General features: G+C 44.3%; 4 long non-coding RNA genes and 1 other non-coding gene across 22 annotated transcripts; 4 read left to right on the top strand and 1 right to left on the bottom strand.

Annotated features, from left to right (window-relative positions):
* Nucleotides 1-10865: 10865 nt before the first annotated feature.
* On the top strand, nt 10866-45287 carry LOC126994657 (uncharacterized). Of its 4 annotated transcripts, XR_007749384.1 has the most exons (7): nt 10866-11959; nt 12166-12340; nt 14090-14273; nt 14799-14899; nt 29675-29705; nt 43780-44506; nt 44600-45287. It is a non-coding gene; the product is annotated as an uncharacterized LOC126994657 (long non-coding RNA). The 4 variants fall into 4 exon arrangements; XR_007749382.1 differs by lacking the exon at nt 29675-29705 and having other exon boundaries at nt 43749-44506; XR_007749383.1 differs by lacking the exons at nt 29675-29705; nt 43780-44506; nt 44600-45287 and adding exons at nt 16190-16312; nt 16706-16969.
* On the top strand, nt 12346-13598 carry LOC126994658 (uncharacterized). 3 transcript variants are annotated; one of them, XR_007749387.1, is made up of 4 exons: nt 12346-12420; nt 12471-12845; nt 13171-13293; nt 13367-13598. It is a non-coding gene; the product is annotated as an uncharacterized LOC126994658 (long non-coding RNA). The 3 variants fall into 3 exon arrangements; XR_007749386.1 differs by lacking the exon at nt 13171-13293 and having other exon boundaries at nt 12471-12770; nt 13344-13598; XR_007749385.1 differs by having other exon boundaries at nt 12471-13293.
* A 4965-nt stretch (nt 45288-50252) lies between the features above and the next one.
* On the top strand, nt 50253-67433 carry LOC126994663 (uncharacterized). 4 transcript variants are annotated; one of them, XR_007749396.1, is made up of 6 exons: nt 52130-52676; nt 54789-54943; nt 57168-57285; nt 64584-64678; nt 65848-66386; nt 66530-67433. It is a non-coding gene; the product is annotated as an uncharacterized LOC126994663 (long non-coding RNA). The 4 variants fall into 4 exon arrangements; XR_007749395.1 differs by lacking the exon at nt 52130-52676 and adding an exon at nt 50253-50485 and having other exon boundaries at nt 65848-67433; XR_007749397.1 differs by lacking the exon at nt 52130-52676 and adding an exon at nt 50563-50587 and having other exon boundaries at nt 65848-67433.
* On the top strand, nt 53792-53865 carry Trnaa-cgc (transfer RNA alanine (anticodon CGC)). The gene has a single exon. It is a non-coding gene; the product is annotated as a tRNA-Ala (tRNA).
* On the bottom strand, nt 57292-60158 carry LOC126994664 (uncharacterized). Of its 10 annotated transcripts, none has more exons than XR_007749402.1 (5): nt 59431-60158; nt 59202-59353; nt 58282-58509; nt 57917-57992; nt 57292-57480 (listed from the first exon to the last, which is right to left on the bottom strand). It is a non-coding gene; the product is annotated as an uncharacterized LOC126994664 (long non-coding RNA). The 10 variants fall into 10 exon arrangements; XR_007749401.1 differs by lacking the exon at nt 57292-57480 and adding an exon at nt 57584-57708; XR_007749399.1 differs by lacking the exon at nt 57292-57480 and adding an exon at nt 59051-59126 and having other exon boundaries at nt 57844-57992.
* Nucleotides 67434-71546: the final 4113 nt, after the last annotated feature.

The following is a 71546-nucleotide window of genomic DNA, read 5'->3' as shown; positions in this document are numbered from 1 at the left end:
TGTGTTGGCTTAATGGTGATGGATGTGTTGGCTTAATGGTGATGGATGTGTTGGCTTAATGGTGATGGATGTGTTGGCTTAATGGTGATGGATGTGTTGGCTTAATGGTGATGGATGTGTTGGCTTAATGGTGATGGATGTGTTGGCTTAATGGTGATGGATGTGTTGGCTTAATGGTGATGGATGTGTTGGCTTAATGGTGATGGATGTGTTGGCTTAATGGTGATGGATGTGTTGGCTTAATGGTGATGGATGTGTTGGCTTAATGGTGATGGATGTGTTGGCTTAATGGTGATGGATGTGTTGGCTTAATGGTGATGGATGTGTTGACAATGGTGATGGATGTGTTGGCTTAATGGTGATGGATGTGTTGGCTTAATGGTGATGGATGTGTTGGCTTAATGGTGATGGATGTGTTGGCTTAATGGTGATGGATGTGTTGGCTTAATGGTGATGGATGTGTTGGCTTAATGGTGATGGATGTGTTGGCTTAATGGTGATGGATGTGTTGGCTTAATGGTGATGGATGTGTTGGCTTAATGGTGATGGATGTGTTGGCTTAATGGTGATGGATGTGTTGGCTTAATGGTGATGGATGTGTTGGCTTAATGGTGATGGATGTGTTGGCTTAATGGTGATGGATGTGTTGGCTTAATGGTGATGGATGTGTTGGCTTAATGGTGATGGATGTGTTGGCTTAATGGTGATGGATGTGTTGGCTTAATGGTGATGGATGTGTTGGCTTAATGGTGATGGATGTGTTGGCTTAATGGTGATGGATGTGTTGGCTTAATGGTGATGGATGTGTTGGCTTAATGGTGATGGATGTGTTGGCTTAATGGTGATGGATGTGTTGGCTTAATGGTGATGGATGTGTTGGCTTAATGGTGATGGATGTGTTGGCTTAATGGTGATGGATGTGTTGGCTTAATGGTGATGGATGTGTTGGCTTAATGGTGATGGATGTGTTGGCTTAATGGTGATGGGGGTATTGACTTAATGGTGATGGATGTGTTGGCTTAATGGTGATGGATGTGTTGGCTTAATGGTGATGGATGTGTTGGCTTAATGGTGATGGATGTGTTGGCTTAATGGTGATGGATGTGTTGGCTTAATGGTGATGGATGTGTTGGCTTAGCAAGATGTAGGTAACAGGAGAGAGAGACATAGGGAGAGATGGAGAGAAAAAGAGATGATAGAGAGAGTCACTGGAGAGAATGTCATGCAGTATGTACATGGACCAGCCTCGTGTGTCATGCAGTATGTATATGGACCAGCCTCGTGTGTCATGCAGTATGTACATGGACCAGCCTCGTGTGTCATGCAGTATGTATATGGACCAGCCTCGTGTGTCATGCAGTATGTATATGGACCAGCCTCGTGTGTCATGCAGTATGTTTTCTGTCAGATATGTTTTGTCTTCCCAGAGCTGCCGTGACGGAGGCCGGACTCGTGTGGGACCGTGGAGATGCCGGGCCAAGCAGGGGAGACATCACGAAGAGTCACACCAAGATAGATAGGTCAATTTAGGTCAACATATGTCCTCAGTGTGTTAGTGAGGATAGGCTATCACTGGTTAGCTGTCTAATCATTGGGAGTGACTAGTGTGCAGAGCTCGGCAACATTATGGAATACTAAATGATATCAAGTGATTGTTTTTAGTCTTAAATTTACTCTCTCCTCCTCCTCCTCCTCCTCCTCCTCTCTGTCTATCTTCAACCCTTCCTTCCTTTTAATAAATAAGTTATCTTTTGCTTAATTAACATTTATAATTCTTTATGGTGGTCAAATCTTGCATCTCTTTTCCCTGTCATCCATTCTCTCTCCTCCTCCTCCTCCTCCTCCTCCTCCTCCTCCTCCTCTCTGTCTATCTTCATCCCTTCCTTCCTTTTAATAAATAAGTTATCTTTTGCTTAATTAACATTTATAATTCTTTATGGTGGTCAAATCTTGCATCTCATTTCCCTGTCATCCATTCTCTCTCCTCCTCCTCCTCCTCCTCCTCCTCTGTCTATCTTCATCCCTTCCTTCCTTTTAATTAATGTCTAAGTTATCCTTTGAGTGACGTTCTTTCTGGCGGTCAAATCTTGCATCCTATTTCCTATCGTCCATTCTCTCTCTTCCTCCTCCTCCTCTGTCTATCTTCATCCCTTCCTTCCTTTTAATTAATGTCTAAGTTATCTTTCGCTCAAGGTTCCTTCCAGTGTGTTTGTGGTGCCCGGCTCTGCTTGCTAGTTTGTTTTGTCACTGTATAATTGTCAATCCTAGCTAGTTTTGTCACTGTATAATTGTCAATCCTAGTTTGTTTTGCCACTGTATAATTGTCAATCCTAGCTAGTTTTGTCACTGTATAATTGTCAGTCCTAGCTAGTTTTGCCACTGTATAATTGTCAATCCTAGTTTGTTTTGTCACTGTATAATTGTCAGTCCTAGTTTGTTTTGTCACTGTATAATTGTCAGTCCTAGTTTGCTTTGTCCCTGTATAATTGTCCGTCCCAGCCAGGCGCCTCTTCCATGTAAAGATATCGGCAGCTTCAAGCCTTGCCGATATCTCAATCCGTACGTGAATGTAAATTAACCGAAATCCTTGTTACTAAGCCCTGCACGGTGCTCTCTCACATAATGCTTCTTTAAATTTTCAGTCTCACTTAATTTCCGGGGTTAGTAATATATTTTGCCATGAGTTAACTCCCCGTGATGGCCAGTTTCATGTACTATATATAAGTAATTTGCCTTTTGCATGGCTGTAATTCTGCATCCGTGTCTAAGGCCCAGTTTCACAGTTCCTCATGATGGGTTAGTGAGCTCCCAAACCAATACCAGAGCCTTCGAAATTTCCTGTACAGTGTCTGGAGTTTATATTCAAGTTCACAAATTTGACGAGACTATACAGGAAAGGTCTTGTGTGTTTATGCTACGAAGGAAAGGGAGGAGAAGGGAGATGAGATTGGGAGACGAGTGAGCCGAGATCCTGTTTATATTCAAGTTCACAAATTTGACGAGACTATACAGGAAAGGTCTTATATTGTCATGATACGAAGGAAAGGGAGGAGAAGGGAGATGAGATTGGGAGACGAGTGAGCCGAGATCCTGTTTATATTCAAGTTCACAAATTTGACAAGACTATACAGGAAAAGCTGTGTTTATGATATGAAGGAAAGGGAAGAGAAGGGAGATGAGTAAGCTGAGATCCTGTTTATATTCAAGTCCACAAATTTGACGACACAATACAGGAAAAGCTCTTTGTATTTAGTGTGTCATCGAAGACCGCGCCATTTTGAACAGTATGGGATTCTATAGCTTGGTTCGGGAGTGTTACAAAGACCATGATGGACTGTGGAAGCGGCCCTTAATGTTCCCTTTTCTAATATGCCTCTCTGTTTTTGCAGGATGCCGCGGACGGACCATGCAGAGGACTCATCGCGACGACACCAACGGTTTGGTTAAGTGGGTTCTCTTGTGTGTGCGTCTGTGTGTGAATGGCAGGCCTGTCGTATGATTGTGTGTGTGTGTGCGTTGGCGTTATGCCTTCGCACTATTATTTTGTTAGGATGTATTTTTGTGTGTGAACTTTTTGCACGTAATCTTTTTTTATACCCATAGCTAGCGTTTGTTTGTGTGGCAGTGTTCCGGGAGATGGACGCCGGGGGACATGGGCTTGGGGAGGCGCACATGACCTCCTCTGTCCGTGACCTCTTCAGCTGGGGAGACCGGTAAGCATTTTGACATAGTTGTGTGGATAATGGATATTGTTTTTTACAGCTAAAGAAACCACTCTAGGGCAACAAGAAAATAGGTTTAGAAAAAGCCCGTTAACCCCTTCCCGGCAGCAGGGCTGACATGATTTTCCACCAAGTTTAGTAGAAAACACTCACTTGTCAATCCTGTGTTGTGAGAATTACTGTTTGGAACACTCTCATACACGGGAGATTTTAGTGCGGCTGGAGGTCGCAGTGAGTATTTAGCACCACCAGCAAACACGCCTAACGCCCACTGCAAGCGTTTAGCAATGAAAGGGTTAAGTTAGACTGGTTATATGTATATTGATACATTCAAATGAAGGTTTAGAGTGTAACCACTGATGGTACATGAGTCAGGATCATCAAATTCATCCAAAAAATCAGCATCTATATCCTCAGCTACCAAAGGAGTCATTTCCTCCGGCTCAAGAGGTCTCTTACTCCTTGACATGATAGACTATAATAATAAAAGAAACTAGGAAAAATGCAAAAATTCCCGGTGTCAGCTGATGTGCGTTGCATATGTAGTGCGGCGACGGCCTGATGAACATAACCCACTTAGCCAGGGGGCACCTCTTTGGCACTCGGTAAGGGTGGCTCTCTCCCGTCGCTGGTCGCGGGTTCAATCCCAGGCTCGATACACGCAGAGGACGTGTTGAGAAATAGGAAGGATTTAGAAAAGAAGCTCGGCGGGGCATTACACATATCCAACAAAGCACAAGGGTGACTGTCCAGGGGTTTGAGATGCCTAATAATAATTTTTGTTCATTTTGTCAGTAGTAAGGAATTGTCTATTTTTTGGGGGTCGGCCCAGCCTGTTCTGGCGCAGGCGAGTGTTTATAGTGGCGCCATGATACTATCTAATGAGGGCAAATGAGAGCAAACGTCTATACACAGACGCGCCGACAAAAAGTCCCAATTTCCAAACGTCTCTATATAGATCCTCCGCCGGGAAGGGCTTAACCCGTGGGCGTCGGCAATGGGAAAGCCGAGAAATGGCCGGGAAATGGCAAAATTACACTGCATTTTGAGACTAAGAAAAGAGCATGGAACGTACATCAGAGCACCTGCTCCTCATAACTATAAAGCCATTAAGAATATTTCTTTTACTCAAACTCCATTCTGTTTGTGTGGTGTTTGTCACAAAATAAACAGTCTTGTGACGCGCGGCATCTAGCCGAGAGTCGCTTGTTGTCTACTTTAAAGAATTTGACGAGTGATTACTGTATGGATAGCTAATTCAGTCTGCCATGACCTTACAGCACCACCCATGACAAAAAAGCCCACCTCAAGATCACTCACCCACCACAATGACCCAGGGCATGCATGGTGGGTTCCTCTATGCCACAACCGCCTACAATTAGCTTGAATCAGGGGTTTTATGGCGAGCCCTTTTTAGGGTCCACCATACCACAGCCATGACTCGTGAAAGCCCAGAAAAGGGTCTGCCGATGTTCTTGGGTTAATCGCTACTCCTTCAGAGACAAAAGTTATGAGCGGCCGAAAGAGAGGTCAGTTTCGGGAGGAGAGGTGTCTCGATACGTCATTCCTCGTGAGAGAATTCAAGTCGAAGGCAGGAGGAGATATAGACACAGGAAGGCTGCTCCAGAGTTTACCAGTGTAAGGGATGAAAGAATGAAGATGTTGGTTAACTCTTGCATAATGGGTTTGGACAGTATAGGGATGAAAGAATGAAGATGCTGGTTGACTCTTGCATAATGGGTTTGGACAGTATAGGGATGAAAGAATGAAGATGTTGGTTAACTCTTGCATAATGGGTTTGGACAGTATAGGGATGAAAGAATGAAGATGCTGGTTAACTTGCATAAGGGGTTTGGACAGTATAGGGATGAAAGAATGAAGATGCTGGTTAACTCTTGCATAATGGGTTTGGACAGTACAGGGATGAAAGAATGAAGATGCTGGTTAACTCTTGCATAATGGGTTTGGACAGTATAGGGATGAAAGAGTGGAGATGCTGGTTGACTCTTGCATAATGGGTTTGGACAGCACAGGGATGAAAGAATGAAGATGCTGGTTAACTCTTGCATAATGGGTTTGGACAGTATAGGGATGAAAGAATGAAGATGCTGGTTAACTCTTGCATAATGGGTTTGGACAGTATAGGGATGAAAGAATGAAGATGCTGGTTAACTCTTGCATAATGGGTTTGGACAGTATAGGGATGAAAGAATGAAGATGCTGGTTAACTCTTGCATAATGGGTTTGGACAGTATAGGGATGAAAGAATGAAGATGCTGGTTAACTCTTGCATAATGGGTTTGGACAGTATAGGGATGAAAGAGTGAAGATGCTGGTTGACTCTTGCATAATGGGTTTGGACAGTATAGGGATGAAAGAATGAAGATGCTGGTTAACTCTTGCATAATGGGTTTGGACAGTATAGGGATGAAAGAATGAAGATGCTGGTTAACTCTTGCATAAGGGGTTTGGACAGTATAGGGATGAAAGAATGAAGATGCTGGTTAACTCTTGCATAAGGGGTTTGGACAGTATAGGGATGAAAGAATGAAGATGCTGGTTAACTCTTGCATAAGGGGTTGGACAGTATAGGGATGAAAGAATGAAGATGCTGGTTAACTCTTGCATAATGGGTTGGACAGTATAGGGATGAAAGAATGAAGATGCTGGTTAACTCTTGCATAAGGGGTTGGACAGTATAGGGATGAAAGAATGAAGATGCTGGTTAACTCTTGCATAAGGGGTTGGACAGTATAGGGATGAAAGAATGAAGATGCTGGTTAACTCTTGCATAAGGGTTTGGACAGTATAGGGATGAAAGAATGAAGATGCTGGTTAACTCTTGCATAAGGGGTTGGACAGTATAGGGATGAAAGAATGAAGATGCTGGTTAACTCTTGCATAATGGGTTTGGACAGTATAGGGATGAAAGAATGAAGATGCTGGTTAACTCTTGCATAAGGGGTTTGGACAGTATAGGGATGAAAGAATGAAGATGCTGGTTAACTCTTGCATAATGGGTTTGGACATATAGGATGAAAGAATGAAGATGCTGGTTAACTCTTGCATAAGGGGTTGGACAGTATAGGGATGAAAGAATGATTATCTTGCATAATATAGGGATGAAAGAATGAAGATGCTGGTTGACCATATGGGTTTATAGTTTAGGGATGAAAGAATTCAGGTTAACTCTTGGAGAGATAGAGATGGAATTTGGACAGTATAGGGATGAAAGAATGAAGATGCTGGTTAACTCTTGCATAAGGGGTTGGACAGTATTGGGTATATGTAAGAGTAGTATTTATATATATGTGAAAAATTATTTAAATTGTGTTATAATGTTAGGAATTGCAAAAATGATTATATATGCATAATAGAAGAGATCAGTGATGATTTGACCATTTTTAGTATAGAAAAATTCAGTTAAGTACGTGAGAGATAGAGATGGAATTTATATATTCTTAAAAATACTTAAAACTACTTATCCTCCCTAATTTCTATCTTTCCCATACTTAATTAAATTTTGGCATTACAATTTTGTTGACCTTAATCCGGTGGTGGTGGTAGCAGCGTGGGTCATGTTTCTTAATGGTCCCTCCAAGCAAGATAAATGAGAGAAAAATCACCCCCCAACACAAACCATTTCATAATATATATATATCAAAGCATTTGTGATCAGTTTATATATCATCTATTTTGGGGAGTTTAAATCATGGCACAAATTTGGCCCGTCGCTGCTACATGGTAAAGCCACAAATTTGGCCCATCGCTGCTTCACAGTAAAGCCACAAATTTGGCCCGTCGCTGCTACACGGTAAAGCCACAAATTATAGCCGGGAGCATTCTGGACCATCTAGAAAAGCATAATTTAATTCATGATTCACAAAGGGTAGGTCTTGACTTACTAACATGTTTTCCTTCTACACTAAAGTAATCGAGGCAGTTGACCGAGATGAAAACTATGACATATTGTATCTAGATTTCAGTAAAGCGTTCGACAAAGTTCCCCATCACCGGCTATTACTAAAATTACAGGCTCACAGCATAGATGGGAAAGTTTTGAACTGGATCAGGGCATGGCTCAGTGGTAGGAAGCAGAGAGTGCAAATCAGTGGTAAAAAATCTGAATGGGGCAGTGTTACGAGTGGAGTCCCTCAGGGGTCGGTGCTGGGTCCTCTGCTTTTTATTATTTACATCAATGACTTGACACAGGAATTAGTAGTGATGTCAGCAAGTTCACAGATGATACCAAGATCGATAATTCAATCAGACAGGGACGCTACCGTTTTCCAGGATGAGCTTGACAGACTATATGATTGGGCAGGGAAGTGGCAGATGGAATTCAATGTCGGGAGGTGTAGCATTCTGAGTGTAGGCAGGAACAACCCCTCACACAATTACTCCTTAAATGGCACTCCTCTAAGCAGGTCTGGGCTTGAGAGAGACTTAGGAGTCCTAGTGAGCGCTGACCTCCGTCCTAGGGCTCAATGCATTCAGGCCAAAAATTGGGCCAACAGAGTACTTGGTTTCATCTCAAGGAGCGTAAGCAATAGGAGCGCTGAAGTCATCCTCAAACTTTACTTAGCACTAGTTAGACCTCATCTCGATTATGCGGTTCAGTTCTGGTCCCCCTACTATAGAATGGATATCAAGGTGTTAGAATCTGTACAGAGGAGGATGACAAAGATGATTCAGGGGGTGAGAAACTTGCCTTATGAAGACAGGCTGAAGCAGTTAAATCTACACTCGCTAGAAAGGCGAAGGTTGCGAGGAGACTTGATCGAAGTCTATAAATGGATGAAGGGATTTAATAAAGGGGATGTCAATAAGATTTTGATAGTAAAAGAGCCAGGTAGGACGCGTGGCAATGGTTTTAAGTTAAACAAATTCAGATTCAACAAAGACATAGGCAAGAATTGGTTTACTAACAGAGTGGTGGATGAGTGGAACAGGCTTGGGGGCCATGTTGTGGGTGCCAATACCATAGATACATTCAAGAAGAGGTTAGATAAAGCCATGGCCTTGTATAGCCTAACCAGCCTCTTGCAGACTCCTTATGTTCTTAACTCTTGCATAAGGAGTTTGGACACAAACCATTTCATAATATATATCAAAGCATTTGTGATCAGATTATGCATCATCTATTTTGGGGGGTTTAAATATCATGGCACAAACTTGGCCCATCGCTGCTACACGGTAAAGCCACAAACTTGGCCCGTCGCTGCTGCTGGGTTAATGGAGCAGCCACCTGTGTCTGAGCCAAGATGTCTGGATGTCTCTGCCGCTGCCTCTCCGCATGTCTGAGTCTCCCTGTACTTCCAGTGTGTTGCCCCGCCTGGAGAGACACGTTGATGGAGGTGGCCGTGTGTGTCACCCTTTGCCTGTATCCTCTGGCGCCCAGGTAAACAATGATAATGATTATGATAATACCAATAATAGTAATGAATATAATAATACCAATAATAGTAATGAATATAACAATACCAATAATAGTAATGAAATGATAGTCGGTCAAATAACGAGATCATTAAATACTGTTGCTCTTGTATAATTTTCATAGTGTGTCTAATTCTCCGTCAGTCTCCTGGGTTGTGTCTAAGTCGGTCTTGTTCTTTCAGAGGCGCGTAAGTGGAGAGCATCGGCGCAGCGCGGGAGCATCACGTCAGGGTGTAGGGTGTTTGTTTAGCTGGTGTAGGGTGTTAGGGTGTTAGGGTGTTAGGTGTAACAACGGTTGGCTCTTTCACAGAACGGGTGTGATTCCGTTCTGCGTTTGAGTCTTCCACCTTCAGACGGTCTCCCTCCGAGATGTCTGAAGTTTTTTTGTCGGTTTTCTCCGTAGGAGGAAGCCGACTCTAGCTACTCTGGCCTCTCTTCCGGGGGCCAGGGCGGTCGGGCTCTGCTTGGCCAGGCGTGTTCTTTCGCGTTGTCTCCGCCGACGTTTTGCCAGACTCTTCCGTAAGGTTGAGCCTGGCTTTTTTATTAGGTGGATCAGGCTGCCTTCTTCCAAGGAGTCTGATGGGAGTGGAGTCTTTTTTTTGGTGTATGTCTGTGGGTACTTAGTGGGTAAGGGAGGGTGGGGTAGAATGGTTGGTGGGCTGGAAGTGGGTTGGGGGATGAGCCTCCTGGGATTTGGGTTGTGTCGAGCCTTACCGCCTGGTGTGTTGGGTAACCTTCACGCCAGGGGGGGGGTGCCAAGACCATATCCATCTCCTGGGCAGGGCGATTCCCCTTTCCCATGCCAACTGGCCCTCCTCCGTCTGCCTCCCCAAACCCCCGCTGAGTGCTTGTGTGTGTTATTTTATTTAGGATGTCTTTTTTTTCTATGCCTTTTTCCCGTGTGTTTATACCCAATAGCTAGCGTGTGTGTGTGTGTGGCAGTCCGGAGGCGCGTGCAGCGAGGACATCACATCACGTCACTACGGTATATCCACGGTATTTGGTTTAGTGTGTGCTGTGTGTGTTTGTGTGTGTGATGGCAGGCCTGCCGTGTGTTTGACCTTTTGCTGTGTGTTGCTGTGTGACTGCTAGGATTTCATTTCTATGTATGTTTTTTTCCCCATAACCCCCTTCCTCCCTAGCTCTTTAGCTGTTGTCCCTGCTGGGTGGATGCTGCCGGGCGACCAACGGCGGTGGCGGTGTGCAACGCGGGAGCTGCTGAGGTTTGGGGTAGCACTACGGTGCAGGTTATGTAGGGTGTGTGAGTTTTTTTTTTGTGTGAGTGTCTTTTTTGTGTGGGGTGTTGGCGGGGGACTTAGCTAATCACTGTGTCAGGAAGGCATGGGCGTGGCCGTCTGTCCATCAGGCCGACGGGCGGGTGTGCCACCTGGCAGTCAGGCTAGCAGGTGACAGGCAAGCTATCTGGTGGTCAGGCTGTAAGTCGGGCCATCAGATAGGTAGGCAGGCCACCTTGCGGTCAGGTTGTCGGGCGGGCACCCCACCCTCGGTCAGGTAGGCAGGCAGCAGCGTCTACGCTGAACCGTGCACACCCTGCTGACGCACGGAACCCGTACGCTACGTTCCGCCGCACTGACGCTCGTCGTACCTCTGCTCGCACGCTTGCGGGCGGGTAGGGGCGGGGCGGATGGGCGGACGGGCGGCGACGTGGGAACGGGCGGCGGACGGGTGGTCGGGCGGTAGAGTCGGAGCAACGCTTGAAAGACGCGCAGATAGATGTCAGATTCTCCCGTAGGGAGGTCTGGCAAGGTGTTAGTTTAGGCGGCGGAGTTGTACGCGGGCCAGTCTGTGTTACAGCTTTGCCGTCAGGGTAGCTCCTTACGAGCTGCCCAAACTGAGGACCAGTTTTCCTCACAGGAGGAGGCTGGTGGGGCCTAGGGTGTTAGGGGTACAACGGTTGGCTCTTTCACAGAACGGGTGTTTTCCGTTCTGCGTTTGAGTCTGCCGCCTTTGGGCGTCTCCCTCTGAGATGTCGGTTAGGATTTCTTTTTTTTATATGTCCGTGTGTGTAACTGTTGCCTTTTAGCCTGTTGTGTTCCTGAGCAGCAAGAAGAGGCGGCTGTGGTGACCCGCCCGATGCGGAAGGCTTCTGGGCCCTGTCGGCGGGGGCGCACCTCTCTGGCTGACTGGTTGACCAGGCTTTGACCAGGTGGCCGGGGAGGCGCATCCTCGCTGGGCGGGGTCTGGGGGCCCTCCGTCTTGGGGAGGTCGCTGCAGCAGGAGGAGGTAACTACTGCTGGTTTTGTAAGGCATTGTGGTTGAGAGCACCTTGCAGCTGTAACGCGAATTTCGTTCCGTAATAAACAATGTACCGCCATGCTGCCTGTCCTTCCTCCCTCCCAGCACTGTGTACGTCTGTGTGTGTGTGTGTGTGTTGCTTAATTCTCCCTCACTGCACTGTGCGTACGTCTGTGTGTGTGTGTTGCTCTGTCTCTCTCTCTCAATCTCTCTCTCTGTCTCTCTCTGTCTGTCTCTCTATCTCTCAATCTCTCTGTGTCTTTCTCTCTCTCTCTAGTTAGTAAAGAACAGGCAACGTTTGCCATGGAAGCCTCTACAGTATAAGACTCTACAGTATACATAAGACTACAGTGTACATCCCAACCCTCTACGGCCGTTGCTGCTCCACCCGGGCATTACCACATCCACCCGGGTCTACAAGAAACCTCCACGGCCGAGCCTCAACCACAGAACACACCGCTACCGTTGATGAGGTTCCACGCCCCGGACTACCGCCATGTTAGCCTCCATAATAGTCCTCGGCGCACTTGTTCTGAGACGTCCTGGTGAGTGAGTGTCCTAATTGCCTTTACTGATAATGTCGCAGGTATCCAATGGTTCAGGTGTGATGTCAGATATTTTTGTTATTGTGTCGTAAATATCCAGTGATTATTTCCGAGTCGCTGAATGTTCATCGCACACAGTTTGTCTTTGAGTAAAAACACTGATTAATATCCATGATCGGTTAGGTTACAAACTCCCTCGATTTCAGACTGGAGAGCTACACAACACTGGTCATCCGCTGAGTGGTTGAATTCCTGGTCTACCGGCCCCTGGAGGAGTGGTCGATTGCCTGGTCTACTGTGGATATGAGTGGTTGATTCCCTGGTCTACCCCTGGATGACGCAGCTGTTCCTATGCAGGGGAAGACTCACACAAGCGATAAGGTAAGGTTTTAATGGCTGGGTTTACAAGAGGTTTTAATGGCTGGGTTTACAAGAGGTTTTAATGGCTGGGTTTACAAGAGGTTTTAATGGCTGGGTTCAAGAGAGGTTTTAATGGCTGGGTTTACAAGAGGTTTTAATGGCTGGGTTTACAAGAGGTTTTAATGGCTGGGTTTACAAGAGGTTTTAATGGCTGGGTTTACAAGAGGTTTTAATAGCTGGGTTCAAGAGAGGTTTTAATAGCTGGGTTCAAGAGAGGTTTTAATGGCTGGGTTTACAAGAGGTTTTAATAGCTGGGTTTACAAGAGGTTTTAATAGCTGGGTTTACAAGAGGTTTTAATAGCTGGGTTCAAGAGAGGTTTTAATAGCTGGGTTCAAGAGAGGTTTTAATAGCTGGGTTCAAGAGAGGTTTTAATAGCTGGGTTCAAGAGAGGTTTTAATAGCTGGGTTTACAAGAGGTTTTAATAGCTGGGTTCAAGAGAGGTTTTAATAGCTGGGTTCAAGAGAGGTTTTAATGGCTGGGTTTACAAGAGGTTTTAATAGCTGGGTTCAAGAGAGGTTTTAATAGCTGGGTTTACAAGAGGTTTTAATAGCTGGGTTTACAAGAGGTTTTAATAGCTGGGTTTACAAGAGGTTTTAATAGCTGGGTTCAAGAGAGGTTTTAATAGCTGGGTTTACAAGAGGTTTTAATAGCTGGGTTCAAGAGAGGTTTTAATAGCTGGGTTTACAAGAGGTTTTAATAGCTGGGTTCAAGAGAGGTTTTAATAGCTGGGTTTACAAGAGGTTTTAATAGCTGGGTTCAAGAGAGGTTTTAATAGCTGGGTTTACAAGAGGTTTTAATAGCTGGGTTCAAGAGAGGTTTTAATGGCTGGGTTTACAAGAGGTTTTAATAGCTGGGTTCAAGAGAGGTTTTAATAGCTGGGTTCAAGAGAGGTTTTAATAGCTGGGTTCAAGAGGTTTTAATAGCTGGGTTCAAGAGAGGTTTTAATAGCTGGGTTTACAAGAGGTTTTAATAGCTGGGTTCAAGAGAGGTTTTAATAGCTGGGTTCAAGAGAGGTTTTAATAGCTGGGTTCAAGAGAGGTTTTAATAGCTGGGTTCAAGAGAGGTTTTAATAGCTGGGTTCAAGAGAGGTTTTAATAGCTGGGTTCAAGAGAGGTTTTAATAGCTGGGTTCAAGAGAGGTTTTAATAGCTGGGTTCAAGAGGTTTTAATAGCTGGGTTCAAGAGAGGTTTTAATAGCTGGGTTTACAAGAGGTTTTAATAGCTGGGTTCAAGAGAGGTTTTAATAGCTGGGTTCAAGAGAGGTTTTAATAGCTGGGTTTAAAAGAGGTTTTAATAGCTGGGTTTACAAGAGGTTTTAATAGCTGGGTTCAAGAGAGGTTTTAATAGCTGGGTTCAAGAGAGTTTTTAATAGCTGGGTTCAAGAGAGGTTTTAATAGCTGGGTTCAAGAGAGGTTTTAATAGCTGGGTTCAAGAGAGGTTTTAATAGCTGGGTTTACAAGAGGTTTTAATAGCTGGGTTTACAAGATGTTTTAATAGCTGGGTTCAAGAGAGGTTTTAATAGCTGGGTTTACAAGATGTTTTAATAGCTGGGTTTACAAGAGGTTTTACTGGCTGGGTTTACAAGAGGTTTTAATAGCTGGGTTCAAGAGAGGTTTTAATGGTACATATCTACTGAATGTTACTGTGTTATGTATCTTGACATGCTCTCAGGGTAAGGAGTGTTCTGATATGGTGCCTTCCCCCCCCCAGCACCTGTCAGACCTGGAGACTCCCCCCTGAGCCTGACGGTGGAGCTGTGGGCCCTGCACCAGACCCCCACACCCCCCCACACCACCCACAGCAGGGGCAGGGCGTTGAGACTCCCCCCACAGGCTAAGACAGGGAGGGACTTGAAGATCCAGGTTTTTGTCATCTGCACAGGAATTGACACGTGGTATTTGGGAGCAGCGACTAGCGGGCTTTTTTTTTTTTAATATAGTTTACTTTTTTGTGTGTTCCCTTGAGCTGTATACTTTGTTGTAGAAAAAAATACTTGACAAGGCTTTCATAGGTGTTTGGGCATTTCCAGGGTTAGTTTACTGACCCTGTTGGTAGTCTGACCCTTCCTCTGCACAATGAACTTGAAAAAACGCTCATAAAAACACAGATATTAACCCAGTAGTAGCGGGAATCATGTTTCTTAATGGTCCCTCCAAGCGAGAAAAATGAGAAAAAAAATCACCCCTCACACAAACCATTTCATATATATCAAAGCATTTGCGATCAGATTATGTATCATCTATTTTTTTGGGTTTATATCATGGCACAAATTTGGCCTGTCGCTGCTACACGGTAAAGCCACAAATTTGGCCCATCGCTGCTACCAGGTTAACCTCATCATCATGTTAAAATCCCTGTATCTTACTGTTATCTTCCTCTCCCTCTATATTATTTGTCAATCTCTCTGTCTCTCTCACAGATGTCTAAGGTTCCGCCCATGCAGCTGAAGGGTGCCAATGCCTACACATGCGTCGACCACAGGTGTGCGCTGGACATTGCCTACAATTCATGGTGCAAATGGTATGTTGGAGGAATTCTTTGATGTATTTGAGGGACTGGGATGCCTGCTGGATGGTACAGGTAGATTACTTGGCTGAGAGAGCCCGGGTTCAATTCCTGGGCAGAGTGGAAAAATTTGGGCGGCTTTTCCGATACCCTACGCCCCTGTCCACCCAGCAGTGAATGGGTACCAGGTATTAATCGGGGGTTGTGTCCCGTCTCCTGGGGTCTGTTCCCTTCTCCTATAATCCCTTCCCCTTCTGTCTCTCTCTGGCATATGATCACAGATGTTGCGCTGCCCACTAAACAAAACTTTCCAACTTTCCAACAGTTGAATTACAGTTTGATCCAAGTGTTGTCCCTGTGGCTCACCCTCCTAGAGAAATAACTGTTGCTCTGAGAGGTAAACTTAAGAAGGAATAGACCATATGGAAAGATTAGGTATCATTGTTGAAGAAAATACACCCACAGACTGGCTCAATAGTATGCTTGTAATTGACAAAGATAAAAAAAGCCACAAATTTGGCCCGTTGCTGCTATACGGTAAAGCCACGAATTTGGCCCGTCGCTGCTACACGGTAAAGCCACAAATTTGTCCCGTCGCTGCAACCAGGTTAAAGGTTTTGGGCAACTTAAATTTGATGAGACTTCTAAATAGGTGACCTTTAATACCTGTTTTGGAAGATATAGGCCTACCTTAGACTTACATTTGGAGTAAGCAGCTAGCTCTGAAATATACCAGAGAAGGATGCATGAGGCTTTTGGTGAAGGTGTAGAGATCATGATGGATGACATTTTGGTGCATGGGCGGTGCACAGAAGAGGAACATGACCATAGATTAACCCGGTAGCAGTGACGGGCCAAATTTGTGGCTTTACCGTGTAGCAGCGATGGGCCAGATTTTTGCCACGATATAAACCCCCCAAAATAGATGATGCATAAACTGATCAGACATGCGTTGATATATATTATGAAATGGTTTGCGTGAGTGATGATTTTTTTCTCATTTTTCTCGTTTAGGGGGAGGAGCCTTTAAGAAACATGATCCCCGCAGCTACTGGGTTAAAGATGTCCTAAAGAGATGCTGAGAGACAAATCTGAAGCCGAGCCCAATAAGATCTAGCTGAAAACCAAGCAAATTGAATATATTGGTCATGTTTTGACTGAAAGTGTCATCCATACTGATCAGCAAAAAGTGGAAGCTGTTGATGAGTTTATTCCTGTCCCACAAAACAAAACAGTGTCAGAGGTTTTTGGGCATGATCAACTATGTGGGTAAATAATTCATACAAAATCTTTCCACACTCACAGACCCGCTGCGTGTTCTGCTGGAGAAAAACACTGCATGACTGTTGTTGGGAGGAGACACAGCATGAAGGCTTCCAGGAGCTGCAAGACATCCTTGTGGTCAGGGCGCCTGCTGGTCATTATGATGTAAGTGCTGTACCTCTCTTACTTTGTGTAGATGCTTCAAGCCTTGCACTATGGGCCTGTATAATGCAAGAAGGTCACCCTGTAGCTATCTCGATTTTGTTCTCGTTCCTTTACTTGTCCTGTTCTTTACATATGCCGATGTGCGAAATCAAATTTATTATTATTATTGTTATTATGCAGTGAGGTCATTGACAAAATCTGAAAAAAACTCTGCCCAGATAGAGAAAAAGCTACTTGCTATAGTGTTTGGGGTTGAGAGATTCCATTCACAGCAGTACGGCAAACATAACATTGTTGTAGAGACAGACCACAAGCCCTTGGAAGCTATTCTTAGGAAGCCACATAATTGCCTCTACACCTTTGAGAGACTAATGAATGCTGATCCTTTCCCAGGGAGCGTCGGCAGAGATCGAGCTGGCGGAAGGTTGGCGGCCGGGTCAAGCTCACCACCGACAAGGATTTCCATGACGTGCGCTCGGCCAATGTTGTTGACCTCGGCTATGACAGTCTTACTAAGGTGGTGGAGGTGTGGGACTACATCTACATGGACGACGGACTCAAGGAGATCGCTGAGACTACTACTACTACTATTACTATCCTCTATACTGATATATGTACTATTAAATCCTCTATACAGCTACTATGTGTACTATTGAATCCCTTATATAGTACTTCCATGACAGCTGATCGGTGATACTACTACTACTATGACCACTGAATCCCTGGTAAGTACAATGTCATTATCATCATTATTTAGGTTAAGGTCCATTTAATTCAATCTTCCTGAGCGGTTGGACGCTTTATGGCTCTCCTCCATTCTACTCTGTCTTCCGCCCAATGCTTATACGGTCCTATCAATCCCAAGTCTTCCTGTACACACCTTCTCCATGTATTCCTAGGTCTGCCAACTGGTCTCCTTCCTTCTACCTCCATTCTCCAACACTCTCTTCACTGTATCCTCCCTGCTCTCTTTACATGTCCAAACCGTCTTTCCCTTCTGAGCACTGTTTCCAGGTCCTCTACTAAAACTCCCAGCACTGTATCCTCCTGCTCTCTTTACCTGTCCAAACCATCAGTCTTCCTTCTGAGCACTGTTTCCAGGTCCTCTACTAAAACTCCCAGCACTGTATCCTCCCCTGCTCTCTTTACATGTCCAAACCATTGGAGTCTTTCCCTTCTGAGCACTGTTTCCAGGTCCTCTACTAAAACTCCCAGCACTGTATCCTCCCCTGCTCTCTTTACATGTCCAAACCATTGGAGTCCTTCCCTTCTGAGCACTGTTTTCAGGTCCTCTACTAAAACTCCCAGCACTGTGTCCTCCCCTGCTCTCTTTACATGTCCAAACCATAGTCTTTCCTCTGGGCACTGTTTCCAGGTCCTCTACTAAAACTCCCAGCACTGTGTCCTCCCCTGCTCTCTTTACATGTCCAAACCATCGGAGTCTTTCCCTTCTGAGCACTGTTTCCAGGTCCTCTACTAAAACTCCCAGCACTGTGTCCTCCCCTGCTCTCTTTACATGTCTCTGCCAAATGTTTCCTGCCTCTGTCCCTGCCAAATCACTCTCTCCCTGCCTGTGTCCCTGCCATATCTCTCCCTCCCTGCCAAATCTAGCCTCTCCTCCTTACCTAACCTACCTTACCCTACCCTAAGCTACCCTAACCTACCTCTCTCTCCACCAGGTTGACAAGCCCGTCCATGGTGAAGAAGTCTTGTCTTACCCGCGCCGAGGTGACCCGTGTGGGCAACCCTACCATGGACGGAGCAGTGGGGGAGGCGGTGGCTGAGTGGATAGCATGATGGCGCCACATTCAGGACAACGCAAGTTCAATCCCTGCCCGGTGCCACCAAGCTGGGATTTTTCAGCCGCCTCCGAGTGGCTTAAAACTACCCACATGCTGTCCAGAAGACCACCTATCAACCCGGACTCTAGATTCTAGGATTAAAGATGAGCTCCGGGAGGGCAGCATGAGCCAATGCAAGGCGTATGTATATACTTATGAATGTATACACTTAGAATATCTCTTTGATAAGGCTTTCGGAGTTGTGGATATTTCCAGGGTAGTTTTATGACCCTGGTGTTAGTGTGACCCCTCATCTGTACCATGAACCTGAAGAAACACCTATTTGACAAGGCTTTCATAGGAGTTGAGGGCATTTCCAGTAGTAGTTCTATGACCCTGGTGGTAGTGTGACCCCTCCTCTGTACCATGAACCTGAAGAAACACCTATTTGACAAGGCTTTCATAGGAGTTGAGGGCATTTCCAGTAGTAGTTCGATGACCCTGTTGGTAGTGTGACCAGTCCTCTGTACCATGAACCTGAAGAAACACCTATTTGACAAGGCTTTCATAGGAGTTGAGGGCATTTCCAGTAGTAGTTCTATGACCCTGGTGGTAGTGTGACCCCTCCTCTGTACCATGAACCTGAAGAAACACCTATTTGACAAGGCTTTCAGGAGTTGAGGGCATTTCCAGGAGTAGTTCTATGACCCTGGTGGTAGTGTGACCCTCCTCTGTACCATGAACCTGAAGAAACACCTATTTGACAAGGCTTTCATAGGAGTTGAGGCATTTCCAGTAGTAGTTCTATGACCCTGGTGGTAGTGTGACCCTCCTCTGTACCATGAACCTGAAGAAACACCTATTTGACAAGGCTTTCATAGGAGTTGAGGCATTTCAGTAGTAGTTCTATGACCCTGGTGGTAGTGTGACCCCTCCTCTGTACCATGAACCTGAAGAAACACCTATTTGACAAGGCTTTCATAGGAGTTGAGGGCATTTCCAGGAGTAGTTCTATGACCCTGGTGGTAGTGTGACCCCTCCTCTGTCATGAACCTGAAGAAACACCTAATTGACAAGGCTTTCATAGGAGTTGAGGGGCTGTCGAGTAGTAGTTCTATGACCCTGGTGGTAGTGTGACCCTCCTCTGTACCATGAACCTGAAGAAATACCTATTTGACAAGGCTTTCATAGGAGTTGAGGGCATTTCCAGGAGTAGTTCTATGACCCTGGTGGTAGTGTGACCCCTCCTCTGTAACATGAACCTGAAGAAACACCTATTTGACAAGGCTTTCATAGGAGTTGAGGGCATTTCCAGTAGTAGTTCTATGACCCTGGTGGTAGTGTGACCCCTCCTCTGTCATGAACCTGTAGAAACACCTATTTGACAAGGCTTTCATAGGAGTTGAGGGCATTTCCAGTAGCAGTTCTATGACCCTGGTGGTAGTGTGACCCCTCCTCTGTACCATGAACCTGAAGAAACACCTATTTGACAAGGCTTTCATAGGAGTTGAGGGCATTTCCAGGAGTAGTTCTATGACCCTGGTGGTAGTGTGACCCCTCCTCTGTACCATGAACCTGAAGAAACACCTATTTGACAAGGCTTTCATAGGAGTTGAGGGCATTTCCAGTAGTAGCTCTATGACCCTGGTGGTAGTGTGACCCCTCCTCTGTCATGAACCTGAAGAAACACCTATTTGACAAGGCCTTCATAGGAGTTGAGGCATTTCCACTAGTAGTTCTATGACCCTGGAGGTAGTGTGACCCTCCTCTTTCATGAACCTGAAGAAACACCTATTTGACAAGGCCTTCATAGGAGTTGAGGGCATTTCCAGTAGTAGTTCTATGACCCTGGTGGTAGTGTGACCCCTCCTCTGTCATGAACCTGTAGAAACACCTATTTGACAAGGCTTTCATAGGAGTTGAGGGCATTTCCAGTAGCAGCTCTATGACCCTGGTGGTAGTGTGACCCCTCCTCTGTACCATGAACCTGAAGAAACACCTATTTGACAAGGCTTTCATAGGAGTTGAGGGCATTTCCAGGAGTAGTTCTATGACCCTGGTGGTAGTGTGACCTCCTCTGTCATGAACCTGAAGAAACACCTATTTGACAAGGCTTTCATAGGAGTTGAGGGCATTTCCAGGAGTAGTTCTATGACCCTGGTGGTAGTGTGACCTCCTCTGTACCATGAACCTGAAGAAACACCTATTTGACAAGGCTTTCTTAGGAGTTGAGGGCATTTCCAGTAGTTCTATGACCCTGGTGGTAGTGTGACCCCTCCTCTGTACCATGAACCTGAAGAAACACCTATTTGACAAGGCTTTCATAGGAGTTGAGGGCATTTCCAGGAGTAGTTCTATGACCCTGGTGGTAGTGTGACCCTCCTCTGTACCATGAACCTGAAGAAACACCTATTTGACAAGGCTTTCATAGGAGTTGAGGGCATTTCAGGAGTAGTTCTATGACCCTGGTGGTAGTGTGACCCTCCTCTGCACCATGAACCTGAAGAAACACCTATTTGACAAGGCTTTCATAGGAGTTGAGGGCATTTCCAGTAGTAGTTCTATGACCCTGGTGGTAGTGTGACCCCTCCTCTGTACCATGAACCTGAAGAAACACCTATTTGACAAGGCTTTCATAGGCGTTGAGGGCATTTCCAGTAGTAGTTCTATGACCCTGTTGGTAGTGTGAACCCTCCTCTGTACCATGAACCTGAAGAAACACCTAATTGAAAAGTCTTTCATAGGAGTTGAGGGAATATCCAGTAGTTCTATGACCCTGGTGGTAGTGACCCCTCCTCTGTCATGAACCTGAAGAAACACCTATTTGACAAGGCCTTCATAGGAGTTGAGGGCATTTCCAGTAGTAGTTCTATGACCCTGGTGGTAGTGTGACCCCTCCTCTGTACCATGAACCTGAAGAAACACCTATTTGACAAGGCTTTCATAGGAGTTTAGGGCATTTCCAGGAGTAGTTCTATGACCCTGGTGGTAGTGTGACCCCTCCTTTGTCATGAACCTGAAGAAACACCTAATTGACAAGGCTTTCATAGGAGTTGAGGGGATTTCCAGTAGTAGTTCTATGACCCTGGTGGTAGTGTGACCCCTCCTCTGTACCATGAACCTGAAGAAATACCTATTTGACAAGGCTTTCATAGGAGTTGAGGGCATTTCCAGGAGTAGTTCTATGACCCTGGTGGTAGTGTGACCCTCCTCTGTACCATGAACCTGAAGAAACACCTATTTGACAAGGCTTTCATAGGAGTTGAGGGCATTTCCAGTAGTAGTTCTATGACCCTGGTGGTAGTGTGACCCTCCTCTGTCATGAACCTGTAGAAACACCTATTTGACAAGGCTTTCATAGGAGTTGAGGGCATTTCCAGTAGCAGTTCTATGACCCTGGTGGTAGTGTGACCCCTCCTCTGTACCATGAACCTGAAGAAACACCTATTTGACAAGGCTTTCATAGGAGTTGAGGGCATTTCCAGGAGTAGTTCTATGACCCTGGTGGTAGTGACCCTCCTCTGTACCATGAACCTGAAGAAACACCTATTTGACAAGGCTTTCATAGGAGTTGAGGGCATTTCCAGTAGTAGCTCTATGACCCTGGTGGTAGTGTGACCTCCTCTGTACCATCAACCTGAAGAAACACCTATTTGACAAGGCTTTCATAGGAGTTGAGGGCATTTCCAGTAGTAGTTCTATGACCCTGGTGGTAGTGTGACCCCTCCTCTGTCATGAACCTGAAGAAACACCTATTTGACAAGGCTTTCATAGGAGTTGAGGGCATTTCCAGTAGTAGTTCTATGACCCTGGTGGTAGTGTGACCCTCCTCTGTACCATGAACCTGAAGAAACACCTATTTGACAAGGCTTTCATAGGAGTTGAGGGCATTTCCAGTAGTAGTTCTATGACCCTGGTGGTAGTGTGACCCCTCCTCTGTACCATGAACCTGAAGAAACACCTATTTGACAAGGCTTTCATAGGAGTTTATGGCATTTCCAGGAGTAGTTCTATGACCCTGGTGGTAGTGTGACCCCTCCTCTGTACCATGAACCTGAAGAAACACCTATTTGACAAGGCTTTCATAGGAGTTGAGGGCATTTCCAGTAGTAGTTCTATGACCCTGGTGGTAGTGTGACCCCTCCTCTGTACCATGAACCTGAAGAAACACCTATTTGACAAGGCTTTCATAGGAGTTGAGGGCATTTCCAGGAGTAGTTCTATGACCCTGGTGGTAGTGTGACCCCTCCTCTGTCATGAACCTGAAGAAACACCTATTTGACAAGGCTTTCATAGGAGTTGAGGGCATTTCCAGGAGTAGTTCTATGACCCTGGTGGTAGTGTGACCCCTCCTCTGTACCATGAACCTGAAGAAACACCTATTTGACAAGGCTTTCATAGGAGTTGAGGGCATTTCCAGTAGTAGTTCTATGACCCTGGTGGTAGTGTGACCCCTCCTCTGTACCATGAACCTGAAGAAACACCTATTTGACAAGGCTTTCATAGGAGTTGAGGGCATTTCCAGGAGTAGTTCTATGACCCTGGTGGTAGTGTGACCCTCCTCTGTACCATGAACCTGAAGAAACACCTATTTGACAAGGCTTTCATAGGAGTTGAGGGCATTTCCAGGAGTAGTTCTATGACCCTGGTGGTGTGACCCCTCCTCTGTACCATGAACCTGAAGAAACACCTATTTGACAAGGCTTTCATAGGAGTTGAGGGCATTTCCAGTAGTAGTTCTATGACCCTGGTGGTAGTGTGACCCCTCCTCTGTACCATGAACCTGAAGAAACACCTATTTGACAAGGCTTTCATAGGAGTTGAGGGCATTTCCAGTAGTAGTTCTATGACCCTGGTAGTGTGACCCTCCTCTGTCATGAACCTGAAGAAACACCTATTTGACAAGGCCTTCATAGGAGTTGAGGGCATTTCCAGTAGTAGTTCTATGACCCTGGTGGTAGTGTGACCCTCCTCTGTGCCATGAACCTGAAGAAACACCTATTTGACAAGGCTTTCATAGGAGTTTAGGGCATTTCCAGGAGTAGTTCTATGACCCTGGTGGTAGTGTGACCCCTCCTTTGTCATGAACCTGAAGAAACACCTAATTGACAAGGCTTTCATAGGAGTTGAGGGGATTTCCAGTAGTAGTTCTATGACCCTGGTGGTAGTGTGACCCTCCTCTGTACCATGAACCTGAAGAAATACCTATTTGACAAGGCTTTCATAGGAGTTGAGGGCATTTCCAGGAGTAGTTCTATGATCCTGGTGGTAGTGTGACCCTCCTCTGTACCATGAACCTGAAGAAACACCTATTTGACAAGGCTTTCATAGGAGTTGAGGGCATTTCCAGTAGTAGTTCTATGACCCTGGTGGTAGTGTGACCTCCTCTGTCATGAACCTGTAGAAACACCTATTTGACAAGGCTTTCATAGGAGTTGAGGGCATTTCCAGTTTCAGTTCTAGGACCCTGGTGGTAGTGTGACCCCTCCTCTGTACCATGAACTTGAAGAAACACCTATTTGACAAGGCTTTCATAGGAGTTTAGGGCATTTCCAGGAGTAGTTCTATGACCCTGGTGGTAGTGTGACCCTCCTCTGTACCATGAACCTGAAGAAACACCTATTTGACAAGGCTTTCATAGGAGTTGTGGGCATTTCCAGTAGTAGTTCTATGACCCTGGTGGTAGTGTGACCTCCTCTGTACCATCAACCTGAAGAAACACCTATTTGACAAGGCTTTCATAGGAGTTGAGGGCATTTCCAGTAGTAGTTCTATGACCCTGGTGGTAGTGTGACCCCTCCTCTGTCATGAACCTGAAGAAACACCTATTTGACAAGGCCTTCATAGGAGTTGAGGGCATTTCCAGTAGTAGTTCTATGACCCTGGTGGTAGTGTGACCCCTCCTCTGTACCATGAACCTGAAGAAACACCTATTTGACAAGGCTTTCATAGGAGTTGAGGGCATTTCCAGTAGTAGTTCTATGACCCTGGTGGTAGTGTGACCCCTCCTCTGTCCCCTGAAACTGTATAAACACATATTTGAATAGGCTTTCAGAGGAGTTTATGGCATTTCCAGGAGTAGTTCTATGACCCTGGTGGTAGTGTGACCCTCCTCTGTACCATGAACCTGAAGAAACACCTATTTGACAAGGCTTTCATAGGAGTTGAGGGCATTTCCAGGAGTAGTTCTATTACCCTGGGGGTTGTGTGACCCCCCACCTCTGTACCATGAACCTGAAGAAACACCTATTTGACAAGGCTTTCATAGGAGTTGAGGGCATTTCCAGTAGTAGTTCTATGACCCTGGTGGTAGTGTGACCCCTCCTCTGTCATGAACCTGAAGAAACACCTATTTGACAAGGCCTTCATAGGAGTTGAGGGCATTTCCAGTAGTAGTTCTATGACCCTGGTGGTAGTGTGACCCCTCCTCTGTCATGAACCTGTAGAAACACCTATTTGACAAGGCTTTCATAGGAGTTGAGGGCATTTCCAGTAGCAGTTCTATGACCCTGGTGGTAGTGTGACCTCCTCTGTACCATGAACCTGAAGAAACACCTATTTGACAAGGCTTTCATAGGAGTTGAGGGCATTTCCAGGAGTAGTTCTATGACCCTGGTGGTAGTGTGACCCCTCCTCTGTCATGAACCTGAAGAAACACCTATTTGACAAGGCTTTCATAGGAGTTGAGGGCATTTCAGGAGTAGTTCTATGACCCTGGTGGTAGTGTGACCCTCCTCTGTACCATGAACCTGAAGAAACACCTATTTGACAAGGCTTTCATAGGAGTTGAGGGCATTTCCAGTAGTAGTTCTATGACCCTGGTGGTAGTGTGACCCTCCTCTGTACCATGAACCTGAAGAAACACCTATTTGACAAGGCTTTCATAGGAGTTGAGGGCATTTCCAGGAGTAGTTCTATGACCCTGGTGGTAGTGTGACCCTCCTCTGTACCATGAACCTAAAGAAACACCTATTTGACAAGGCTTTCATAGGAGTTGAGGGCATTTCCAGTAGTAGTTCTATGACCCTGGTGGTAGTGTGACCCTCCTCTGTCATGAACCTGAAGAAACACCTATTTGACAAGGCCTTCATAGGAGTTGAGGGCATTTCCAGTAGTAGTTCTATGACCCTGGTGGTAGTGTGACCCTCCTCTGTCATGAACCTGTAGAAACACCTATTTGACAAGGCTTTCATAGGAGTTGAGGGCATTTCCAGTAGCAGTTCTATGACCCTGGTGGTAGTGTGACCTCCTCTGTACCATGAACCTGAAGAAACACCTATTTGACAAGGCTTTCATAGGAGTTGAGGGCATTTCAGGAGTAGTTCTATGACCCTGGTGGTAGTGTGACCTCCTCTGTCATGAACCTGAAGAAACACCTATTTGACAAGGCTTTCATAGGAGTTGAGGGCATTTCCAGGAGTAGTTCTATGACCCTGGTGGTAGTGTGACCCCTCCTCTGTACCATGAACCTGAAGAAACACCTATTTGACAAGGCTTTCAGGAGTTGAGGGCATTTCCAGTAGTAGTTCTATGACCCTGGTGGTAGTGTGACCCTCCTCTGTACCATGAACCTGAAGAAACACCTATTTGACAAGGCTTTCATAGGAGTTGAGGGCATTTCCAGGAGTAGTTCTATGACCCTGGTGGTAGTGTGACCCCTCCTGTACCATGAACCTGAAGAAACACCTATTTGACAAGGCTTTCATAGGAGTTGAGGGCATTTCAGGAGTAGTTCTATGACCCTGGTGGTAGTGTGACCCTCCTCTGTACCATGAACCTGAAGAAACACCTATTTGACAAGGCTTTCATAGGAGTTGAGGCATTTCCGTAGTAGTTCTATGACCCTGGTGGTAGTGTGACCCCTCCTCTGTACCATGAACCTGAAGAAACACCTATTTGACAAGGATTTCATAGGCATTGAGGGCATTTCCAGGAGTAGTTCTATGACCCTGGTGGTAGTGTGACCCTTCCTCTGTACCATGAACCTGAAGAAACACCTATTTGACAAGGCTTTCATAGGAGTTGAGGGCATTTCCAGTAGTAGTTCTATGACCCTGGTGGTAGTGTGACCCCTCCTCTGTACCATGAACCTGAAGAAACACCTATTTGACAAGGCTTTCATAGGAGTTGAGGGCATTTCCAGGAGTAGTTCTATGACCCTGGTGGTAGTGTGACCCCTCCTCTGTACCATGAACCTGAAGAAACACCTATTTGACAAGGCTTTCATAGGAGTTGAGGGCACTTCCAGGAGTAGTTCTATGACCCTGGTGGTAGTGTGACCCCTCCTCTGTACCATGAACCTGAAGAAACACCTATTTGACAAGGCTTTCATAGGAGTTGAGGGCATTTCCAGGAGTAGTTCCATGAGCCTGGTGGTAGTGTGACCCTCTGTACCATGAACCTGAAGAAACACCTATTTGACAAGGCTTTCATAGGAGTTGAGGGCATTTCAGGAGTAGTTCTATGACCCTGGTGGTAGTGTGACCTCCTCTGTACCACGAACCTGAAGAAACACCTATTTGACAAGGCTTTCATAGGAGTTGAGGGCATTTCCAGTAGTAGTTCTATGACCCTGGTGGTAGTGTGACCCCTCCTCTGTACCATGAACCTGAAGAAACCCCTATTTGACAAGGCTTTCATAGGAGTTGAGGGCAATTCCAGTAGTAGGTCTATGACACTGGTAGTGTGACCCCTCCTCTGTACCATGAACCTGAAGAAACACCTATTTGACAAGGCTTTCATAGGAGTTGAGGGCATTTCCAGTAGTAGTTCTATGACCCTGGTGGTAGTGTGACCCTTCCTCTGTACCATGAACCTGAAGAAACACCCATTTGACAAGGCCTTCATAGGAGTTGAGGGCATTTCCAGTAGTAGTTCTATGACCCTGGTGGTAGTGTGACCCCTCCTCTGTACCATGAACCTGAAGAAACACCTATTTGACAAGGCTTTCATAGGAGTTGAGGGCATTTCCAGTAGCAGCTCTATGACCCTGGTGGTAGTGTGACCCTTCCTCTGTACCATGAACCTGAAGAAACACCCATTTGACAAGGCCTTCATAGGAGTTGAGGGCATTTCCAGTAGTAGTTCTATGACCCTGGTGGTAGTGTGACCCCTCCTCTGTACCATGAACCTGAAGAAACACCAATTTGACAAGGCTTTCATAGGAGTTGAGGGCATTTCCAGGAGTAGTTACACTCATTAGAACCCGATTTATAACTTTTTTGGGCGGTACATAAAATCCCTGCTCAAGGTCTCCATACAGCAGGAGGTGTAACGTATGTGTGGGTTTTCGAGCAAAATCTGGAAACCTATCTACGTTATTGGGGCTATTTCCTTGCAAATGGGGACTTTCCTGAGAGAGTATGTGACGGCAAAGCCATTTCTGGTCTCAAAATTGCGATACAGCGCCTACCGGTCGAGATAGCCTTGTATCTCGTTCTGCCTCTCTCTTATCTCTGTGTGTTATGTAAAGGCTGGCCTCTAACAATACATGCAAAAACATATTTAACTGTACCTAATGGGCTATTAAGAAAAGTTTCAAATGTTTTAAATGTTTCAAATGTTCTGTCTTTACCTCACAGTTAATTCATTCTTCCTCATATATATATCTTGATTGCCCTCTCATCTTTTTAATTAGTCCTCGATCGCTCTCTCTAAATCATCCCAGCCAGCTGTTCCTTATAGGGCACTCACACACTTCTATACAATTTTCCTTACATACCAAGATACACTTCTAATCGTCAGCCAACTCTAATATAAATTCTTTCTCCCACTCCTCTTTATAATAGTTCTGTCTCTCTCTTATCTCTGTGTGTTCTGTCTTTACCTCACAGTTCATCATTTCTCTCTACCTCGTAACTCTTGCCTTATGTCTAGTTCTGTCTCTCTTTGTGTGTTCTGTCTTTACCTCACAGATCATCATTTCTCTCTACCTCGTAACTCTTGCCTTATGTCTGGTTCTGTCTCTCTTTGTGTGTTCTGTCTTTACCTCACAGTTCATCATTTCTCTCTATCTCATAACTCTTGCCTCCTGTCTAGTTCTGTCTCTCTTTGTGTGTTCTGTCTTTACCTCACAGTTCATCATTTCTCTCTATCTCATAACTCTTGCCTCCTGTCTAGTTCTGTCTCTCTTTGTGTGTTCTGTCTTTACCTCACAGACCATCATTTCTCTCTATCTCATAACTCTTGCCTTATGTCTAGTTCTGTCTCTCTTTGTGTGTTCTGTCTTTACCTCACAGTTCATCATTTCTCTCTATCTCATAACTCTTGCCTCCTGTCTAGTTCTGTCTCTCTTTGTGTGTTCTGTCTTTACCTCACAGATCATCATTTCTCTCTATCTCATAACTCTTTTCCTTATGTCTAGTTCTGTCTCTTATCTCTGTGTGTTCTGTCTTTACCTCACAGTTCATCATTTCTCTCTATCTCATAACTCTTGCCTCCTGTCTAGTTCTGTCTCTCTTTGTGTGTTCTGTCTTTACCTCACAGATCATCATTTCTCTCTATCTCATAACTCTTTTCCTTATGTCTAGTTCTGTCTCTTATCTCTGTGTGTTCTGTCTTTACCTCCAGTTCATCATTTCTCTGTATCTCATAATTGTTGCCTTAATTATGTATGTTTAAATAGTATCAGGAAGTATTTGGTTACCTAACAAAAGCAAGGGTTGGGTGAGAAGAATTTACCTCAGTGCTGCTCCACATCAACCCGTCCGCTGTGGTTGGCACGTATTTGGCCTTCACTGGTAGCCTGGTAGCGTAACACTCCCATGCCTTTCTCTGCCTCTGTGATAGATAGTGGGGTGTTTATCTTGTGGTATTTGTAAGGGAATGTTGGGGATGGAAAGGGAATGGGAGCCAGTAAGAGAGAAAGGGAGATTGGAAAGGGGAAAAAATGCAAAGAGAAACTAATAGAGAATCTTGAAGCTCTGCACCTCATTAAATAGCCAGGTAATGGACTGATGAAGGTCTTGAAAGGTAAGGTTTGTATTACTACTGAAGTCCTGCACCACATTTAATAGCCAGGTAATGGACTGATGAAGGTCTTGAAAGGTAAGGTTTGTATTACTAAAGTTCTGCACCACATTTAATAGCCAGGTAATGGACTGATGAAGGTCTTGAAAGGTAAGGTTTGTATTACTACTGAAGTCCTGCACCACATTTAATAGCCAGGTAATGGACTGATGAAGGTCTTGAAAGGTAAGGTTTGTATTACTACTGAAGTCCTGCACCACATTTAATAGCCAGGTAATGGACTGATGAAGGTCTTGAAAGGTAAGGTTTGCATTACTACTGAAGTCCTGCACCACATTTAATAGCCAGGTAATGGACTGATGAAGGTCTTGAAAGGTCTTGAGAGGAACCCTGTACCCTGCCTTCCACTACACACACACACACACACACACACACACACACACACACACACACACACAAACACACACACACACACAAAAAAAAAAAAAAACATATAAAAAAATAGCCCAGTGATTTTTCCATTTCTTTACTTGCCTCCTAAACATAACCCACCCTCGTTTGACCCCACCATGACCTCTCGCAACCTAACCTAACCTGACCTGACCTTTCCCAGGGAGCGTCGGCGGAGATCGAGCTGGCTGAAGGTTGGCGGCTGGGTCAAGCTCGCCCCGGACAAGGAGTTCTGTGAGATGTGCTCGGCGGATGTTGTTGACGTCAGCCACATCAATCTTACTAAGGTGGTGGAGGTGTGGGACTACATCTACATTGACGACGGACTCAAGGAGATCGCTGAGACTACTACTACTATTACTATTACTATCCTCTATACTGATATATGTACTATTAAATCCTCTATACAGCTACTATGTGTACTATTGAATCCCTTATATAGTACTTCCATGACAGCTGATACTACTACTACTACTACTACTACTATGACCACTCAATTCCTGGTAAGTACAATGTCATTATCATCATTATTTAGGTTAAGGTCCATTTAATTCAATTTTCCTGAGCGGTTGGACGCTTTATGGCTCTCCTCCATTCTACTCTGTCTTCCGCCCAATGCTTATACGGTCCTATCAATCCCAAGTCTTCCTGTACACACCTTCTCCACGTTTTCCTAGGTCTACCAACTGGTCTCCTTCCTTCTACCTCCATTCTGCTCTGTCTTCTGCCCAATGCTCATCCAATCCCACCACTGCTAAGTCTTCCTGTACACACCTTCTCCCTGTTTTCCTAGGTCTACCAACTGGTCTCCTTCCTTCTACCTCCAATCTCTCCAACACTCCCAGCACTGTGTCCTCCCCTGCTCTCTTTACATGTCCAGAGTCTTTCCCTTCTGAGCTCTGTTTCCAGGTCCTCTACTAAAACTTCCAGCACTGTGTCCTCCCCTGCTCTCTTTACATGTCTAAACCATTGGAGTCTTTCCCTTCTGAGCACTGTTTCCAGGTCCTCTACTAAAACTTCCAGCACTGTATCCTCCCCTGTTCTCTTTACATGTCCAAACCATCGGAGTCTTTCCCTTCTGGGCACTGTTTTCAGGTCCTCTACTAAAACTTCCAGCACTGTATCCTCCCCTGTTCTCTTTACATGTCCAAACCATCGGAGTCTTTCCCTTCTGAGCACTGTTTTCAGGTCCTCTACTAAAACTCCCAGCACTGTGTCCTCCCCTGCTCTCTTTACATGTCCAAACCATCAGAGTCTTTCCCTTCTGAGCACTGTTTCCAGGTCCTCTACTAAAACTCCCAGCACTGTATCCTCCCCTGCTCTCTTTACATGTCCAAACCATCGGAGTCTTTCCCTTCTGAGCACTGTTTCCAGGTCCTCTACTAAAACTCCCAGCACTGTGTCCTCCCCTGCTCTCTTTACATGTCCAAACCATCGGAGTCCTTCCCTTCTGGGCACTGTTTCCAGGTCCTCTACTAAAACTCCCAGCACTGTGTCCTCCCCTGCTCTCTTTACATGTCCAAACTATTGGAGTCTTTCCCTTCTGAGCACTGTTTCCAGGTCCTCTACTAAAACTCCCAGCACTGTATCCTCCCCTGCTCTCTTTACATGTCCAAACCATCGGAGTCTTTCCCTTCTGAGCACTGTTTCCAGGTCCTCTACTAAAACTCCCAGCTATGTGTCCTCCCCTGCTCTCTTTACATGTCTCTGCCAAATATTTCCCTCTCCCTGCCTCTGTCCCTGCCAAATCACTCTCTCCCTGCCTGTGTCCCTGCCATATCTCTCCCTCCCTGCCAAATCTAGCCTCTCCTCCTTACCTAACCTACCTTACCCTACCCTAAGCTACCCTAACCTACCTCTCTCTCCACCAGGTTGACAAGCCCGTCCATGGTGAAGAGCAGTGGGGGAGGTGGTGGCTGAGTGGATAGCATGATGGCGCCACATTCGGGACAACGCAAGTTCAATCCCTGCCCGGTGCCACCAAGCTGGGATTTTTCAGCCGCCGCCGAGTGGCTTAAAACTACCCACATGCTGTCCAGAAGACCACCTATCAACCGGACTAGATTCTAGGATTAAAGATGAGCTCCGGGAGGGCAGCATGAGCCAATGCAAGATGGCGTATGTATATACTTATGAATGTATACACTTAGAATATCTCTTTGATAAGGCTTTCGTCGGAGTTGTGGATATTTCCAGGGGTAGTTTTATGACCCTGGTGGTAGTGTGACCCCTCCTCTGTACCATGAACCTGAAGAAACACCTATTTGACAAGGCTTTCATAGGAGTTGAGGGCATTTCCAGTAGTAGTTCTATGACCCTGGTGGTAGTGTGACCCCTCCTCTGTACCATGAACCTGAAGAAACACCTATTTGACAAGGCTTTCATAGGAGTTGAGGGCATTTCCAGGAGTAGTTATATGACCCTGGTGGTAGTGTGACCCCTCCTTTGTCATGAACCTGAAGAAACACCTAATTGACAAGGCTTTCATAGGAGTTGAGGTAATTTCCAGTTGTAGTTCTATGACCCTGGTGGTAGTGTGACCCCTCCTCTGTACCATGAACCTGAAGAAATACCTATTTGACAAGGCTTTCATAGGAGTTGAGGGCATTTCCAGGAGTAGTTCTATGACCCTGGTGGTAGTGTGACCCCTCCTCTGTACCATGAACCTGAAGAAACACCTATTTGACAAGGCTTTCATAGGAGTTGAGGGCATTTCCAGTAGTAGTTCTATGACCCTGGTGGTAGTGTGACCCTCCTCTGTCATGAACCTGAAGAAACACCTATTTGACAAGGCTTTCATAGGAGTTGAGGGCATTTCCAGTAGCAGTTCTATGACCCTGGTGGTAGTGTGACCCCTCCTCTGTACCATGAACCTGAAGAAACACCTATTTGACAAGGCTTTCATAGGAGTTGAGGGCATTTCCAGGAGTAGTTCTATGACCCTGGTGGTAGTGTGACCCCTCCTCTGTACCATGAACCTGAAGAAACACCTATTTGACAAGGCTTTCATAGGAGTTGAGGGCATTTCCAGTAGTAGCTCTATGACCCTGGTGGTAGTGTGACCCCTCCTCTGTCATGAACCTGAAGAAACACCTATTTGACAAGGCCTTCATAGGAGTTGAGGGCATTTCCACTAGTAGTTCTATGACCCTGGTGGTAGTGTGACCCCTCCTCTGTCATGAACCTGAAGAAACACCTATTTGACAAGGCCTTCATAGGAGTTGAGGGCATTTCCAGTAGTAGTTCTATGACCCTGGTGGTAGTGTGACCCCTCCTCTGTCATGAACCTGTAGAAACACCTATTTGACAAGGCTTTCATAGGAGTTGAGGGCATTTCCAGTAGCAGTTCTATGACCCTGGTGGTAGTGTGACCCCTCCTCTGTACCATGAACCTGAAGAAACACCTATTTGACAAGGCTTTCATAGGAGTTGAGGGCATTTCCAGGAGTAGTTCTATGACCCTGGTGGTAGTGTGACCCCTCCTCTGTCATGAACCTGAAGAAACACCTATTTGACAAGGCTTTCATAGGAGTTGAGGTCATTTCCAGGAGTAGTTCTATGACCCTGGTGGTAGTGTGACCCCTCCTCTGTACCATGAACCTGAAGAAACACCTATTTGACAAGGCTTTCATAGGAGTTGAGGCATTTCCAGTAGTTCTATGACCCTGGTGGTAGTGTGACCCCTCCTCTGTACCATGAACCTGAAGAAACACCTATTTGACAAGGCTTTCATAGGAGTTGAGGGCATTTCCAGGAGTAGTTCTATGACCCTGGTGGTAGTGTGACCCCTCCTCTGTACCATGAACCTGAAGAAACACCTATTTGACAAGGCTTTCATAGGAGTTGAGGGCATTTCCAGGAGTAGTTCTATGACCCTGGTGGTAGTGTGACCCCTCCTCTGTACCATGAACCTGAAGAAACACCTATTTGACAAGGCTTTCATAGGAGTTGAGGGCATTTCCAGTAGTAGTTCTATGACCCTGGTGGTAGTGTGACCCCTCCTCTGTACCATGAACCTGAAGAAACACCTATTTGACAAGGCTTTCATAGGCATTGAGGGCATTTCCAGGAGTAGTTCTATGACCCTGGTGGTAGTGTGACCCTTCCTCTGTACCATGAACCTGAAGAAACACCTATTTGACAAGGCTTTCATAGGAGTTGAGGGCATTTCCAGTAGTAGTTCTATGACCCTGGTGGTAGTGTGACCCCTCCTCTGTCATGAACCTGAAGAAACACCTATTTGACAAGGCCTTCATAGGAGTTGAGGGCATTTCCAGTAGTAGTTCTATGACCCTGGTGGTAGTGTGACCCCTCCTCTGTACCATGAACCTGAAGAAACACCTATTTGACAAGGCTTTCATAGGAGTTTAGGGCATTTCCAGGAGTAGTTCTATGACCCTGGTGGTAGTGTGACCCCTCCTTTGTCATGAACCTGAAGAAACACCTAATTGACAAGGCTTTCATAGGAGTTGAGGGCATTTCCAGTAGTAGTTCTATGACCCTGGTGGTAGTGTGACCCCTCCTCTGTACCATGAACCTGAAGAAATACCTATTTGACAAGGCTTTCATAGGAGTTGAGGCATTTCCAGGAGTAGTTCTATGACCCTGGTGGTAGTGTGACCCTCCTCTTTACCATGAACCTGAAGAAACACCTATTTGACAAGGCTTTCATAGGAGTTGAGGGCATTTCCAGTAGTAGTTCTATGACCCTGGTGGTAGTGTGACCCCTCCTCTGTCATGAACCTGTAGAAACACCTATTTGACAAGGCTTTCATAGGAGTTGAGGGCATTTCCAGTAGCAGTTCTATGACCCTGGTGGTAGTGTGACCCCTCCTCTGTACCATGAACCTGAAGAAACACCTATTTGACAAGGCTTTCATAGGAGTTGAGGGCATTTCCAGGAGTAGTTCTATGACCCTGGTGGTAGTGTGACCTCCTCTGTACCATGAACCTGAAGAAACACCTATTTGACAAGGCTTTCATAGGAGTTGAGGGCATTTCCAGTAGTAGCTCTATGACCCTGGTGGTAGTGTGACCCCTCCTCTGTACCATCAACCTGAAGAAACACCTATTTGACAAGGCTTTCATAGGAGTTGAGGGCATTTCCAGGAGTAGTTCTATGACCCTGGTGGTAGTGTGACCCCTCCTCTGTACCATGAACCTGAAGAAACACCTATTTGACAAGGCTTTCATAGGAGTTGAGGGCATTTCCAGGAGTAGTTCTATGACCCTGGTGGTAGTGTGTAACATCCTCTGTACCATGAACCTGAAGAAACACCTATTTGACAAGGCTTTCATAGGAGTTGAGGGCATTTCCAGTAGTAGTTCTATGACCCTGGTGGTAGTGTGACCCCTCCTCTGTACCATGAACCTGAAGAAACACCTATTTGACAAGGCTTTCATAGGCATTGAGGGCATTTCCAGGAGTAGTTCTATGACCCTGGTGGTAGTGTGACCCTTCCTCTGTACCATGAACCTGAAGAAACACCTATTTGACAAGGCTTTCATAGGAGTTGAGGGCATTTCCAGTAGTAGTTCTATGACCCTGGTGGTAGTGTGACCCCTCCTCTGTCATGAACCTGAAGAAACACCTATTTGACAAGGCCTTCATAGGAGTTGAGGGCATTTCCAGTAGTAGTTCTATGACCCTGGTGGTAGTGTGACCCCTCCTCTGTACCATGAACCTGAAGAAACACCTATTTGACAAGGCTTTCATAGGAGTTTAGGGCATTTCCAGGAGTAGTTCTATGACCCTGGTGGTAGTGTGACCCCTCCTTTGTCATGAACCTGAAGAAACACCTAATTGACAAGGCTTTCATAGGAGTTGAGGGCATTTCCAGTAGTAGTTCTATGACCCTGGTGGTAGTGTGACCCCTCCTCTGTACCATGAACCTGAAGAAATACCTATTTGACAAGGCTTTCATAGGAGTTGAGGGCATTTCCAGGAGTAGTTCTATGACCCTGGTGGTAGTGTGACCCCTCCTCTGTACCATGAACCTGAAGAAACACCTATTTGACAAGGCTTTCATAGGAGTTGAGGGCATTTCCAGTAGTAGTTCTATGACCCTGGTGGTAGTGTGACCCCTCCTCTGTCATGAACCTGTAGAAACACCTATTTGACAAGGCTTTCATAGGAGTTGAGGGCATTTCCAGTAGCAGTTCTATGACCCTGGTGGTAGTGTGACCCCTCCTCTGTACCATGAACCTGAAGAAACACCTATTTGACAAGGCTTTCATAGGAGTTGAGGGCATTTCCAGGAGTAGTTCTATGACCCTGGTGGTAGTGTGACCCCTCCTCTGTACCATGAACCTGAAGAAACACCTATTTGACAAGGCTTTCATAGGAGTTGAGGGCATTTCCAGTAGTAGCTCTATGACCCTGGTGGTAGTGTGACCCCTCCTCTGTACCATCAACCTGAAGAAACACCTATTTGACAAGGCTTTCATAGGAGTTGAGGGCATTTCCAGTAGTAGTTCTATGACCCTGGTGGTAGTGTGACCCCTCCTCTGTCATGAACCTGAAGAAACACCTATTTGACAAGGCCTTCATAGGAGTTGAGGGCATTTCCAGTAGTAGTTCTATGACCCTGGTGGTAGTGTGACCCCTCCTCTGTACCATGAACCTGAAGAAACACCTATTTGACAAGGCTTTCATAGGAGTTGAGGGCATTTCCAGTAGTAGTTCTATGACCCTGGTGGTAGTGTGACCCCTCCTCTGTACCATGAACCTGAAGAAACACCTATTTGACAAGGCTTTCATAGGAGTTTATGGCATTTCCAGGAGTAGTTCTATGACCCTGGTGGTAGTGTGACCCCTCCTCTGTACCATGAACCTGAAGAAACACCTATTTGACAAGGCTTTCATAGGAGTTGAGGGCATTTCCAGTAGTAGTTCTATGACCCTGGTGGTAGTGTGACCCCTCCTCTGTACCATGAACCTGAAGAAACACCTATTTGACAAGGCTTTCATAGGAGTTGAGGGCATTTCCAGGAGTAGTTCTATGACCCTGGTGGTAGTGTGACCCCTCCTCTGTACCATGAACCTGAAGAAACACCTATTTGACAAGGCTTTCATAGGAGTTGAGGGCATTTCCAGTAGTAGTTCTATGACCCTGGTGGTAGTGTGACCCCTCCTCTGTCATGAACCTGAAGAAACACCTATTTGACAAGGCCTTCATAGGAGTTGAGGGCATTTCCAGTAGTAGTTCTATGACCCTGGTGGTAGTGTGACCCCTCCTCTGTCATGAACCTGTAGAAACACCTATTTGACAAGGCTTTCATAGGAGTTGAGGGCATTTCCAGTAGCAGTTCTATGACCCTGGTGGTAGTGTGACCCCTCCTCTGTACCATGAACCTGAAGAAACACCTATTTGACAAGGCTTTCATAGGAGTTGAGGGCATTTCCAGGAGTAGTTCTATGACCCTGGTGGTAGTGTGACCCTCCTCTGTCATGAACCTGAAGAAACACCTATTTGACAAGGCTTTCATAGGAGTTGAGGGCATTTCCAGTAGTTCTATGACCCTGGTGGTAGTGTGACCCTCCTCTGTACCATGAACCTGAAGAAACACCTATTTGACAAGGCTTTCATAGGAGTTGAGGGCATTTCAGTAGTAGTTCTATGACCCTGGTGGTAGTGTGACCCTCCTCTGTACCATGAACCTGAAGAAACACCTATTTGACAAGGCTTTCATAGGAGTTGAGGGCATTTCCAGGAGTAGTTCTATGACCCTGGTGGTAGTGTGACCCCTCCTCTGTACCATGAACCTGAAGAAACACCTATTTGACAAGGCTTTCATAGGAGTTGAGGGCATTTCCAGTAGTAGTTCTATGACCCTGGTGGTAGTGTGACCCTCCTCTGTCATGAACCTGAAGAAACACCTATTTGACAAGGCCTTCATAGGAGTTGAGGGCATTTCCAGTAGTAGTTCTATGACCCTGGTGGTAGTGTGACCCCTCCTCTGTCATGAACCTGTAGAAACACCTATTTGACAAGGCTTTCATAGGAGTTGAGGGCATTTCCAGTAGCAGTTCTATGACCCTGGTGGTAGTGTGACCCCTCCTCTGTACCATGAACCTGAAGAAACACCTATTTGACAAGGCTTTCATAGGAGTTGAGGGCATTTCAGGAGTAGTTCTATGACCCTGGTGGTAGTGTGACCCTCCTCTGTCATGAACCTGAAGAAACACCTATTTGACAAGGCTTTCATAGGAGTTGAGGGCATTTCCAGGAGTAGTTCTATGACCCTGGTGGTAGTGTGACCCTTCCTCTGTACCATGAACCTGAAGAAACACCTATTTGACAAGGCTTTCATAGGAGTTGAGGGCATTTCCAGTAGTAGTTCTATGACCCTGGTGGTAGTGTGACCCCTCCTCTGTACCATGAACCTGAAGAAACACCTATTTGACAAGGCTTTCATAGGAGTTGAGGGCATTTCCAGGAGTAGTTCTATGACCCTGGTGGTAGTGTGACCCCTCCTCTGTACCATGAACCTGAAGAAACACCTATTTGACAAGGCTTTCATAGGAGTTGAGGGCATTTCCAGGAGTAGTTCTATGACCCTGGTGGTAGTGTGACCCGTCCTCTGTACCATGAACCTGAAGAAACACCTATTTGACAAGGCTTTCATAGGAGTTGAGGGCATTTCCAGGAGTAGTTCTATGACCCTGGTGGTAGTGTGACCCCTCCTCTGTACCATGAACCTGAAGAAACACCTATTTGACAAGGCTTTCATAGGAGTTGAGGGCACTTCCAGGAGTAGTTCTATGACCCTGGTGGTAGTGTGACCCTCCTCTGTACCATGAACCTGAAGAAACACCTATTTGACAAGGCTTTCATAGGAGTTGAGGGCATTTCCAGGAGTAGTTCCATGACCCTGGTGGTAGTGTGACCCTCCTCTGTACCATGAACCTGAAGAAACACCTATTTGACAAGGCTTTCATAGGAGTTGAGGGCATTTCCAGTAGTAGTTCTATGACCCTAGTGGTAGTGTGAACCCTCCTCTGTAATGAACATGATGAAAAACCTATTTGACAAGGATTTCATAGGAGTTGAGGGCATTTCCAGTAGTAGTTCTATGACCCTGGTGGTAGTGTGACCCCTCCTCTGTCATGAACCTGAAGAAACACCTATTTGACAAGGCTTTCATAGGAGTTGAGGGCATTTCCAGGAGTAGTTCTATGACCCTGGTGGTAGTGTGACCCTTCCTCTGTACCATGAACCTGTAGAAACACTCATGAGAACCCAATTGACCCCCTCTTTGACCTTTATGAATACGTAATGTGAGAAGCGAAGGTGTCTTGCAATACCGCCCTTAGAGAACACTCATTAGAACCCGATTTATAACTTTTTTGGGCGGTACATAAAATCCCTGCTCAAGGTCTCCATACAGCAGGAGGTGTAACGTATGTGTGGGTTTTCGAGCAAAATCTGGAAACCTATCTGCGTTATTGGGGCTATTTCCATGCAAATGGGGACTTTCCTGGGAGAGTACATCACGGCAAAGCCATTTCTGGTCTCAAAATTGTGATACAGCGCCTACCGGTCGAGATAGCCTTGTATCTCGTTCTGTCTCTCTCTTATCTCTGTGTTATGTAAAGGCTGGCCTCTAACAATACATGCAAAAACATATGTAACTGTACCTAATGGGCTATTAAGAAATGTTTCAAATGTTTTAAATGTTTCAAATGTTCTGTCTTTACCTCACAGTTAATTCATTCTTCCTCATATATATATCTTGATTGCCCTCTCATCTTTTTAATTAATCCTCGATCGCTCTCTCTAAATCATCCCAGCCAGCTGTTCCTCATAGTGGCTCTCGCACACCTGTACACAATTTTCTGTACATACCAAGATACACTTCTAATCGTCAGCCAACTCTAATATAAATTCTTTCTCCCACTCCTCTTTATAATAGTTCTGTCTCTCTTATCTCTGTGTGTTCTGTCTTTACCTCACAGATCATCATTTCTCTCTATCTCATAACTCTTGCCTTATGTCTAGTTCTGTCTCTCTTTGTGTGTTCTGTCTTTACCTCACAGATCATCATTTCTCTGTATCTCATAACTCTTGCCTTATGTCTGGTTCTGTCTCTCTTTGTGTGTTCTGTCTTTACCTCACAGTTCATCATTTCTCTCTATCTCATAATTCTTGCCTCCTGTCTATAGTTCTGTCTCAATCTTTGTGTGTTCTGTCTTTACCTCACAGTTATCATTTCTCTCTATCTCATAACTCTTGCCTCCTGTCTAGTTCTGTCTCTCTTTGTGTGTTCTGTCTTTACCTCACAGTTCATCATTTCTCTGTATCTCATAACTCTTGCCTCCTGTCTAGTTCTGTCTCTCTCTGTGTGTTCTGTCTTTACCTCACAGATCATCATTTCTCTCTATCTCATAACTCTTGCCTCCTGTCTAGTTCTGTCTCTCTTTGTGTGTTCTGTCTTTACCTCACAGTTCATCATTTCTCTGTATCTCATAATTGTTGCCTTAATTATGTCTAGTTCTGTCTCTCTTTGTGTGTTCTGTCTTTACCTCACAGATCATCATTTCTCTCTATCTCATAACTCTTGCCTCCTGTCTAGTTCTGTCTCTCTTTGTGTGTTCTGTCTTTACCTCACAGATCATCATTTCTCTATCTCATAACTCTTGCCTCCTGTCTAGTTCTGTCTCTCTTTGTGTGTTCTGTCTTTACCTCACAGATCATCATTTCTCTCTATCTCATAATTATTGCCTCCTCTCTAGTTCTGTCTCTTTGTGTGTTCTGTCTTTACCTCACAGATCATCATTTCTCATCTCATAACTCTTGCCTCCTGTCTAGTTCTGTCTCTCTTTGTGTGTTCTGTCTTTACCTCACAGTTCATCATTTCTCTCTATCTCATAATTCTTGCCTCCTGTCTAGTTCTGTCTCTCTTATCTCTGTGTGTTCTGTCTTTACCTCACAGTTCATCATTTCTCTCTATCTCATAACTCTTGCCTCCTGTCTAGTTCTGTCTCTCTTTGTGTGTTCTGTCTTTACCTCACAGTTCATCATTTCTCTCTATCTCATAATTCTTGCCTCCTGTCTAGTTCTGTCTCTCTTTGTGTGTTCTGTCTTTACCTCACAGATCATCATTTCTCTCTATCTCATAACTCTTGCCTTATGTCAAGTTCTGTCTCTCTTTGTGTGTTCTGTCCTTACCTCACAGTTCATCATTTCTCTATCTCATAATTGTTGCCTTATGTCTAGTTCTGTCTCTTTGTGTGTTCTGTCTTTACCTCACAGATCATCATTTCTCTCTATCTCATAACTCTTGCCTCCTGTCTAGTTCTGTCTCTTTGTGTGTTCTGTCTTTACCTCACAGATCATCATTTCTCTGTATCTCATAACTCTTGCCTTATGTCTAGTTCTGTCTCTCTTATCTCTGTGTGTTCTGTCTTTACCTCACAGATCATCATTTCTCTCTATCTCATAACTCTTGCCTAATGTCTAGTTCTGTCTCTTTGTGTGTTCTGTCTTTACCTCACAGATCATCATTTCTCTCTATCTCATAACTCTTGCCTCCTGTCTAGTTCTGTCTCTCTTTGTGTGTTCTGTCTTTACCTCACAGATCATCATTTCTCTCTATCTCATAACTCTTGCCTCCTGTCTAGTTCTGTCTCTCTTTGTGTGTTCTGTCTTTACCTCACAGTTCATCATTTCTCTGTATCTCATAATTCTTGCCTTATGTCTAGTTCTGTCTCTCTCTGTGTGTTCTGTCCTTACCTCACAGTTCATAATTTCTCTATCTCATAACTCTTGCCTTATGTGTAGTTCTGTCTCTCTTTGTGTGTTCTGTCTTTACCTCACAGATCAACATTTCTCTCTATCTCATAACTCTTGCCTTATGTCTAGTTCTGTTTCTTTGTGTGTTCTGTCTTTACCTCACAGTTCATAATTTCTCTCTATCTCATAACTCTTGCCTTATGTCTAGTTCTGTCTCTCTTTGTGTGTTCTGTCTTTACCTCACAGATCATCATTTCTCTCTATCTCATAACTCTTGCCTTATGTCAAGTTCTGTCTCTCTTTGTGTGTTCTGTCCTTACCTCACAGTTCATCATTTCTCTATCTCATAATTGTTGCCTTATGTCTAGTTCTGTCTCTCTTTGTGTGTTCTGTCTTTACCTCACAGATCATCATTTCTCTATCTCATAATTGTTGCCTTATGTCTAGTTCTGTCTCTCTTTGTGTGTTCTGTCTTTACCTCACAGATCATCATTTCTCTCTATCTCATAACTCTTGCCTTATGTCTAGTTCTGTACGTCTCTCTTATCTTTGTGTGTTCTGTCTTTACCTCACAGTTCATCATTTCTCTATCTACAATTGTTGCCTTTAATTATGTCAAGTTCTGTCTCTCTTTGTGTGTTCTGTCTTTACCTCACAGATCATCATTTCTCTATCTCATAACTCTTGCCTAATGTCTAGTTCTGTCTCTCTTATCTCTGTGTTCTGTCTTTACCTCACAGATCATTATTTCTCTCTATCTCATAACTCTTGCCTTATGTCTGGTTCTGTCTCTCTTTGTGTGTTCTGTCTTTACCTCACAGTTCATCATTTCTCTATCTCATAACTCTTGCCTCCTGTCTAGTTCTGTCTCTGTGTGTTCTGTCTTTACCTCACAGATCATCATTTCTCTATCTCATAACTCTTGCCTCCTGTCTAGTTCTGTCTCTGTGTGTTCTGTCTTTACCTCACAGATCATCATTTCTCTCTCTCAAAACTGCCTCCTGTCTAGTTCTGTCTCTCTTGTGTGTTCTGTCTTTACCTCACAGATCATCATTTCTCTATCTCATAACTCTTGCCTCCTGTCTAGTTCTGTCTCTCTTTGTGTGTTCTGTCTTTACCTCACGGTTCATCATTTCTCTGTATCTCATAACTCTTGCCTCCTGTCTAGTTCTGTCTCTCTTTGTGTGTTCTGTCTTTACCTCACAGATCATCATTTCTCTCTATCTCATAACTCTTGCCTTATGTCTAGTTCTGTCTCTCTTTGTGTGTTCTGTCTTTGCCTCACAGTTCATCATTTCTCTATCTCATAACTCTTGCCTTAATTATGTCTAGTTCTGTCTCTCTTTGTGTGTTTTGTCTTTACCTCACAGATCATCATTTCTCTGTATCTCATAACTCTTGCCTTATGTCTAGTTCTGTCTCTTGTGTGTTATGTGTTTACCTCACAGATCATCATTTCTCTCTATCTCATAACTCTTGCCTCCTGTCTAGTTCTGTCTCTCTTTGTGTGTTCTGTCTTTACCTCACAGATCATCATTTCTCTCTATCTCATAACTCTTGCCTCCTGTCTAGTTCTGTCTCTCTTTGTGTGTTCTGTCTTTACCTCACAGTTCATCATTTCTCTCTATCTCATAACTCTTGCCTTATGTCTAGTTCTGTCTCTCTTTGTGTGTTCTGTCTTTACCTCACAGTTCATCATTTCTCTGTATCTCATAATTGTTGCCTTAATTATGTATGTTTAAATAGTATCAGGAAGTATTTGGTTACCTAACAAAAGCAAGGGTTGGGTGAGAAGAATTTACCTCAGCGCTGCTCCACATTAACCAAATCCGCTGTGGTTGGCACGTATTTGGCCTTCACTGGTAGCCTGGTAGCGTAACACTCCCATGCCTTTCTCTGCCTCTGTGATAGATAGTGGGGTGTTTATCTTGTGGTATTTGTAAGGGAATGTTGGGGATGGAAAGGGAATGGGAGCCAGTAAGAGAGAAAGGGAGATTGGAAAGGGAAAAAATGCAAAGAGAAACTAATAGAGAATCTTGAAGCTCTACACTGTATTTAATATTGTGTAATGGACTGATAAAGGTCTTGAAAGGTAAGGTTTGTATTACTACTGAAGTCCTGCACCACATTTAATAGCCAGGTAATGGACTGATGAAGGTCTTGAAAGGTAAGGTTTGTATTACTACTGAAGTCCTGCACCACATTTAATAGCCAGGTAATGGACTGATGAAGGTCTTGTAAGGTCTTGAGAGGTTTGAGAGGAACCCTGTACCCTGCCTTCCACTACACACACACACACACACACACACACACACACACACACACACACACACACACACACACACACACACACACACACACACACACAAAAAAATATATATATAAAAAAATAGCCCAGTGATTTTTCCATTTCTTTACTTGCCTCCTAAAACATAACCCACCCTCGTTTGACCCCACCATGACCTCTCGCGACCTAACCTAACCTGACCTGACCTTTCCCAGGGAGCGTCAGCGGAGATCGAGCTGGCGGAAGGTTGGCGGCTGGGTCAAGCTCGCAACGGACAAGGAGTTCTATGAGATGTGCTCGGCGGATGTTGTTGACCTCGGCCACATCAATGTTACTAAGGTGGTGGAGGTGGGGAACGGCATCTACATTGACGACGGACTCAAGGAGATCGCTGAGACTACTACTACTACTATTACTATTACTATCCTCTATACTGATATGTGTACTATTAAATCCTCTATACTGCTACTATGTGTACTATTGAATCCCTTATATAGTACTTCCATGACAGCTGATCGGTGATACTACTGCTACTACTACTATGACCACTCAATCCCTGGTAAGTACAATGTCATTATCATCATTATTTAGGTTAAGGTCCATTTAATTCAATCTTCCTGAGCGGTTGGACGCTTTATGGCTCTCCTCCATTCTACTCTGTCTTCCGCCCAATGCTTATACAGTCCTATCAATCCCAAGTCTTCCTGTACACACCTTCTCCATGTTTTCCTAGGTCTACCAACTGGTCTCCTTCCTTCTACCTCCATTCTACTCTGTCTTCTGCCCAATGCTCATCCAATCCCATCAGTGCCAAGTCTTCCTGTACACACCTTCTCCATGTTTTCCTAGGTCTACCAACTGGTCTCCTTCCTTCTACCTCCAATCTCTCCAACACTCCCAGCACTGTATCCTCCCCTGCTCTCTTTACATGTCCAAACCATCGGAGTCTTTCCCTTCTGAGCACTGTTTCCAGGTCCTCTACTAAAACTCCCAGCACTGTGTCCTCCCCTGCTCTCTTTACATGTCCAAACCATTGGAGTCTTTCCCTTCTGAGCACTGTTTCCAGGTCCTCTACTAAAACTCCCAGCACTGTGTCCTCCCCTGCTCTCTTTACATGTCCAAACCATCGGAGTCTTTCCCTTCTGAGCACTGTTTCCAGGTCCTCTACTAAAACTCCCAGCACTGTGTCCTCCCCTGCTCTCTTTACATGTCCAAACCATCGGAGTCTTTCCCTTCTGAGCACTGTTTCCAGGTCCTCTACTAAAACTCCCAGCACTGTGTCCTCCCCTGCTCTCTTTACATGTCTCTGCCAAATATTTCCCTCTCCCTGCCTCTGTCCCTGCCAAATCACTCTCTCCATGCCTGTGTCCCTGCCATATCTCTCCCTCCCTGCCAAATCTAGCCTCTCCTCCTTACCTAACCTACCTTACCCTACCCTAAGCTACCCTAACCTACCTCTCTCTCCACCAGGTTGACAAGCCCGTCCATGGTGAAGAAGCCTTGTCCTACCTGCGCTGAGGTGACCCATGTGGGCAACACTACCATGGACGGAGCAGTGGGGGAGGCGGTGGCTGAGTGGATAGCATGATGGCGCCACATTCGGGACAACGCGAGTTCAATCCCCGCCCGGTGCCACCAAGCTGGGATTTTTCAGCCGCCGCCGAGTGGCTTAAAACTACCCACATGCTGTCCAGAAGACCACCTATCAACCCGGACTCTAGATTCTAGGATTAAAGATGAGCTCCGGGAGGGCAGCATGTGGCGTATGTATATACTTATGAATGTATATACTTAGAATATCTCTTTGATAAGGTTTTCGTCAGAGTTGTGGATATTTCCAGGGGTAGTTTTATGACCCTGGTGGTAGTGTGACCCCTCCTCTGTACCATGAACCTGAAGGAACACCTATTTGACAAGGCTTTCATAGGAGTTGAGGGCATTTCCAGGAGTAGTTCTATGACCCTGGTGGTAGTGTGACCCCTCCTCTGTACCATGAACCTGAAGAAACACCTATTTGACAAGGCTTTCATAGGAGTTTAGGGCATTTCCAGTAGTAGTTCTATGACCCTGGTGGTAGTGTGACCCCTCCTCTGTACCATGAACCTGAAGAAACACCTATTTGACAAGGCTTTCATAGGAGTTTAGGGCATTTCCAGTAGTAGTTCTATGACCCTGGTGGTAGTGTGACCCCTCCTCTGTACCATGAACCTGAAGAAACACCTATTTGACAAGGCTTTCATAGGAGTTGAGGGCATTTCCAGGAGTAGTTCTATGACCCTGGTGGTAGTGTGACCCTTCCTCTGTACCATGAACCTGAAGAAACACCTATTTGACAAGGCTTTCATAGGAGTTGATGGCATTTCCATGAACCTGAATTTGACAAGGCTTTCATAGGAGTTGAGGGCATTTCCAGTAGTAGTTTTATGACCCTGGTGGTTGTGTGACACCTCCTCTGTACCATGAACCTGAAGAAACACCTATTTGACAAGGCTTTCATAGGAGTTTAGGGCATTTCCAGGAGTAGTTCTATGACCCTGGTGGTAGTGTGACCCTTCCTCTGTACCATGAACCTGAAGAAACACCTATTTGACAAGGCTTTCATAGGAGTTTAGGGCATTTCCAGGAGTAGTTCTATGACCCTGGTGGTAGTGTGACCCCTCCTCTGTACCATGAACCTGAAGAAACACCTATTTGACAAGGCTTTCATAGGAGTTTAGGGCATTTCCAGTAGTAGTTCTATGACCCTGGTGGTAGTGTGACCCCTCCTCTGTACCATGAACCTGAAGAAACACCTATTTGACAAGGCTTTCATAGGAGTTGAGGGCATTTCCAGGAGTAGTTCTATGACCCTGGTGGTAGTGTGACCCCTCCTCTGTACCATGAACCTGTAGAAACACTCATGAGAACCCAATTGACCCCCTCTTTGACCTTTATGAATACGTAATGTGAGAAGCGAAAGTCTTGCAATACCGCCCTAAGAGAACACACATTAGAACCCGATTTATAACTTTTTTTGGGCGGTACATAAAATCCCTGGTCAAGGTCTCCATACAGCAGGAGGCGTAACGTACGTGTGGGTTTTCGAGCAAATTCTGGTAACCTATCTACGTTATTGGGGCTATTTCCTTGCAAATGGGGACTTTCCTGGGAGAGTACGTCACAGCAAAGCCATTTCTGGTCTCGAAATTGCGATACAGCGCCTACCGGTCGAGATAGCCTTGTCTCGTTCTGTCTCTCTCTTATCTCTGTGTGTTATGTAAAGGCTGGCCTCTAACAATACATGAAAAAACATATGTAACTGTACCTAATGGGCTATTAAGAAATGTTTCAAATGTTTTAAATGTTTCAAATGTTCTGTCTTTACCTCACAGTTAATTCATTCTTCCTCATATATATATCTTGATTGCCCTCTCATCTTTTTAATTAATCCTCGATCGCTCTCTCTAAATCATCCCAGCCAGCTGTTCCTCATAGTGGCTCTCGCACACCTGTACACAATTTTCCTTACATACCAAGATACACTTATAATCGTCAGCCAACTCTAATATAAATTCTTTCTCCCACTCCTCTTTATAATAGTTCTGTCTCTCTTATCTCTGTGTGTTCTGTCTTTACCTCACAGTTCATCATTTCTCTCTATCTCATAATTGTTGCCTTAATTATGTCTAGTTCTGTCTCTCTCTTATCTCTGTGTGTTCTGTCTTTACCTCACAGTTCATCATTTCTCTCTATCTCATAATTTTTGCCTTATGTGTAGTTCTGTCTCTCTTGTCTCTGTGTGTTCTGTCTTTACCTCACAGTTCATCATTTCTCTCTATCTCATAATTCTTGCCTTAATTATGTCTAGTTCTGTCTCTTATGTGTTCTGTCTTTACCTCACAGTTCATCATTTCTTATGTCTAGTTCTGTCTCTCTTTGTGTGTTCTGTCTTTACCTCACAGTTCATCATTTCTCTGTATCTCATAATTCTTGCCTCCTGTCTAGTTCTGTCTCTCTTTGTGTGTTCTGTCTTTACCTCACAGTTCATCATTTCTCTCTATCTCATAATTCTTGCCTTAATTATGTCTAGTTCTGTCTCTCTTTGTGTGTTCTGTCTTTACCTCACAGTTCATCATTTCTCTCTATCTCATAACTCTTGCCTTATGTCTAGTTCTGTCTCTCTTTGTGTGTTCTGTCTTTACCTCACAGTTCATCATTTCTCTCTATCTCATAACTCTTGCCTTATGTCTAGTTCTGTCTCTGTGTGTTCTGTCTTTACCTCACAGATCATCATTTCTCTCTATCTCATAACTCTTGCCTTATGTCTAGTTCTGTCTCTCTTTGTGTGTTCTGTCTTTACCTCACAGATCATCATTTCTCTCTATCTCATAACTCTTGCCTTATGTCTAGTTCTGTCTCTGTGTGTTCTGTCTTTACCTCACAGTTCATCATTTCTCTCTATCTCATAACTCTTGCCTTAATTATGTCTAGTTCTGTCTCTCTCTTATCTCTGTGTTCTGTCTTTACCTCACAGTTCATCATTTCTCTCTATCTCATAATTCTTGCCTTAATTATGTCTAGTTCTGTCTCTCTTATCTCTGTGTGTTCTGTCTTTACCTCACAGTTCATCATTTCTCTCTATCTCATAATTCTTGCCTTAATTATGTCTAGTTCTGTCTCTCTTATCTCTGTGTATTCTGTCTTTACCTCCAGTTCATCATTTCTCTGTATCTCATAATTGTTGCCTTAATTATGTATGTTTAAATAGTATCAGGAAGTATTTGGTTACCTAACAAAAGCAATGGTTGAGTGAGAAGAATTTACCTCAGCGCTGCTCCACATTAACCCGTCCACTGTGGTTGGCACGTATTTGGCCTTCACTGGTAGCCTGGTAACGTAACACTCCCATGCCTTTCTCTGCCTCTGTGATAGATAGTGGGGTGTTTATCTTGTGGTATTTGTAAGGGAATGTTGGGGATGGAAAGGGAATGGGAGCCAGTAAGAGAAAGGGAGATTGGAAAGGGGAAAAAATGCAAAGAGAAATGAATAGAGAATCTTGAAGCTCTGCACCTCATTAAATGTCAGGTAATGGACTGATGAAGGTCTTGAAAGGTAAGGTTTGTATTACTACTGAAGTCCTGCACCACATTTAATAGCCAGGTAATGGACTGATGCAGGTCTTGAAAGGTAAGGTTTGTATTACTACTGAAGTCCTGCACCACATTTAATAGCCAGGTAATGGACTGTTACAGGTCTTAATTTAGCTGGTTTGTGAATCTTCAAACATTATCTGGAAGAGGTGTATTAACTTTACCATGAGCAAGTGTTAACTCCATCTAAATAAGCGTGATTCTGAAGGCCATTGACATTGGTTAATCATTTCCTTGATTTTGAGAAACTTTAAGGTTGGTATTGTGAGATGCTCCCACCCCACACACCAACTATTTCCAAAGGCCAAAAAGGAGGTAAATTGAGTTCTAATGAGTGTTCTTTTAGGTTCACGGTACAGAAGAAGGCTCAGACTAGCTACAGCCTCGGCACTTGCTAGCTTACCTGCTGCTCACAGAGGTGCCCTAGACTGCCACAGGTGATGCAGACTAGCCAGCGTTCAATACAACTTGTCACTTCTTGATGATACCTGTGTACCCATAACGAACTGCCTTGTGCAGTCATATCGGGCAAGTCTACAGCTCTTGGTGCAGATGGGGTCACTTATGATGTTATCAATGCCTTACTAGTCATAAAAGATAATCCTATCTTAGATTTGTTTAACATGTCTTACAACTCACAAAGCCTACCATCTGCCTGCTGCGATCATTTCCATTCCTAAGGGTACGTGATGGTAACTTTAGACCTATTTCCTTAACTAGCTGTCTGTGTAAGATGATGGAAAGGATACTACTTAGGCGCTTGACTGTATAAGTGGGAGATACCATGTCACGGAATCTGTATGGCTTTATGAAGGGACTGGTGACTGCTTGATTCAGTGCTTATAAGTTCTGCAGGTGCTGTTTGTCGTGCTTTCATTGACCTCAAAGGTGCCTTTGACAGAGCCAATAAAGAGGTTATATTGGAACAACTTATTTTAAAGGGCGTTAAAGGGAAATTACTGGGGTGGCTCAAAGACTATTTGCATGATAGGAAGGCTGAGATGTGGTTCCATGCTCTGCTGAAGGGAGTTTTGAATTGGGCACTCCACAGGGAGGGGTCCTTAGTCCTTTGCTCTTTAATATTCTCATGAACCAAATTGCACAGTACCCCTTTCCTCAGGGCACAGAAGTTTTTATATATGCTGAAGATATACTACTTCAGTGTAATGCTCCACTAACGCTTACTTTAGCCCTCCACCAGCTTGAAAACTTGTGCACTTCTATGGGTCTAGTTGTTAATGAATCCAAAACTAAATTTCACTCCTCCTCCTCCTTGCACCCACTTATAGATCCACCTTTCCTCTAACCATCCACACTATCCACATCTTCCTATCCTTATCCGCTCTCCTGCTATCCATGTGTTTATCCAGGACTATGCTTATCATCTTCCATCTTTCTTGGGGGTCAGAATAGATGGAGTGTGTTGGGCTCCACGTATCAATGACGTCAAACTCGATCGTGTCCACTGTTACAAATACTTGGGTGTCTATCTTAGCTTTAATAAATTGAGTTAATCACGTTGCCATATTGCTGCCATAATTCATACACAGAATCTGCCATTGCAGTACAACAATTTGGTCCGGCTGGCGTCATGCCCAAAAGAAGAAGAAGAAGAGTAGGTTCACGGGCCGGCCAGCGTAGCGCCATAAACCTTACTTTTTCTCGTGTTTTCCTTCAAACTACAATGAAGAGAAGATCCACAGCCTGTGAGAAGAAGGTGGAGAGTACAGTGGCGGCCAGGGAAAGGAAGAAACACTGCAGAGAAGCCTTCATATGACGAAAGTGCCCTTCCACTACACCACCACCACCACCACCACACTAAGGTATCTTAGTACGATGTAATTTACTTACTGATGTGACGTGCCATCTTCATTTCCTACATTGAAGAAGGAAAATGTTGTTATTGAAAAAGATGTTTTAGATAGGTATGTTTGAAGTTAGTTTACTGGTAGGTTTTCAGGGTAGGCCTATGCATGGATAAGCTATAACTGAGTATTAGAAACAAATCAGTACTAGACAAGTGGAGGAAGAGGCCCACCACTTCTTAAAAGCAGCTCCACCTGTTGATGTGCCGAGGACCCCCAGTGGGTTTACTCACCTGGTTTACTCACCTGGTTGGCTACCCCAGCTTACTGTCATGGTTCACATATCAGTGGTACGTAGTAGGATAGCCTGCAACTGCTGGCACGCCAGCCCATCAGTTCAATTAAGGACATTATGATTTGTACAAAATTAATGGGCAGAATTGTGTGCCATGTGCAGCTAGGTGTTAAGCAAGGTGTATAGATATGAGTTCGTTACAGAACAATGTTAATGGGATGAGTTTTGACAGAGGCAGGTAATTATTCCGTGTACGAGAACAGTGACTGTTCAAGGGAGAGGTGAAGGCCCCATTTAAATGCGCTAACAACGCTGTCTGGGAGGGAGTTCCAGTGATCAATGCACCTAACACTGAAGAATCTGCGTCTACACTCAGTGGAGGTGTGTGGTTTGGCTAATTTGAATCTGTGGCCTCTGGTAGTAGTGACTGGAGAGATAGTAAATAGATCAGATGGAGAAATGGCACGCTGATCATGAAAGATCTTCCAACATTTAATGAGGTCTGCTCTCAAGAGTCTGCCTTGTACAGAGTATAGGTTAAGAGCCTTGAGACGATCAGCATAACTTAGTTCAGCCAGGCCATCTATGTGCTTGGTCCAGCGGCGCTGCACTGACTCAGCAGCTGCAGGTCACCCAGGTATCCAGTGTTCCAAACTGTTGACCCAAACTCTAGCAAAGGTCTTATGTGTGACTTGAGGATGGCTAACATAAAGTCACTGGAGCGACAGAGAGTAGATATGAGTATGTTATATGCTAATCCTGCAGCTTTATTAACTGTTGTTCATATATGTGCATGAAACTTGAGGGTGTTGTTGACTAGAACTCCCAGGTTAGGTAATTGCTACCGGCAAAGACCTATAATAAATATGTTTACAAAATCCTTTAATATTAAGCTAGAGTTACCATTTTCTGGTTACAACATGACCTATAGGCATAACAGAAGTGACCAAAGTAGGACTTATACTTCCCGAGTTATGACATAAACAGTGTTGTGTTTCTTGGATTCCCGGAAAATTATATTTTTGAAGTATAAAATCTCCCAGAATGCTTATTTATGGGGGATTTTGAAAATAAAAAAGTGGCATGTTTTTCAACTCTTTTCTCCAGATAGTTATCAAGCCAAAAATACTTTATTTTAATTTGATGTATTTTTTACAAATTTAAAAAAAATCTATAAAGTATTTTTTTTTTAATAATTAAAAATATGAAAATAAAAAAAAATCAACTTTTCTTTAATAACTATTTTGAGAAAAGATGACATTTTCAAATCATATATAACATTCAGATTTATTAAAAAAAATAGAAACTGGCAGCTTATAAAGCACAAGTATAAAATCAGCTCTTAGAACCCTACCGTGAAGGACGTTAGGAAAGGCCTTCAGTGGACTAGGAGGAGGAGGAAGAGAAAAAACTAAAAATAATCACTCGGCAAGTAATTAACATCATCCCACAAGGTTTGAATCTCCTGCCATTTCTGTAGAAGTGGAAATCTTACTTTAAAATTAAAAATACACTAATTCGTGTTACTTAACCACCCTAACTAATAAAATAAACATAAATAACACTATAATAAACCAATAAATCCTCATAAATTCAATAAGAAAGCCAAAAAAAACATTATGGCAGTGGAAATCTTACTATTAAATCAATACTACCCTAATTCACGTAACTTAACCACCGTAACTAATAAAATAAACATTAATAACACTATAATAAACCAATAAATCCCATAAATTTAATAATAAAACAAAAAAAACTGATTCCTCCCGGATTTAACAGAGTCTTGGCCGTGATGGCGGGAGTGTGGTTCAGAAGGCGGGTAAAGTCTAATATTTCCGCCAATTACAGCCATATTAACCCCCGGGGGAGGACTGTTTAACCACCGGGAAAGGGAGGAAAGCCCCAGGGTGAAGAGTGAGTATGAATAAAGGGAGAAATAAGTAAAATAAGGGCGTGAGGAGGAGAAAACTGAGGGTTGCTGTGTGCTGTCCCTCCCCAGCCATAAAAACATCCAAGAAGAAGAAGTTTATATTTTTTTCTTTTTCTCCTCTCTGCCTCGTCTGTGTCCCTCCCAGGCTGAGGCGCAGGCAGGTGAAGGGTAAAGGCACAGACAGCATAATAAAGACACCCATTGAGATGCTCCTAAAGGGAGAAAATAGAGAATATGTGACAGGCTGAAACATTATCCATAGCCATTTTTCTTTTTTTCTGCCCCGCCTTCTGTGTCCCTCCCAGGCTGAGGCGCAGACAGCAGTAAAGATTTATCTTAGTACCATGCCAGTATCTCATTATCTACTTAATGAAACATCACTATCTCTTCATATATCTTTTCTACGAATCTTAACCCAGACAGCTGATGCAGAGAATAGCAGCTCACTACATAGGTCGGTATTATAAGACACTTTGGTTTCTCACATCAGCTATTTCTAAAGGTTCACGGCACAGAGGAGGAGTCAAACTACCATCAGGGTCATAAAACTACTACTGGAAATGCCCACAACTCCCTGGAAAGCATTGTCAAATAGGTGTTCTTGGGCGGCGAAATGTCTTATAATACGACCCATAGAGTCTTGCTTGAACGATGGAAAGGAAAAAATATTACTAGCATCAGTGTGACGGTTCTTGTGACACATCTTGGATCCCCCCAGACACTACAGGAGTGAAGGGGCCCCCGTGGCAGGCACCTCAGGTTCAGGTAGATTACAGAAATCTTGCCTTTGAATCGGCACTTCCTGATGTGGTCTTGTGGTCTGGGTCTTATACCTGATTTAGTTTCTCTATATTGATTTTATCTTTTTCTCTCGTATTTCCCAGAATTTATAAATCGTCCTTTTACTTTGTTCACTCACTTGCTCATCAAAAAGGAGTCTTCCTATTATATTTTCCTTGTCTCTGGCCGTGATGGCGGCTCACAGGAAGAGTCCAGCAGGGCGAGCTCTCATGGTGCTGATCGTGTGTTGAAGGGGCAGCAGTCGCCTCTTACAAATTTAATACTTACATTATGGAACATTTTTTGTCCCTGAAGGGGGGGCTTCGTGGTGCAGTGGTTAGCACACTCGGCTCGCAACCGAGAGAGCCCGGGTTCGATTCCTGGGCGGAGTGGAAAAATTTGGGCAGCTTTTCCAATACCCTATGCCCCTGTCCACCCAGCAGTGAATGGGTACCAGGTATTAATCGGGGGTTGTGTCCTGTCTCCTGGGGTCTGTTCCCTTCTCCTATAATTCCTCCCCTCCTGTCTCTCTCTGGCATATGACCACAGATGTTGCACCCACTAAACAAAACTTTCCAACTTTTGTCCCCGAAGGCTGTACAGAAAGGAGGGATCTATGGAAAATAGAGGGAGTTGAGGGGGGCAGAGAATTAAGATAGGTTAGAGCTGTGTGTAGTGCCTGCTGGGCGAGCCTCCCATAGCTCAGAGGGGCCAGTCTTAGACAGACTGGTTAAGGAGTACTACGTGGCTCTCCCACCTCGCTGATCTCCGATTTAATCCCCGGGGCCGGCAAACCCTTTCCTTGTCTGGATTAATTTCTCGTGTGTTTAGTTACACACTGGTCGTGTGAGAGTGTAGAAAAGAGAAAATTCAGGGCGTTTCATGTGGTCCACAACAGGGATATCGTGTGCTGGCCCCAGGCGCTGAAAAGTCACACATTTAGTGGTACATAGAAAGTAACATTGCCTCCATAGTAAATACCATCATGTCTTGCACAGAAATAAATAGTCAGGGTCTCAAAAATAATAGGCTACCCCTTCCTCAACAATACACATTATTATTATTATTATTAGTAGTAGTAGTAGTATTTTTATTATTATTATTATTATTATTATTATTATTATTATTATTATTATTATTTCTACTACAATTTTTATTTCTTCATAGCTTACACTGGTATAGGAAACTACCTTTATCATATTTGTTATTATTATTATTATTATTATTATTATTATTATTATTATTATTATTATTATTATTATTATTATTTTTAATTTTTTTTATTATTATTATTATTATTATTATTATTATTTCAGCGTGAAGATGTCAGGTCGCGACACGTTGGTCCATCGGCGCACCTTCCAGAACGCCAACCAGGTGGTGGAGTTGACCACACGCACCATTCCCAAGGCTCAACACCACCAGCGAGGACATCAACACCAATCACCACCACCACCACCACCTTTCGCTCGTAACTACTGCAACAAAAAACAAGAACAAGAACAACACCACCTTGAAATACACCACCACTCAACACCATTCACCACCACCACCACCAACACCACCACCAGGGTGCTCTATGAAGGGTTTAGTGTCCATGTCGTCAAGTCCATCTCCCTCAATCTGTTCTGGGACCATTTTAGTTGTGGTTCTCTGTATCCTTTCCAACTCCACATACTCCATCACTTCTTCCCGCAAGCTGTTCCATGTGTTAACACTTCTATGTGAAAAACTTTACTTTCTCCAGTCACTTAAACAGGCTCTTTTATTAAGTTTCCTTCCGTGTCCTCTCAGCCCCTGCGTTAGTGATGCTAAGAAGAGATCATCTCTATCCACCTCATCAAACAGGGGACTTCGTGGTGCAGTAGTTAGCACACTCGGCTCACGACCGAGAGAGCCCGGGTTTGATTCCCGGGCGGAGTGGAAAAATTTGGGCGGCTTTTCTGACACCCTACGCCCCTGTCCTCCCAGCAGTGAATGGGTACCAGGTATTAATAGGGGGTTGTGTCCTGTCTCCTGGGATCTGTTCCCTTCTCCTATAATTCCTTCCCCTTCTGTCTCTCTCTGGCATATGACCACAGATGTTGCTCTGACTAAACCAAACTTTCCAACTGTTCCCTTCTCCTATAATTCTTTCCCCTTCTGTCTCTCTCCGGCATATGACCACAGATGTTGCTCTGACTAAACCAAACTTTCCAACTGTTCCCTTCTCCTATAATTCCTTCCCCTTCTGTCTCTCTCTGGCATATGACCACAGATGTTGCTCTGACTAAACCAAACTTTCCAACTGTTCCCTTCTCCTATAATTCCTTCCCCTTCTGTCTCTCTCCGGCATATGACCACAGATGTTGCGCCCAATAAACAAAACTTTCCAACTCTTTCCTCATCAAACTTATTTACCAACTTGTACAGTGTGATCAAATCTCCTCTCTTTCTTCTTTGTTCCAGTGTCGTCAAGTCCATCTCCCTCAATCTGTCTTCATACGTCATATTCGAGAGTTCTGGGACCATTTTGTTGCAATTCTCTGTCTTGAGTCCAACATAATAATCTTCCTTTGCATAGTTTTTCCTTTTTTCCTTATATGCCTCATCTTGGTATTCAAATCCTTCCATAGTTTTCATCTGTCATAGTTGATGGCCATTCTTTCCTAAGGGGCACTCGTGACTGACTCCTCCATCTAACTCAACATTTTTTGTGAAAATTAGGTCAAGTCTTGATGGTTGGTCATCTCCTCTTAGCCTTGTTTCTCCTTTAACCCACTGCATCAACAGATTATCACATCAGGTGTGTGTGTGTGTGTGTGTGTGTGTGTGTGTGTGTGTGTGTTTAGCTAGTTGTTGTATTTACCTAGTTGTAGTTTTATAGGGCCTGGGCTTGACGTTCGTGTGGTCCTGTCTCTGTATCTACATTTATCCAACTTTTCCTTGAAGCTTTGCACACTCCTTTCTGATACTACATCCTCACTTAGTCTGTTCCAAAGCTCTATATTTCTTTGCGGGAAGCTATATTTCTTTATGTCTCTCAAGCATCTTCCCTTCCTCAATTTTTTACTGTGTCCTCGTGTGTTCCTGGTGGTAATTTCTTCTTTTACTAGTAACTCCTCGTTGTCTACTACTTCCATTTTGCTCAATAATTTGTGGATTTGTATTAGGTCTCCCATTTCTCTTCTTTGTTCTAGTGTTGGTAAGTCCATTTCCTTTAGTCTCTCCTCGTATGTCAATCCCTGGAACCATTTTTGTTGCCATCTTTTGTATTCTTTCTAGTTTCTTGATGTGTTTCTTCTTATGGGGAGACCACACTGCCTCTGCATGTGTGTGTGTGTGTGTGTGTGTAAGATTGACTGACTGATGAATGAATAACTGCAATTAATTAGGCTGGTATTACAAGACACTCTCCCTTCTCACATCAGGTATTTCTAAAGGTCAAAGGGGGATATCAATCAGGTTCTAATGAGTGTTTTTCAGGCTCATGGTACAGAAGAAGGGTTAAACTACCACCAGGGTCATAAAACTACTCCTGGAAATGCCCACAACTCCTGCGAAAGCCTTGTCAAATAAGTGTTCTTGGGCGGCGAAATGTCTTATAATACGACCCTGAGTAAATAACTTCCTGATGGAGTGGATGATTGACTTGGCATCTTGTAGCTTTACTCTCAGCTATTTCAAGTTCCCGACTGATGTACTAACACCCTCAGATTGGCTACAGTGAAGGTCGTGGCAGAGAGTGTACTCAAACTCCTACTGTGAGCTACTCCTGATGCCTGCGCCCTCACCACCCCTGTGAAGGACGCCCAGCTGACCCAACCCTCCTCGGTGAGTCTGTCCCACTTAATGTTGCAAGAGTTATCCGGTATACCTTCATTCTCTCATGCTTTCCCTATGTCCTGTGCTGTCCAACTTAATGATGTGAGAGTTAAGTGGTGTTTTCACTATCATCTTTTTAGAGTGTCTGATTAAAAAACTAATGCAGGAGTAATGGTGTTTTTTGTTCCTGTTGAGTGTCTGGACCTATCAGCTGTCTCGTGCTGTCCAACTTATTAATGCAAGAGTCATGGTGTTTTTTGTTCCTGTTGAGTGTCTGGACCTATCAGCTGTCTTGTGCTGTCCAACTTATTAATGCAAGAGTCATGGTGTTTTTTGTTCCTGTTGAGTGTCTGGACCTATCAGCTGTCTTGTGCTGTCCAACTTATTAATGCAAGAGTCATGGTGTTTTTTGTTCCTGTTGAGTGTCTGGACCTATCAGCTGTCTTGTGCTGTCCAACTTATTAATGCAAGAGTCATGGTGTTTTTTGTTCCTGTTGATCAGCTGTCTTGTGCTGTCCAACTTATTAATGCAAGAGTCATGGTGTTTTTGTTGAGTGTCTGGAACTATAAGCTGTCTTGTGCTGTCCAACTTATTAATGCAAGAGTCATGGTGTTTTTTGTTCCTGTTGAGTGCCTGGACCTATCAGCTGTCTTGTGCTGTCCAACTTATTAATGCAAGAGTCATGGTGTTTTTTGTTCCTGTTGAGTGCCTGGACCTATCAGCTGTCTTGTGCTGTCCAACTTATTAATGCAAGAGTCATGGTGTTTTTTGTTCCTGTTACTGGACCTATCAGCTGTCTTGTGCTGTCCAACTTATTAATGCAAGAGTGGTGTTTTTTGTTCCTGTTGAGTGTCTGAATGCAAGAGTCATGGTGTTTTTGTTCCTGTTGAGCTGTCCAACTTATTAATGCAAGAGTCATGGTGTTTTACCTATCAGCTGTCTTGTGCTGTCCAACTTATTAATGCAAGAGTCGTGGTGTTTTTGTTCCTGTTGAGTGCCTGGACCTATCAGCTGTCTTGTGCTGTCCAACTTATTAATGCAAGAGTCATGGTGTTTTTTGTTCCTGTTGAGTGCCTGGACCTATCAGCTGTCTTGTGCTGTCCAACTTATTAATGCAAGAGTCATGGTGTTTTTTGTTCCTGTTGGGTGCCTGGACCTATCAGCTGTCTTGTGCTGTCCAACTTATTAATGCAAGAGTCATGGTGTTTTTTGTTCCTGTTGAGTGCCTGGACCTATCAGCTGTCTTGTGCTGTCCAACTTATTAATGCAAGAGTCATGGTGTTTTTGTTCCTGTTGGGTGCCTGGACCTATCAGCTGTCTTGTGCTGTCCAACTTAATAATGCAAGAGTCATGGTGTTTTTGTTCCTGTTGGTGCCTGGACCTATCAGCTGTCTTGTGCTGTCCAACTTATTAATGCAAGAGTCATGGTGTTTTTTTTGTTGTGTTGGTGCCTGGACCTATCAGCTGTCTTGTGCTGTCCAACTTATTAATGCAAGAGTGTTCCTGTTGCGTGCCTGGACCTATCAGCTGTCTTGTGCTGTCCAACTTATTAATGCAAGAGTCATGGTGTTTTTGTTCCTGTTGGGTGCCTGGACCTATCAGCTGTCTTGTGCTGTCCAACTTAATAATGCAAGAGTCATGGTGTTTTTTGTTCCTGTTTGAGCCCTGGACCTATCAGCTGTCTTGTGCTGTCCAACTTATCAGCTGTCTTGTGCTGTCCAACTTATTAATGCAAGAGTCATGGTGTTTTTTGTTCCTGTTGAGTGTCTGGACCTATCAGCTGTCTCGTGCTGTCCAACTTATTAATGCAAGAGTCATGGTGTTTTTTGTTCCTGTTGGGTGCCTGGACCTATCAGCTGTCTTGTGCTGTCCAACTTATTAATGCAAGAGTCATGGTGTTTTTGTGTTCTGTTGGGCCCTGGACCTATCAGCTGTCTTGTGCTGTCCAACTTATTAATGCAAGAGTCATGGTGTTTTTTGTTCCTGTTGGGTGCCTGGACCTATCAGCTGTCTTGTGCTGTCCAACTTATTAATGCAAGAGTCATGGTGTTTTTTGTTCCTGTTGGGTGCCTGGACCTATCAGCTGTCTTGTGCTGTCCAACTTATTAATGCAAGAGTCATGGTGTTTTTTTGTTCCTGTTGGGTGCCTGGACCTATCAGCTGTCTTGTGCTGTCCAACTTATTAATGCAAGAGTCATGGTGTTTTTTGTTCCTGTTGGGTGCCTGGACCTATCAGCTGTCTTGTGCTGTCCAACTTATTAATGCAAGAATTGGCCTGTATCTTCACTCTTAACCCCTTCACTACGGCCGGGCCAAAACAGCGCCCCGTGCCATATCCGGGATCGCCACGCGCGCCAAATTTCAAATGTCGCTATTGAATATAACAAGTTTTCAGCCATACGCTCAACATAATCATCATGTATTATATATGAAAACATGCAGAATGGACCGTATTGGCTATACAGGCAGTGCCACACGTGGCCACTTGGTGAACTGTCAAAGCAGTACTTTCCATAGAATTCAAGTTATGTACTAGAGTGGATCTGAGGCTGCCTCCAGGATACAAGGCCTTGGCAGAGTCACTGCTCTGAGCCTACGACCGCTCACTTATTACCTCTACTCGATTTCCTGACACTACTATTTGACCTGGAGAAAAACTGAAATCGGGTAGGAGTGAAGCGTGTGCAATGTCATCGGCTTGGAGCGATGGCGGCACCATGGCCGTGTATGTATCTCGGAGACAGCTTCAGACACACACTATTCTATAACTTGAAATCTATGGAAAGTACAGCTTGGAGTTGAGTGGCCATATGCCTGTATAGCCAATGCGGTCCATTAAATGGTGCACATAAAGAAACTCACTACGGCCGGGCCAAAACAGCACGCCAACAGATCCGGGATCGCTGCCCGCCAAATTTCAAATGTCGCTATTAAATATAACAAGTTTTCAGCCATAAACTCAACACAATCATCATGTATTATATATGAAAACATGCAGAATTAAATGGTGCATATAAAGAAACATAAATTAATTGATAATTTTGAGATGTAAGCATAAATATAGAGATAAAATAACTTGTATATTGGTTAAAGCGAGCCAGGACGCAGTATGCGCGTCCTGGGATGTGGTACGGGGCACGCAAGGACACAGTATACACGTCCTCGTGTTGTAGGGGTTAAGCCTTCCCTGTGTCCTGTGCTGTCACCTCTGTAATGCAAGTGGTGGACAATATGAGATACCCTTTGCCTCACAGTTAATGGCCACATAATGAGGTAGAGGAATGAGATAAAATTCATATAAAGCCGTATTTTTGAAAAGGGGAAGGGAGGACTCAACTGATAAAAGATGGCTTTATTTTGTACACTTTTTATTCCTTTTTAAATAAGAACACCATACATAGCAGGCAGTAGCTTAGCCAGTAGACTATTAGTGCTGCCTTGGAGAATCTTGGAACCATTTGCTGAACTGAGTGCAGACCAACGTGGCTCACATGAAGCACTTACGAGACTTGGCAACAGAAAACTCCTCAGTTGTATCCTTGACGTGCTAATTTCCCTCAGTAACTCGTGCTGCTCAATACTCATTAGAGAGAGGTGGTTCAATCTTGTTTGAACCATACTGACTCTTACTTCTTGAGTCTAGTTAATTTTGGAAAGGAGCGTTCACCACTGCAGTTGGTAACCATTAGAGTTAAATAAATCTTCAACGTGATCTCGACATTAGGAGAACAAGACCCAAAAGAATGATCAACTCTCAGACGATACAGTGTCATCTCGTAAAGGTCTTGTTGAGATCCAGCAACAGTACAGCCGGGTCGGACCGCAACAGCATTGATCCAATATTTCCCAAAATATATAAGGTACGTCAAGTTTGCAGTATATTGACAGGCCAACATTCGCTGCAGATTTATCTCTACTCAATGTTATGATAACCCCTCGAATGTTGGTCTGTAAATGTGCTGGCAACTTAACGTACACCTATTGAATACACACCAGCAGAGCGGTCGCTTCTGAAAATAAAAAAACTATTTTACCCCTTTGTCATCACGATATATTATTATACTCAATACCCTACCAACGTACTACTGGCTTACTCATGAGTACAGATACTATTGATAAGAGGCCAAAACTCACACTTAGATTCAGCTGTGCACTTGTGCCTCGACCGCCATTAAACCTTTTTTCTGTTATTGATATTTAATATAATCTATACTACTAAACTTTTATCTGCATCAATAGGTTAAGTATATTATGTATAACACACCCCTAACTTACCCTACAGACAGTCAAGGAAATACGCATTTCAACCTGTCCACTGCAATTGGCACGGATTTGGCTTTCACTGGTAGCCTGGTGAACTTATACTCCCAGATCTTTCTCTGCCTCTGTGGTGGATAGTGGAGTGTTTCCCATATGGTGGTATTGGTGTGCTGGATATCCCTTCACTGGTAGCCTGGTGAACTTATACTCCCAGGTCTTTCTCTGCCTCTGTGGTGGATAGTGGAGTGTTTCCCATGTGGTATTGGTGTGCTGGATATCCCTTCACTGGTAGCCTGGTAACATACACTCCCAGGTCTTTCTCTGGCTCTGTGGTGGATAGTGGAGTGTTTCCCATGTGGTATTGGTGTGCTGGATATCCCCTCCCAAGGTGCAGGACTACATTTTTCTTCATTGAATTGTAGCAGCCACTTTTTGCTCCACTCCTGTAGCTTGGTGAGGTCTTCTTGTAGGAAATCCGTAGTCAAGGGGTTAAGAGAATCCATCGCCTGGACCTTCATGCTATTCAATTTACACATGTTTATGTCTGCTGGAGCCTTGGGGTCCAGCTGCAACACCCACAAGTCCGGATCTGGACCACGGGCCGCCAGTTGAGTTGGGAAGCCCTGGACTATATGCCGTATACGGTGTACTATAATGCCAAGCTTATTATACTATGCCCTAGTGAAGTTTTCTATATTTTCTTATCCCGGAAGCAGCGACGGGCCAAATTTGTGCCGTGATATAAACCCCCCAAAATAGATGATACATAATCTGATCACAAATGCATTGATATATTATATTATGGAATGGTTTGTGTGAGGGGTGATTTTTTTTCATTTTCCTTGCTTAGAGGGACCATTAAGAAACATGATCCCCGCAGCTACCGGGTTATATATAGTAATATCATTTATAATAATATTACAAAAAATCAGGAAAATGAGTAATTATTTTGTCTCGGCCTTCTGTGCCTAAGGGCAAAAACTTTAGTTACTAATTTTTTACATTCCCGCGGGGCCTGTAGCACGTGCTAAATGTGCTACTAGGTTAACCCCTTGAATGCGGATTTCCTACAGTTAGACATCACCAAGCTACTGAAATGGAGCAAAAAGTGGCTGCTACAATTCAATGAAGAAAAATGTAAAGTCCTGCACCATGGGAGGGGATATCCAGCACACCAATACCACATGGGAAAACACTCCACTATTCACCACAGAGGCAGAGAAAGACCTGGGAGTGTATGTTACCAGGCTACCAGTGAAGGGATATCCAGCACACCAATACCACATGGGGAAACACTCCACTATCCACCACAGAGGCAAGAAAGACCTGTGAGTGTATGTTACCAGGCTACCAGTGAAGGGATACCCAGCACACCAATACCACATGGGAAACACCACTATCCACCACAGAGGCAGAGAAGGACCTGGGACTATATGTTACCAGGCTACCAGGGAAGGCCAAATCTGTGCCAATTGTTGTGGTCCGAAACCGGGCTCTCAAGGAGGTTTAAGACTGATTTGTAGTAGCGACAACTGACTTAATGTTCTGGTACTTCAAGAGTATTTGAAGGAGCTCGTAGTTGGGGTGATGAAACGTTGTCGCTTTTATATATTTAATTTTAACTTATCTTAACACTATGAATAACAAAAATAATATAAAATACAGAATACACTTCAATCAGACCCAGCGGGTTGTCAGGCCTCGCACACTGCCTGTTAAGGGACAAGTAACGTCCTACTTCAATACTAGTTGCAATCCTAACTATTTCTTATTACACATACACTGAAGATATATACTCTTATAATCTAAACAATACCACTATACACAATGGACACTAGTGCGCTTTTACGGTACAACACTTCACTTCTACGACAGCGTAGATGAACACACGACACATATTGTGTCTAAATTTAGAGGGGAGGACACGTGAATGTCGGTCAGAATTATTTCTAGTTCTGCCCGAGTATCCGAGGAACTCCCTATATGATGTATTGCTTACGCCCACTACTATCCATTACTATGTCATACCTATTGACTGGGTACATAAGGCTCCTGCACTGAGGGTGCACTCCTAACCCTATGATATTGTTACATCCTCTATGGTTATAGCACATAAGAGTGAATATTCATGAGTAGTGTTATTCTACATGACTTCCGTTTACATGATTCTCGTCCTTATAGTCTTTAGCGTGGTGCTGTCGTTGAGGACTTCTGTATGCGGTTGAGGGAAGCGCTCTTCCTTCGAGGAGAGTGTTGAAGATTGAGAGTTTTCATGTATTACATCAATCTGGGCCTGATGTGCTGTGTTCAAAAAGTGGAGGTTTATGGGCACCACACAATCAAAGCGGACGGGTTAAACCGACACAGTCACTTGGGGCCATAAACTTACTCACCAATACCCTTATACTGACTCACTATGTTACATAATAAGAACCACTACCAGGGCTGCACATATGAATCTTACCAGGGCACACACTAATAATTATTTGTCCTGGTATAGTGTGGCTAATTCTTCTGGCTCCGTGGTGTAGTGGTTATCATGCCTACCTATGAATCTGCCGCCAGGTGAATCCTCCCTCCTGAACAGTCATTTAATTGTAGCCCACTTATGAATTTTCCCCCAGAACATTTGAGTAAGAGTTAATTTTGTCATATGTAGGTGAGTAAGGTTATGTGATGTTCATCCTTCCTTTCAGGCAGGCTAGATGTACCAAGTGTTAGACCTTAATGTATAGCTATCTAGTTGTATCTCTCTCTCTCTCCTTTCCCTCCCCCCATCTCTCTCTCTCTCTCTCTACCTCCCCTTTCCCTCCCCCCCATATCTCTCTCTCTCTCTCTCTGTCTCAATCTTTTTATTTCCTTCATCATTTCTCTCCCTTCTCTTCCTTCCTTCCTTCCCAGTGTTCCTTCGTCCACCCTCAGACCTTCCTCCTCCTTCCTTCCCAGTGTTCCTTCGTCCACCCTCATACCTTCCTTCCTTCCTTCCCAGTGTTCCTTCCTTTTCATTGTCATTCTCCCTTGTGATGTTTTCCTTTCCTTCCTCCAGTGTGCCCCTGAGAGCTCCCTGCAGCACAGCGAGTCTCTTCTTGGACGGCTCAGAGGCACAGAAGATGTAGCCAGACTTGCCGGCCAAACCCGAGGGTGAGTACACACCCTGAGGCACTTATGTTAGCCTGTCTGTTTGTTGGTCTGCCTCAACAACCCTCAACTCGTACAGGAAACTGTTAATTAAAAGATGAGACACTTTTTGTTAGTCTGTCTACTTAAAATTAATCTTGTCTTGGTCTGTTTACTTGGTCTAGACACAGAAAGTAATGACATCAAGATAATTATGGAACAACAATGAGAATAAGTCACACATCTGCCCAAAAAATACTCAGACTCGTGTGATAAATATATATATATATATATATATATATATATATATATATATATATATATATATATATATATATATATATATATACATACATACATACATACATACATACAGTGGGTCTCAGCAGGCCTGGCAGACCATGGTGTTGTGGAGTCACTCAGTACAAATATATTACATTGTCAATATCTAGGTAGGCAGGGAAATTTAAGTCCCCTGTGTGTGTGTGTGTGTTTTCTATGTAATATTATACATTCTCTCTCTCTCCCCCTTCTACTTATAATATCTCCCTTTTCCTCCACTTACCTTCTTCCTCTTCCTTACCTCCTTCCTCCCTCCATTTGGTTCTCTCTCTCTCCCTTCCTTCCTTCCTCCTCCTTTCTTTCTCTTCCTCTGCTCATTACATTTTCTCTTCCTTCTTCCTCCCTCCATTTGGTTCTCTCCCTTTTTTCCTCCTCCTCCTCTTCTTCCTCTTTCTCTTCTTCAGCAGTTTCTCCTCCTCCTGTTATTGCATCTTCCTCTTTTTTCCTCATTTGGTCTCTCTTTCCTCTCCCTTCTATTTCTAATTTCTTCTCCATTTTCCTCCACTTACCTCCTTCCATTTAGTTCTCTCCCTTCCTTCCTCTTCTTTCTCTTCCTCGGATCATCACATTTTCTCTTCCTTCTTCCTCTTCCTTGCCTCCTTCCTCCCTCCATTTGGTTATCTCCCTTCCTTCCTTCCTCCTCCTTCATTCTCTTTCTCTGATCATCACATTTTCTCTTCCTTTTTTTCCTCTCTCATATTTCTCTTTTTAGCATAGTTTCTCCTCCTCCTCCTTCTGTTATTGCATCTTCTTCATTTGGTATAGGTCTCTCTCTCTCTCTCTCTCTCTCTCTCTCTCTCTCTCTCTCTCTCTCTCTCTCTCCAATCCATTAATACAGTTATTCTCCTCAGGTGTGTGTTGATGTTGGGACCAAGAAGAAGAAGAAGAGGAGAAAAAGGAGGAAGATGATGATAAAGGCAACAGGAAGATCAGAAGAAGAGGAGGAAGAATGGAAGAAGAGAACACACACACACACATATGACAAACACCTTTTTCTATATTTTTCATTTTTATTAGTCCATACAACATACATTAGCTATATACATATAATACAACATATGCATAACTATATATACATTAGATCATAGAGTGAGTGAGTGAGAGACTCGAGAGGTGAGATAGAGAGGGGCCCCCCCCCCCCCCCTCTCTCTCTCTCTCTCTCTCTCACCTCACCACAGCTCACAGGACCCCACAGACACATACCCCCCCAGCCTCATGAAGGACCCCCTCCTCCCTCCCTCCCCCCCTAGCCAACATAGCCTTGTTTTTCTATTAATAAAAAGTTAATTTGTAATGTTTGTGTGTTATATTCCTATGAGAGAGGAAGAGAGAGGGAAAGGTAAAGAGGGAGAGACAGAGAACGTAATGAGAAGAATAAGAGAGAGAGGAGGTAAGGGAAGGAGAGAGATGAGAGAAGGAAAATAAATAATGAAAGAAAGAGCAGAAGAAATTTACTGATAAAAGAGAGAAAGGTATCAGAAGGGAGAGAGAGAGAACGAAATGAGAAGCAAAAGAGAAAGAGAGAGAGAGGAGGTAAGGGAAGGAGAGAGATGAGAGAAGGAAAATAAATAATGAAAGAAAGAACAGAAGAAATTTACCGATAAAAGAGAGGGTATCAGAAAAGCCGCCCAAATTTTTCCACTCCGTCCGGGAATTGAACCCGGGCTCTAAAGGTTGTGAGCCGAGTGTGCTAACCACTGCACCACGGAGCCCCGAGAAGGTCAGAGGGTCAGAAATCCATGGGGACCGATCAAGAATGTTTTTTGAACGAACTGCGCCTGGTAAGTAGCCACCTTGCCCTCCTCCCTTTATCTGCTGCCCCATCCTTGGGTTCCAGTAGTCTGCCTCAGCCCACCCCATGAAATATTTTCCTCCTCGTGGTTTCCATTGACTCAGTGCGTCGTAGATTGGCCCAGCCCACTGTGTCATGGGCTCGCTCAACACAAGTACAGTAAACCTTCAATATAACAAACTAATTTTGGGGGAACTTAGTCCGTTAGTGCCAAAAGTCCATTATAAGCGGCGAAGATTTTAAAAAACATAAAATAAACAACAAACCTAGTAAACGCAGGTATGTATATATATATTTTTTATTGTGTATGTTGTGTGCACGTTGTCTGTATGGCCACACTTGGCGACAGACTCCGAGGCACTGAGGTTGCCAGGTTGCCAGTGGGTCTTGCAGGCTTGTTACAGGTATGGGTAAAATTTTACAAGCGCACCAGTCTTGCACTGGCAGACGAAACCTTTTTTTGGGGGGGGGGGGTAGTTTTTGGTGTGATGTGAAATAATCTGCTAACTGTTTCTGTCACAAATAATTAAATGAAGAACGTATTTATACCACAAGGTTAGTAAATTTATTGGGCACGTGTTGTGGGGTGCGGGAATACACAGCACGGGAAGGGACATGGCAGCAGCGTGCATGTTACGAGAAATACCTCCTGGTGTCCATGCCACTGGGGGAATAATAGGAGGAAAAAAAAAACATTGGCCTTTTTTTGTTCTTGTTTATTATCCACTCTTTGATATGGTGGGTGAGTGAAATATAAAGGGTTTTGTTTAGTTGGCGCAACATCTGTGGTCATATGCCGGAGACAGAAGGGGAAGGAATTATAGGAGAAGGCAACAGATCCCAGGAGACGGTACACAACCCTCGATTAATACCTGGTACCCATTCACTGCTGGGTGGACAGGGGCGGCTTTTCCGATACCCTAGTATCGGAAAAGCCGCCCAAATTTTTCAACTCCGCCCAGGAATCGAACCCAGTGCGAAATATAGAAACTGTAAGCAAGTTGAACATTTCTCTCTGCAAGTTATTTTACAGGTGCTGTGGCGGGTGTACACCAGGCATTGAAAAGTCAATCATTTAATTATGTGACAGAAACAGTTAGCAGATTATTTAATAACACACCAAAAACTACAAAAAAATTTTTTCGTCTGCCAGTGTGAGATTGGCATTTTTTTTTTTTTTTTTTACAACAAAGGAGACAGCTCAAGGGCACAAAAAAAGTAAATAATAAAAAAAAAGCCTGCTACTCGCTGCATTTGTAAAATCATACCCATACCCGTAACAATATGATCCCCAAGCAAGACCCCACTCACAACCTAGCAACCTCAGTGCCTCGGAGTGCGTCGCCAAGTGTGCTGAGGCCATACAGACAACGTGCACACAACATACATAATAAAAAATATATATACCTACATTTACTAGCTTAGTAGTTTTATTACTTTACGTTCTTTTTAAATCTTCGCCGCTTATAACGGACTTTCGGCACTAACGGACTAAGTTCCCCCCAAAATTGCAAGTGTATCAAGACACCTCTCCACCCAAAATTGACCTCTCTTTTGGCTACTCTTTTATAGGAGCGGCGAGTAGCGGGCTTTTTTTTTTGTACTCCTTACTGCCCTTGAGACGTGTCCTCTGATGTGAAAAAAATAAATGAATAAATAGAAATGAAAATTAGTCCGTTATATCGAGGGTTTACTGTACTTGTGGGCCAGGCCAATCTGCTACCCACTGAGTCACACGCCTTCGTCAAACGCACCATCGAAACTGTATGTAAATCTATGTGAGTGTAACTGTATGTGACTTTAAGCTTAACTATATATACACTTCTCTGTTCCTTCCCTTCCCTTCAATTTCCTTTCATTTCCTTCCCTTCCCTATCCTTTCCTATCCCTTTCCAATAACTTGACTTGACTGGACTGCTCCTTCATATTGTGACCTCCTTGACCTCTTGTGACCTTTCCTTGGACTGGGGTGACTGGTTCTTGAGTCTTCCAAGATGGCCTTCCTTCCTTTCTTCTGTTCTCCCTTTGTTCTTCAGAGCTGTGGATAAAGACGGTTATTAATATATTTTTTCATTATTTTTATTTTTTATTCTTTCTTATTCTCTCTCTCTCTCTCTCTCTCTCTCTCTCTCTCTGTCTTATCTCCTCGTTCCTCCATATCTTTAATTTTATCTGTTTCTCCCTTTATCGTCCTTTCTCTCTCTCTTCCTTCCTTTCCTTTCCCTCCCATTCCTTCCCTTCCCTATCATTTCCTCTCCTCTCCTTTCCCTTCCCTTTCCTTTCTTTCTTTCCCTTTGCTTTCCTTTCCTTTCCTTTCCTTTGCTTTGTTTTGCTTTCCTTTCCTTCCCTTCCCTTCCCTTCCCTTCCCTATCATTTCCTCTCCTCTCCTTTCCTTTCCCTTCCATAAAATAGCTCGCAGAGGGTTTAGGGTTGGGGAGCATATTTAAACTACTCCAACCGAACTTTACGACCTACTAACGGCCCCCTCGACCCCCCTCTTCTAACCAGGGGGGCCTACGCCCCCCCCTGGAACCCCCCCCACATGTATATGTGACTTATTTCAGCGAGGAGGTATTTCTCGCAACACCGGCTGCAGCGTCGCCGCAGCCGCCGCCAGAGGAGGCAACGCGCCTCCATAAACATTATCCCCTATTTTCAAGAGTGAAAAAAAAGTCCTTGAATTGGATTTTCAAAGCTTTTCCATGACTGTTGAAGGTTTGTAGAAAAGATATATGAAGAGATGCTGATGTTTCATAAGGTAGGTAATGAGATACTGGCACGGACCTAAAACAAATCTTAACCGTCCTCCCTTCCTTTCCTCCCCAGTCAAAATACATCTTCCCTTCCTTCCTTCCTCCTCCCTTCCTTCCTTTCCTCCCCAGTCGAAATACGTCTTCCTTCCCTCCTCTCCCTTCACTGTCCTCCCTCGAAGAAATTCCTCCCCAGCTCCCATCTCTTCTTCTTGGCTGTGGGGCCACAGCCTCTAGAGCCCCGAGCTCCCATCTCTCTCCCTCCTCCACCATGGCGCTTGTTTTCCCCCTATTTTCTCCTCTTCCACAGCCTCCACATGCTTCCTGCACTCACCACAGATGGCACGGAGTGGCTTTTCCAACACGGCACTCGTCTCCCTCATCTTGGCGGCGTAAACCACGGGTAAAAGGTAGAAATATGGACTCGGCGGGGTTGGTTTAGGTCCCCGCTCTCTCTCTCTTGCTCTTGCTGTACAGGTGACCCGTTGGAGAGTCAGGCCTTCGCATCGGCACAACCTGTAAAAATAAAACAACACAAGCAGTATCCACAACAAATCTTCCAATTCCCTATTTCTTGCACACCACATCTTTGCCAGAAAACTCTTCATGGCTTCTATAATTCTATCATTTGCTTCAGCACTCAGTCCCAGCAGCAGCAGCATCCATTCCCTCTCTGTTCTTGCAATCCTCCCATTCACATCCCAGCAGCCCATCTCACTCAGTGCCACCCTCATCATCTCCGTCCTTTCTCTCCGGTACCTCCCACACACCACATGCACGACAGTTTAATCCACACCCCTGTCACACATCTGACACACTTTGCTGCGGGACTCAGACCACCTGTAATTTCTTGCATTCACATTCATACACTGCGCTCGACCTTGGAAGAGAAGATCACCACCACCCAGGCTTCCATCATACCAGCTGACACACTGCGGGGCTTCCTTTTCCCTGTACCACTCCAAAGTAGTCTTTCGCTCCATTATATGCTTCCACCTCCTCAGACCGTCACCTTTCACTGCACTGTCTATCTCTTACTTCCACTTTCTCACATTCCATTCTAGACCCTCATTATTCCTGTCAGTCACCTTTCATTCAAAGAAACGCCTCCCTTCCTCTCTGCTCACCCACCTGACTCACATACCACTGTCACCAACCATTCTCATGCAGTTCTTAATCTATTTGCTCTCATGCACACTCCACAAGTAGTAGTAGTAGTAGTAGTAGTAGTAGTAGTACAAGTAAACCTTCTCAGCTGATCTTGGTCCTGGTCTTGGCAGATTATCGTACTCAGAACATCGTATGTTTGGCCCCTAACTAATGCAAATAACCATCAGCAATGAACGATTCTAGTTATGACTATAAATTAAGCTTGCTCTGGGGGTGGGCATAACAGTTGTCGTACTTATAACATCGTACTTTCCTGTTTATTTTTACCCCTAACTAATGCAAAGAACATTTTTTCTTTTTTTTTTGTATTTCGTGGGGCTATAAACCCTACATACCCGCAACCCCCCAGACGGCTGGTTGAGAGATAGCCCACCTTTCCACCCCCATGGTAACTGATAGGTCTCGAACCCACGCCCTAGCACCCCGCCGAAGCGCAAGGCAGAGACTCTACCACGGGACCACGGGAGCCCCCCATGCAAAGAACATCAATAATTAACGATTTTGGTGAGATTTTAACGATAACTATAAATTAAGCTTGTTATGGGGGTGGGAGCAACAATATTTTCATTAATTACCGTACTCAGAACATCATATTTTCCTGTTTTTGACCCATAACTAATGCAAAATAACGTCGGTAATGAAGGATTTTAACGATAATGACACATTTAGCTTGTTATCGGAGTGGGCGTGACAGTTTTTGGTCGGTGCCCAGCATATTACGGTGCACACATAATTTGACAAGGCTGTCGTAGGCATTATGGGCATCTCCAGGGATAGATGTGACCCTGAGTTTGATCCTTCTGCACCACGAGCCTTAGGAAACACTCATGAGAACCCG

This window comes from Eriocheir sinensis, unplaced genomic scaffold (assembly GCF_024679095.1).
Source record: "Eriocheir sinensis breed Jianghai 21 unplaced genomic scaffold, ASM2467909v1 Scaffold844, whole genome shotgun sequence".
NCBI lineage: Eukaryota > Metazoa > Arthropoda > Malacostraca > Decapoda > Varunidae > Eriocheir > Eriocheir sinensis.
Note: the sequence above shows the minus strand (reverse complement) of the source record. Positions and strands in the feature narration are given on the sequence as shown.